This window comes from Mus caroli, unplaced genomic scaffold (assembly GCF_978045245.1).
Source record: "Mus caroli unplaced genomic scaffold, Mus_caroli_1 scaffold_8, whole genome shotgun sequence".
In the NCBI taxonomy this organism is placed as follows: Eukaryota; Metazoa; Chordata; class Mammalia; order Rodentia; family Muridae; genus Mus; species Mus caroli.
The window spans coordinates 128330239-128402327 of record NW_028227263.1 but is presented as its reverse complement, the minus strand read 5'-3'; the positions used below and the strand labels follow the sequence as shown (position 1 = coordinate 128402327).

The window sequence follows — 72089 nt, the reverse complement described above, 5'->3', positions numbered from 1 at the left end:
CGGCGGGGACAAAAGCTCGGGATACATGGCGCCGAAGACCCGGGGACTTTATACCATCACACCGGCGCAAGGAAGATCCCTCGTTCACGGGGCGGAACCAGAACTGCGGGACATTACAGCTCTGCAAGGTAAGTATAGTCTTGAAATTTCTCCAGAGTTAGATGCCCTTTTGATTGTTTGCACGGCAATTGTACTTTCCCTTTCGGTTTCGTTTTGCTTCCACCGCTGGAACTGCTGACTGGTTCCCATTCGCAGTCAGGCTCGGACAGCACCTGGACAGTGCCTGGACAGCGACTAGTTTCAGTCACGGTCAGGACTGGATAGCAGCAGTATGGGAATTTCTCACTCTGTAGTAGTGACATTAAGGTCGGTCCTGAAGCAGTGTGGCCTAAAAATCGCCACTAAGAGTATAGAGGCATTTGTCAGGGAGGTAGACCGTGTGGCACCATGGTATGCTTGCTCAGGTTCGTTAACTGTCACCTCTTGGGACAAACTGAAAGGAGATCTAGTTAGGGAACAGCAGAACGGCAAACTTAAAGCAGGGATCATGCCGTTATGGAAATTGGTGAGATCATGCTTAACAGATGAAGATTGTCAGCAAATGGTAGAAGCAGGGCAGAAGATTTTGGACGAAATTCAAGACAGTCTATCAGAGGCAGAGTGGGGAGAGAGATTGAAAGTTGGAACGAAACAAGGTGCACCGAAGAATTTAGGCCTTTCCACGGGCCTTGAGCCTGAGGAAAAGAGATATAAAGGAAAGAATGCCTTGGGAGAGATTAGAAAAAGGGATGGAAAGGGAGAGAAGAAGAGAAAGAACTGGAGAGGCACATAAGGAAAGGAGCCTCTACCCGCCATTAGATGAGTTCAAGGCACTAGCTGTCAGTAGCTCAGAATTGGATAAGGAACTTAGCTCCTCTGAGGAGACAGACTTAGAGGAAGAAAGATACCAGCCAGATGAAAGACGAGCTAATCAGTCACAGAATAACATAAAGAAAGCAAAAGTAGCTAGAGACAAATGTCAAATCACTATGCGATCTTCAGATCCGCAACCTCTGGGTCCTAGTACACCTCTTCCCTATGTGCAGAGGTATCAATTAGACTCATTCATTTCAAAAAAGGAACAGAGAAAAGTGCAGCAAGCATTCCCAGTCTTTGAAGGCGCAGAGGGTGGATGCGTTCATGCCCCAGTGGAGTATATACAGATTAAAGAACTAGCAGAGTCAGTTCGTAACTATGGAGTCAATGCCAACTTTACTGTAGCCCAAGTCGAAAGGCTTGCGACTCTGGCAATGACCCCCGGCGATTGGATAACTGTAGTAAAAGCTGCATCTCCTAACATGGGAATGTATTTAGAATGGAAAGCTTTGTGGCAAGACTCCTGCCAAGCACAGGCAAGGGCCAATGCCAATGTTGAAGGGGACCAAGGAACATGGACTTTTGAGTTGCTTACAGGTCAGGGACAACACGCTAATAACCAGACAAATTACCATTGGGGAGCTTATGCTCAGATCTCAGCTGCTGCAGTTAAGGCATGGAAGGCACTCTCTAAGAAGGGAGAGGCAAGTGGGCATTTGACCAAGATTACCCAGGGCGCACAGGAGTCATTCTCAGATTTTGTGGCTAGAATGACAGAAGCGGCAGGGAGAATTTTTGGGGACCCAGAGACAGCTATGCCTTTAATTGAACAGTTGATCTATGAACAGGCTACCCAGGAATGCAGGGCGGCTATTACACCTAGAAAGAGCAAGGGACTGCAGGACTGGTTGAAGGTTTTCCATGAGCTTGGAGAGCCACTCACTAATGCAGGTTTAGCAGCTGCCATTCTACAAGGGCAAAAACGCCCTGACATGGCTGAGTTCAAACTCTGCTATAATTGTGGCAAACCGGGACACTTAAAAGAGGACTGTAGAGCCCTTGTCAAAAGGAGAGCACCAGGACTGTGTACTAAGTGTGGAAAAGGATATCACTGGGCTAGAGATTGTCGTTCAGTCAGGGACATTCGAGGCAGGCCCCTGCAGCCAGGATTCCCTCAAGCAGTAGATAATGAGACCATTCCAAAAAGCCAGTACAGGGCCCTCAGGTCTCAGGGCCCGAAAACATATGGGACCTCGACAGGCAAAAGGTGGACCCCACAGTCCGCAGGGCAACAGAAGGATCAGCTGGGTTGGACCTCCGTACCACCACCCGATTCATGCTAATGCCCCAAATGGGGGTGCAGCCTATTCTTACTGACTATAAAGGACCTCTGCCACCCGGGAGTGTTGGCCTAATATTGGGCTGGGCCTCCCTTACCTTACAAGGTCTTATTGTTCACCCTGGAGTCGTAGATCAAGACTATGAAGGGGAACTTCAAGTTCTCTGTTCCTGTCCTCAGGGTGTCTTTTCTATTTCACAAGGGGATAGAATAGCTCAGTTAATAATTTTGCCAAGCCTACATGGCTGTTTTCCTTCCTCTGGTGTCCCTCGAGCTACCAGAGGGATTGGTTCTACTGGAAATGATTCTGCTTACTTAGTGATGCCTCTTGACTCCAGGCCATTCTTAGAATTAGTTATAGAAGGAAAACAATTTAAAGGGATTTTAGACACAGGAGCAGATAAAAGTATCCTTTCTTCTCAATGGTGGCCAAAAACTTGGCCCGTTACTCAGTCATCACATTCTTTGCAAGGTTTAGGTTATCAGTCCTGTCCCACTATTAGTTCCCGTTCTTTGAGCTGGACAGCTCCTGAAGGTCAAACAGGACGATTCACTCCCTATGTTTTACCACTCCCAGTAAATCTCTGGGGGAGAGACATCTTACAGGCACTAGGACTGACCTTGACTAATGAATACTCACCACAAGCTGTTCAAATAATGAAGAAAATGGGCTATAAAGAAGGAAGGGGATTAGGGAAAGGAGAGCAGGGTAAACTTGAACCTATCCCTCAAAAAGGTAATAATGGGAGACAAGGTTTGGGTTTTTTCTAGGGGCCGTTGAGGGCTCCATGCCCATACCATGGCTTACAGAGGAAGTTGTATGGGTTCCTCAATGGCCTCTCTCCTCTGAAAAGTTAGAAGCAGCTACAAAACTAATTTCTGAACAGCTACGCTTGGGTCATTTAGAGCCCTCTACCTCACGCTGGAATACACCTATTTTTGTAATTAAGAAAAAATCTGGCAAATGGCGCTTATTACATGATCTTAGAGCTATTAATGCACAAATGCGTCTATTTGGACCAGTTCAGCGAGGGCTACCATTGCTTTCTGCCTTACCCAAAAATTGGGAAATTATAATTATAGATATTAAAGATTGCTTTTTCTCTATACCTTTATGCCCTCCAGATAGGCAAAGATTTGCATTTACCATCCCAGCCATTAATCATTTAGAGCCGGATCAAAGATACCAATGGAAGGTCCTACCTCAGGGGATGGCGAATAGTCCCACCATGTGTCAACTGTATGTGCAATTGGCACTTAAGTCAGTTAGAGAGCATTTTCCATCATTACAGGTGATAATTTATATGGATGACATTCTGATTTGCCATAAAAATTCACAATTATTGCAAGATGCATACCCTATATTAATAAAAAACATTAGGGCAATGGGGATTGCAGGTGGCCACTGAAAAGGTGCAAGTTGCTCGAATGGGAGCCTTCCTAGGGTCACTCATTTATCCTGACAAAATTGTTCCTCAAAAATTAGAGATTCGCAAAGATCAACTACATACCTTGAATGATTTCCAAAAATTGCTAGGAGATATTAATTGGCTAAGACCATTTTTGAAAATTCCATCAGCAGAATTAAAGCCCTTATTTGACATATTAGAGGGAGATACCCACATCTCCTCCCACAGAGCACTTACCCCAGCTGCATGTCAAGCTTTACAAACGATAGAAAAGGCCTTACAAGATGCTCAATTACAATGCATTGAGGAGTCAAAGTCACTTGAATTGTGCATATTAAAAACTGCACAGTTACCAACAGCAGTCTTATGGCAAAAAGGACCCTTATTGTGGGTCCATCCTAATGCTTCCCCTGCAAAAATCATTGAGTGGTATCCTAATGCAGTTGCTCAACTTGCACTTAGGGGGATAAAAGCAGCTATTACTTATTTTGGTAAAGAACCTCATATGCTAATCGTACCTTATACTTCTGCTCAAGTTCAAACCCTGGCAGCAACAACTAACGATTGGGCAGTCTTGGTTGCCTCTTATTCAGGACAAATTGATAATCATTATCCAAAACATCCAATTTTACAATTTGCCTTAAGCCAAGCCATAGTGTTTCCAGTAATAACAGCCAAACACCCACTTCCGGATGGGGTAGTAGTGTATACAGATGGATCCAAATCTGGCATAGGTGCATATGTAGTAAATGGCCAAGTAACATCTAAACAATATAATGAGACATCACCCCAGGTTGTAGAGTGTTTGGTAGTTCTAGAAGTCCTTGAAACTTTTCCGGGACCGCTCAATATTGAATCTGACTCCTCATATGTGGTCAATGCAGTTAATATGCTTGAAGTTGCTGGCTTAATTAGACCCTCTAGCAAGCTTGCTCACATTTTTCAGAAAATTCAGTCAGCCTTGTTACATAGAAGACATCTTGTGTATATTACTCACGTTAGGGCTCATTCTGGCCTTCCTGGCCCCATGTCTCATGGAAATGACTTGGCAGACAAAGCCATTAGAATCGTGGCTGCTGCTCTGTCCTTGCAGACAGAGGCTGCAAGGGAGTTTCATAAACGCTTCCACGTGACGGTTGAAACATTACGCCGCCATTTCACTTTAACTAGGAAAGAAGCTCGTGACATTGTCACCCAATGTCAAAACTGTTGTCAATTTCTGCCTACTCCTCATGTAGGGGTAAACCACCGAGGCATCAGGCCATTACAGGTCTGGCAAATGGATGTCACTCATATTTCCTCCTTTGGAAGAAATCAATATTTACATGTTTCCATTGACACCTGCTCTGGTGTTATGTTTGCTACACCTTTAACAGGTGAGAAAGCCTCTCATGTTATACAGCACTGTTTAGAAGCATGGAGTGCTTGGGGCAAGCCCACAATTCTTAAAACTGATAATGGGCCAGCATATACCTCTACTAAATTTCAGCAATTTTGTCATCAAATGGATGTCACTCACTTGACTGGCCTTCCTTATAATCCTCAAGGACAAGGCATTGTGGAACGTGCCCACCGTACACTCAAGTCTTATCTTATAAAACAAAAAGGGGGAGTTGATGAGACTCTGCCCTCAGTGCCAAGAGTAGCTGTATCTATGGCACTCTTTACACTTAATTTTTTGAATCTTGACGAGCAAGGTTGCTCTGCAGCTGATCGACATAGTTCAGACCCTGATAGACCAAAAGAAATGGTCAAATGGAAGGATGTCTTAACTGGTCTGTGGAAAGGCCCGGATCCTATTTTGATAAGATCCAGGGGAGCTGTTTGTGTTTTTCCACAGAGTGAAGACAACCCATTTTGGCTGCCGGAATGACTCACCCGCAAGATATTCATCAAGGATGGTGCAGAAGAGGCTGACCTCCCGAGGACTGCTCCTGATCCTGACAATGCTGAACTTGTCTCAGGTTCCTAGTATGAGGGGCGAACAGGCATGGGCCATTCTCTCAACTTTCCCTAAACCAATGCCAGTTCACCATAATGCTATAGTTTTTCCAAAATTCTTTACTACTACTAAAACATTAGATTTGCCATATCTACCCTATGATCCCACCCGAGCACCATTAGGGGAAATTCACTCTTTATTAGAACAGGGTTCTTTATGTTTTCAAATTAATGGACCAGGAAAATGTATCAACTTCACAGCTTGAGCTTTGGGGAAGTTTAATGAGCACCGAGGAGGTTGGGTAAGCACAACCCAAGATACTTCCAACGAAGATATAACCTTACAAATCGGACCTTTTGGCACGAGGAAATTTGGGTTAATGGTACATTTCTACCACCTAACTTTTCAAACAAAGAACGTCCCCACCAACCAAAAATAGCCCCTCATTGTAGCTTGGAAGATGAAGGGCTGATACTGCCTTGGTTTGATTGTCAATCCTCCATCACTCGTTGGGCAGATCAGAATAAAACCTTTTCCTTTTCTCCCAACATGATAGATGACCCAGAGAAGGAATTTGTTATGAAAGAGGGACTTTTCATACAGGACTTTAGAATGCATCCCTTTCACAAGTGGGTGCTTTGTGGAGTCAATGGCAGTTGTACAGAACTCAATCCTTTTATCTTTATCCAGGGAGGAGCAGTTGGAAAGGCTTCTTTTACTGGCATCTCAATATTTGCTCAGTATTGGGGAATACATGCTGCCACCCAGGACTCTCATGGATATACTAATACCAGTGTAGAGATCACTGGGTTCAATAAAACTTTGGTAAACCAGATTAATTATCCATCTACCCCAGTCTGTGTTTACCCCCCTTTCTTGTTTATTCTTTCAAATGATTCATTTGAAGTCTGTTCCAATGATTCTTGTTGGATTTCTCAATGTTAGGACGTAACAAAGAACACCCGTGCCATGGTAGCACGGATCCCACGTTGGATCCCTGTTCCGGTGGAAACACCCTCCACCTTATCTCTGTTTCAACAAAAAATAGATTTTGGCATTACTGCTGCCGTGATCATAGCAATTTCAGCCAGTGCAGCTGCTGCTACAGCTGCAGGGTATGCTATGGCTAGTACGGTTCAATCAGGCACAAAATTAAATCAGCTTTCAGCAGATCTGGCTGATGCCATCACTGTCCAAAATTCTGCTAGTACCAAGTTAAAGGGAGGGCTGATGATATTGAATCAGCTCCTTGACTTGGCAGAAGAACAGATAGGAGTTCTATACCAGATGGCCCAGTTGGGTTGTGAAAGAAAACTGGAAGCCCTGTGTATTACAAGTATCCAATATGAAAATTTTACTTATGCAGCTACTCTGTCTAGACAGCTTTCCTTGTATCTTGCAGGAAATTGGTCTGAGGGATTCAATGAGACTCTTGAGGCCCTGAGGGTGGCAGTTTTAAAGGTCAACTCAACGCGAGTGGACCTGTCATTGACAGAGGGCCTCTCCTCCTGGATTTCATCTGCATTTTCTTATTTTAAGGAATGGGTGGGGGTGGGTTTATTTGGTGTTGCCACCTGCTGTGGACTTGTGTTCATGCTCTGGTTGGTTTGCAAGCTCAGAACCCAACAAACACGTGACAAGGTTGTGATAGCTCAAGCACTTGCTGCCATTGAGCAAGGCGCCTCCCCCGAAATCTGGCTATCTACGCTCAAAAATTAGTTGACATTGGTGGCTGGCCTCTTTTGTAGAGTTCGCCCTAGGTCATTTAGTAGTTACTGTCACATAACACTGCGGTATCCAGGGACGGGCAACTTTCCTCATGCACAGATTATCCTAAGACACGGGGCCCAGTGGCGATAGGGTTACCCTATGACAGGAAAGGCTGTACATTGGATGAACGACCTAAGACAGGAGCCACAGCGGATGGGCATAATTACACAGACCTAGTCCAGCCTCAATTTAATAAAATAAAAAGGGGGAGATGTGGAGAACCATGCAGCGAGCAATTGCTGGGGAGAGCCGTGCGCGTGCTGTGAGCAATCACCATTATAAGATGGTGCTGGCCTCCACTGTGACTAACTAGTAAACAAGCCTTGTGCGCAAGTGCGAGAGTGAACTCACTCCTAGTCACTGCCCATTCTTGGGGTGTAATAGTGGTGTGATGGGCGAGCAAAGAATCAAGAGCTGTCACGCCACATCAGGTGCTGAAACGTCATGGCTGAGCGCTATATAAGGGACTCCATTTTCTGGGGTCGGGATCTTCCTGAGAAGTAAGCAATAAAGCTTTGCCGCAGAAGATTCTGTTTGTCCTGAGTGTGTTCTTGCCGGCGGGGACAAAAGCTCGGGATAGTGCCCAGCTTCTGTCCACAGATTGGGTATAAGTATCTTCTTCTGTGTCAGTCAGCTGCTTGTTGGGACTCTCAGAAGACAGCCACTCTAGGCACCTGTCTGTAAACACACTATAACATCGGTAATAGTGTCAGGTCTTGGAGCCTCCTTTGGGACGGATCCTAAGTTGGGCCAGTCACTGAACCTCCTTTCCCTCAGTGTCTTCTCCATTTTTGTCCCACAGTTCTTTTAGACAAGAAATATTCTGGGTCAGTGATTTTGACTCTGGGATGGCAACTCTATCTCTCCACTGTCTCTCTGCTGGAAGTGGACTCTACGAGATCCCTCTCCCTACTGCTGGGTATTTCATCTAAAGTCCCTCTCTTTGAGTCCTGAGAGCCTCTCATATCCCAGGTATCTGGAATATTCTAGAGAGACCCCTCAGCTCCCCCATCCAAGATAACAAATTTCCATTCTTTCTTCTGGCCCTCAGGGCTTTTGTCCTGCCCTGCCCCAAATACCTGGTCATGTTTTCCTTTTCCTCTCTTCCCCTACCCCATATAGTTACCTCCCTTCATCTGCTCTCTGATTTCTTCTCCCTATTTAGTGGTACTGAAGAAGGACTTGGGCCCTGTGGCCTGATAAACTTTTTGACTTCAGTGGATTGTATCCTGGGTATTCTGTGATTTCTTTTTTTTTTTTTTTTTTTTTTTGCTAATATCCACTTATTACCAAGTACATACCATGCATGTCCTTTTGGGTCAGAGATACCTCACTCAGGATGATATTTAATAGTTCGATCCATTTGCCTACAAAACTCATGATGTCCTCGAACTTAATGGCTAAATAGTAACCCATTGTGTAAATGAACTACACATTCTGTATCTATCCTTCCTTTGTCTGGGTTGTTACCAGCTTCTGGCTATCACAAATAAGGACAAATAAGGACACTATAAACATAGTGGAGTATGTGTGTTTATGGCATTATGGGACATCTTTTGGGCATGTGCACAGGAACTATAGCTGGCTAATAGATCTTCAGGCAAATCTTTTTCAAATTTGCAGAGGAACCTCCAGATTGATTTCCAGAGTGGTTGTACCAGGCTGCAATTACACCAACAATGGAAAACTGTTTTTTTTGTTTTGTTTTTTTTTTTTTCCTCTGCATTCTCACCAATATATGCTGCCCCATGAGTTTTTGATCTTAGCCATTCTGATGGGTGTAAGGTGATGTCTCAGTGTCACATTGATTTGCATTTCCCTTCCAGCTAAGGATTTTGACCATTTCTTTAAGTGTTCTTTGAACATTTGAGATTCTTTGGTTGACAATTCTTTGTTTAGCTCTGTACCCCATTTTTGAATGGGCTGTTTGATTTCTTTTTAGAGGTTAACTTTTTTAGTTCTTTATATATTTTGGATATTAAACCTCTATCAGATGTGAAGTTAGTGAAGACTTTTTCCCATTCTGTAGGTTGCTAATTTGTCCTTTTGACTATACCCTTTGCCTTACAGAACCTTTTCAGTTTCATGAGGTTCCATTTATCAATTCTTGATCCCCTTGATCTTTTTTTGTTGTCTTATGGCTCTTGCTAGAACTTCCTGATCTATGTTGAATAGATAATGGGAGAGTGGGTATCCTTGTCTAGACCCTGACTTTAGTGGTATTGCTTCATGTATCTCTCCATTTAATTTGATATTGGCTATTGGATTGCTGTATATTGATTTTATTATGTTTAGGTATGGGCCTTGAATTCCTGATCCTTCCAATAATTTTAATGTGAAGATGTGTTGTATTTTTTCAAATGCTTTTTGAGCACCTAATGAGATGACTACATGATGTTTTTCTTTGAGTTTGTTTACATATTGAATCACGTTAATGGATTTTCATATATTCAAGCACTCTTCGATCTCCGCACTGCTGGGCATTTCCACTAATATCATCCCCATTGAGTGCTGAGAGCCTCTAACATCTAAAATCTCTGGGACTTTCTAGAGGATTCCCATGGCCACACATAGCTTAGCAGCATATTTACATTCATTCTTCTGCCCTTCTTGTTTATTCCCCTGTCTCTCACCAAAACAGATCTCGCTGCCCCCTTTCCCTCCCTCATCCCTTTTCCCACCCATGTCATTCCTTCTCTCTGCCTCCCATTTTTTCCTGCTTCTAAATGGTATTGAAACATCTTCAGTGGGGCTGTCCATTTTGGGAAAATTCTTACTGTCTGTGACATGTAACATGGGTATTGTGTATTGTGGCTAATATGCACTTATCAGTGAATATATACCATGCCTATCCTTTGGAACTGTGTTGCTTCACTCAAGATGATATTTTCTAGTTCCATCCATTTGACTCCAAAATGAATGGTGTTCTTGATTTTAATAGCTGGATAGTACCTAGCAACAGTGAGGACCATAAAAAGGGGCGCGCAGCCCCCAACTTACTCTCTCTCCTATTCCTATGTCCTCTCTTCTCTTACTTCCCTCTCATCTTCCCTTTCTCTTCTCCTCTCTTCTCCTCTCTCTTTCTCTCTCTTTCTCTCTAGCCTTCTCTCTCTCTCTCTCTCTTTCTCTTTCTTTTCTACCTTCTCTCTTTCTCCCTGCATTTCTATAGTAAAGGTCTTAAACCATAAAAAAAAATAGCTGAATAATATTCCATTGTGTAAATGAACCACATTTCCTGTATCCATTCTTTTGTTGAGGGACATCAGGGTTATTTCCAGCTTCTGGCTACTACAAATAAGTCAGGTATGAACAGAGTAGGACATGTGTCCTTGAGGTATGGTGGAGTATCTTTTAAGCTAAGGAGCAGTATTGCTGGGACTTCAAGTAGAAATATTTACTATTTTCTGAAGAAGCACCAGATTGAGTGTTTGTATGAGTTTTCAATCCCAACAACAATGGAGGCATAAACCTCTTTCTCCACAACCTTGACAGAATCAGCTGTCAACTGTGTTTTTTTATCTTAGACATTCTGATTTGTGTGAGGTGTAACATCAGGGTTGTTTTGATTTTCATTTCCAAGATGACTAAGGATGTTGAACTTTTCTTTAAGTTTCTTCTCAGCCATTGGAGAACCCTTACTTGAGACTTCTTTGTTTAGCTCTGTACCCCATTTTTGAACTGGGTTATTTGGTCTGATGGAGTCTAACTTCTTGAATTTCTTATATATTTTTGAATTTTCCCCTCTATTGGATGTATGGATAGTGAAGAACATTTCACAATCTGTAGGTTGCCCTTTTGTCCTATTGACAGTATTCTTTGCCTTACAGAAGCTTTTCAGTTTCATGAGGTCCCATTTATCAATTGTTTTTCTTAAAGCCTGGCCTGTTAGTATTCTGTATAGGAAAATTTTCCTGTACCAATATGTTCGAGGTTCTTTCTACCTCCTCTTCTATTAGATTCAGTATATCTGGTTTTGTGTAGAGGTCCTTGATCCACTCGAACATGAACAATGTACACGAGATAATAATGGATCAATTCTTCTATAGGCTGACTGCCAGTTAAACCAGCACCATTTGTTGATAATGCTGTCTTTTTTCCATTGGATGGTTTTGGCTTCTTTGTCTAAGATCAAGTGTCCATATATGTATGACTTTATTTCTGGGTCTTTGATTCTATTTAATGATTAATCTGTCTCTCTCTACTAATACCAAGTGGATTTGATCACTATTCTTTTGTTGTACAGCTTGAGATCAGAGATGGTGACTGCCCCAGAAGTTCTTTTACTGTTAAAAGTTGTTTCTGCTATCCTGGGTTTTTTCTTTTCCATAAGAAGTTGAGAATTTTTCTTTCCATGTCTGTGAAGAATTGTGCTGGAGCTTGCATTAAATCTGTAGATGACTTTTGGCAGGATGGCTATTTTCACTATGTTAATTCTACCAATCCATGAGCATAGGAAATCTTTCCATCTTCTAATGTCTTATTCAGTTTCTTTCTTCAGGGCCCTAAAGTTCTTGTCATACAGATTTTTCCCTTACTTGGTTAGTTGTGGGGAGCATTAAAGGGCTGCTTCTAGACACTTGGTTGGGATCCAGGACAAAAGAAGTAAGCTTAAGTCAGGAATCTGACTTTGGGCCAGGACGCAGGAACTAGGATCATATTAAGAACATTTACATTTCAATTAATGCAAAGCTCAAAGCAGGTTCAGCTGAGGCATTTGGGGCATTCCTTTTGTTTTGGTTTTCCCTAGAAAGGTGTTAATCAGATTTTGTTTATTGCCTGCTTATTCCTTGACTCAGAACTGAACTTATTATTTTGCATGCACTTAAACTGGTATAAAAGAAGACTGGAAAAAATAAATCTGCTTCACTCTCAGAACTGTCTGGGGTCATGCTACAGTGTTGTCTAATTGTCTATTTTCTTTTTATTCCTCACTCCTGCACTGCAGAACCTGTTGACTGACTGAGCTGGCTTGGTCAGTTAGGTTTACACTAAGATATTTTATAGTATTCATGGTTATTGTGAAAATATTATTTCCATAATTTCTTTCTCTGCCCGGTTATCATTTGTATGAAGGAAGTCTACTGATTTGTTTGAGTTATTATTATATCCAGCCACATTGATAAAGTTATTTATCAGCTGTAGGAGTTCTCTAGTAGCATTTTGGGTGTTTCTTATATACACTATTATATCATCCTCGAATAGTGATACCTCAATTTCTACCTTTTTCAATATGTATCCACATGATCTTTTGTTGTCTATTTGTTCTAGCTAGAACTTCTACTACTATATTGGATAGGAAGAGAGTGGGCATCCCTGTCTTGTACCCGATTTTAGGGGTATTGCTTCAAGGATCTCATTTATTTTGATATTGGTTGTTGTTTTGCTTAATATTGCTTTTATTATGTTCATGAATGTGCACAGAATTACTTATCTTTCAAAGACTTTAAAAATGAAGGGGTGCTGTATCTTGTCAGAAGTTTTTTCAACATCTAATGAGATGACCATGTGTTATTTGCCTTTGAGTTTGTTTATATCATGAATTATGTTGATGGATTTTGATATACTAAACCATTCCTACATCTCTTGGATGAAACCTACTTGATCGTGGTGAATGACAGTTTTGATATATTCTTGGATTTGGGTTGGGAGAATGCTATTATTTTTTACTACTATTCATAAGTGAAATTGGTCTGCAGTTCTCTTTGTGTGTTCTAGGTATGAGTATAATTGTGGCTACATAGAATGAATTAGGTGGTGGTTTTTATTTTCTGTTTATATTTTGTGGAATAGCTTGAGAAGTATTGGTATTAGCTTTTCTTTGAAGGAGAGGTATAATTCTAAACTAAAGCCATCTGACCTTGCTTGGTTTGGGGTTTTTTAATGACTGCTTCTATTAATTTAGGGATTATAGGACTGTTTAGATAATTTATCTAATCTTGATTTAAATTTTGTAATTGGTATCTGTCTAGAAAATCATCCCTTTCATCTAAATATTACACTTTTGTTGCATATAGGTTTTTTTATTTATTAGGTATTTTCTTCATTTACATTTACAATGTTATCCCAAAAGTCCCCCATACCCTTCCCCCCACTCCCCTACCCACTCACTCCCACTTCTTGGCCTTGGCATTCCCCTGTACTGAGGCATATAAAGTTTGCATGACCAATGGGCCTCTCTTTCCAATGATGGCCGACTAGGCCATCTTCTGATACATATACAGCTAGAGACACGAGCTCCGGGGGGGGGGGGGTACTGGTTAGTTCATATTGTTGTTCCACCTATAGGGTTGCAGACCCCTTTAGCTCCTTGGGTACTTTCTCTAGCTCCTCCACTGGGGGCCCTGTGTTCCATCCAAGAGATGACTGTGAGCATCCACTTCTGTATTTGCCAGGCACTGGCAGAGCCTCACAAGAAACAGCTATATCAGGGTCATGTCAGCAAATTGCTGGCATATGCAATAGTGTCTGCATTTGGTGGCTGATTATGGTATAGATCCCTGGGTGGGGCAGTCTCTGCATGATTCTTCCTTCAGTCTCAGCTCCAAACGTTTTCTCTATAACTCCTTACATGGGTGTTTTGTTCCCCATTCTATGGAGGGACAAAGTATCCACACTTTGGTCTTCCTTCTTCTTGAGTTTCATGTTTTTTGCAAATTGTATCTTGGATATTCTAAGTTTCTGGGCTAATATCCACTTACCAGTAAATGCATATCTTGTGAGTTCTTTTGTGAATGGGTTACCTCACTCAGGATGATAGCCTCCAGATCCCTCCATTTGCCTAGGAGTTTCATAAATTCATTATTTTTAATAGCTGAGTAGTATTCCATTGTGTAAATGTACCACATTTTCGGTTGAGGAACATCTGGGTTCTTTCCAGTTTTGCTAGTATATCATCTTTCCAAAGAGCAGAGACTGAAAGAATGACCATCCAAAAACTGCCCCACCTGGGGATCCATCCCATAAACAACCACCAAACTCAGACACTATGGCAGATGCCAAAAAATCTTGCTGACAGGACCCTGATATAGCAGTCTCCTGAAAGGATCTGCCAGTGCCTGACTAATACAGAAGTGGATGCTCACAGTCCTACATTGGATGGAGCACACGGTCCCCAATGAAGGAGTTAGAGAAAGGACCCAAGGAGCTGAAGGGTTTTGCAGCACCATAGGATGAGCGACAATATGAACTAATCAGTACCCCAGAGCTCCCTAGGACAAAACCGACAATCAAAGAAAACATATTGGTGGGACTCATGGCTCTAGCTTCGTATGTAACAGAGAATGGCCTAGTCATTCATCAGTGGGAGGAGAGGCCCTTCAACCTGTGAAGGTTCTATGCCCCAGTATAGGGGAATGCCAGGGCTAGAAAACAGGAGAAGGTGGGTTGGGGAGCAAGAGGAAGGGGGAAAGGATAAGGGATTTTTGGAGGGGAAACTAGGAAAGGCAATAACATTTTAAATGTAAATAAAGAAAATATGTAATTAAAATAAAAAATAAAAGAATACACTTAGCTGCATGAATTTTCCACGTGTGTGTGTGTGTGTGTGTGTGTGTGTGTGTGTGTGTGTGTGTGTGTGTGTATTCCCTTGGATATTTTCTTTATTTACATTTCAGATGTTTTTCCCTTTACAGCTCTCCACTTTAGAAAACCACTATGCCATCCTCCTCCCTCTGAGTCTATGAGGGTTCTCACACACACACAAATTCCTGTCTTCCTGCCCTGGAATTCTCCTAGATTGGGGCATAAAACACCCACAGGCCCAAGGGCCTCTCCTAGAAGGAGAGCCTTTCAGGAGACAGACATAACAGGCTTCTATCATCAAGTACTTCCTGGTATCTGCAGTAACGTCCAGGTTTGGTGGCTGTATATGGGATGGATCCCCAGCTAGGGCAGTCTCTGGATGGCCTTTCCTTCAGTCTCTGCTCTACACTTTGTCACCATATTCCCTCAATTGAGTATTTTGTTCAGCCTTCTAAAAAACACTGAAGCATCCACATTTTGGTCTTCCTTGTTCTTATGCTTTATATGGTCTGTGAATTGAATTTTGGGTATATCCACTTATCAGTGAGAACATACCATGTTTGTTCCTTTGTGATTGAATTACCTAACTCAGGATGATATTCTCAAGTTCCATCCATTTGCCTGCAAATTTCATGAAATCATTGTTTTTAATGGCTAGATTTTCCTCTTAACACTGCCACCATTGTGTCCCATAAGTTTTTGTATACTCTGCCTTCAATATCATTGAAATCTATAAAGTCTTTAATTTCTTTCTTTATTTCTCTCCATACTAAGTTATCATTGAGTAGAGAGTTATTCATTTTTCAGGGTATGTGCACTTTATACTGTTTTTGTTGTTCTTGAAGTCCAGCCTTAGTCCAGGGAGATCTAATAATGAATGAATTTCTATCTTCTTGAATATATTGAGGTTTGTTTTGTGTCCAATTATGTGAGCAGTTTTGGAGAAGGTTGCATGAGGTGTTGAGAAGAAGGTATATTCTTTTGTTTTGGAGTGAAATGTTCTGTTGATATCTGTTAAAAACATGTAGGTTGTAACTTCTGTTAGTTTTACTTTGTCTCTCTTCCATTTCTGTTTCAATAACCTGTCCGTTGATGAAAGTATGTGAGGGTATTTGTGAGGTTTAATGTGTGTTTTGACCTTTAGTAAAGTGTCTTTTATGAATGTTGGTGCACTTGCATTTGGGGCATAGATATTCAGAATTCAGACTTTCTCTTGGGGATCTATTTCCATTGATGAGTATGAAGTGCCCATCTCTTTTGATTACTTTTAGTTGAAAGTCTATTTTATTGAATTTAAAACAGTGACTCCAGCTTGCTTCTTTGGAGTGTTTAGTTTGAAAGCTTTTTCCGGCTCTTTACCCTCACATTGTGTCTGTCTTTGTTGCTGAACTGTGTTTCTTTTATGCTACAAAAAGATGGAGTCTGTTTGCATATCCAGTCTGTTAGCCTGTGTCTTTTTATTGGTGAATTAAGTCCATTGATATTGAGGGATATTAAACACCAATGATCACTATTTCCTCTATTTTTGTTGTTAGGCATAGTATTATGTGAGTGTGTGCTTACGTGTGTGTGTGTGTGCACGTGTGTGCTTGTGTGCTTGTGTGCATGTGCGTGTGCGTGTGTGTTTTTTTCTCTTGTCTTGGGTTTGTTGTGAGATGAATAATTTCTTGTATTTTCTTGAGGTTAGTTACTCTCCTTGTGTTGAAGTTTTTCTTCTAGTATCCTCTGTAGGCTTGGGTTATTAGAAAGATATTGTTTAAATTTGATTTTGTCATGGGATTTCTTGGTTTCTCAGATTGAGAATTTTGTTGCATATAGTAGCCTGGGCTGGTATCTGTGGCCTTTTAGGATCTTCATGACATCTGTTCAAAATTTTCTGGCTTTTGGAGTCTCTGTTGAGAAGTCTGGTCTAAGTCTGATAGGTCTCCCTTTATATATTACTTGGCTTTTTTTCCTTTACTGATTTTAATATTCTTTCTTTTTTCTGTACCTTTAGGGTTTTGATTATTATGTGGCAGGAGAATTTTCTCTTCTCTTCTAATTGATTTGATGTTCTGTAGGCTTCTTGTAAATTTATGGTCATCTCTTTCTTTAAGTTAGGGAACTTTTATTCTATGATTTAGTTGAAGATGTTTTCTGGCCCTTTGAATTAGGAATTGTCACCCTCTTCTATTCCTATTATGGTTAGGTTGGGCATTTTCATTGTGTCCCAAATTTCCTGGTTATTTTGGTTTAGGAACCTTTTACACTTTGAATTTTCTTTGACTGATATGTCAATACCTTCTATTGTATCTTCTATGTCTGAGATTCTCTCTTCCAACTCTTGTATTCTCCTGGTGATGTCTTCTGATGGTATATCTGCAGGTCCTGATTTCTTTACTTGGCTTTAAATCTCCAGAGTTGCCTTCATTTTTTTTATTTCTTTATTGTTTCTCTTTACATTTTTAGGTCTTGACCATATTGTTCAATTCCTTCTCCTGTTTGATAGTATTTTCCTATATTTCTTTGAGTGATTTATTTATTTCCACTTTAAGGCCATCACATATTTGCCTGTGTTTTTCTGTATTTCTTTAAGGGCATTATTTATATCCTTCTTACATATCTGTATCATCTTTATGAGTTGGAATTTTAGCTCAGAATCTTGGTCTTACAGTGCGTTAAGATAGCCATAGTTTGATCTGGTAGAAGAAGTGTATTCTGAGAAGGCCAGATTAATTGGCTTCTTTGGCTGATATTCTTGCACTTGCCTCTGACAATTTGGTTATCTCTGGTATTAAATTACCTGGGTGTCCCAGACTGGAGCAGGCCTCCTTAGTGGCAGGTCGAGCAATGTGACCTGGGTTACAACAGGCCTCCTGAGAGGCAGGGAGTGCTGTTTCTCATTATGGCCGGCCTCCTGTGTGCATGATTAGAGCAAGCATCATCTGTCCATCTGTCCCCATGTCTCTGTGTCACTGTATCACTGTTTCCCTCAGTTCCTGTTTAGGGAAGATCTCCAGGGAAATTAGATGGTTTGGGGATCCAATGACAGGCTCATCAATCTGCCACTGGTTCAAGTGGAAGTATGGATCTGAGGTACTATGTGGCTCAGACAGAATGGGATAGATTGCACATTTGCTGGGCTCTATGTGGGTTCCTGCTGGGGTGGGTATAGGGGCAGTGTTCTCATATGTGTTCTTAGTTGTGGTAGACTTCCTGTGAGACAGGTAGGCTACAAGGGGAGGGGAACATGTCATTATCCCATGGATTTAGGTGAGATACAAACCAGAAGGAAACTTCGACTCAGGTTGAGCAGGATAGATGGGTTGGGGAAGGGAAACTATCCTGTATGGGTCAGGAATCTCAGGTATGATACAGGAGGGAAGAGAGGCAACAGAAGAATGGGATCGTAGGCTACTCAGGGCAGCTTGGCATGACCCAGAGATATCATAGAGCAGGAAAAATTGGGGAGAGATGGGAAGCTTACCTGAATGGTTCAGGAATCTGATTGGGGGAGAGGAAAGGTGATAAGAGAATGGAAGTCTTTCTGAGATGGCAGGCTGCTTAGTGAGCTTGGTTTGTCCCAGAGGGCTTAAAGAACAGAGAATATGAGTAAAGGAGTGGAAGCTTACTTCAATGGTTCAGGAGTCTGATGGGGTTGGAGATGAGGATGATACTACTGCCTATTTCTAATTGTGGGTTCTATCTATCTATCTATCTATCTATCTATCTATCTATCTATCTATCCATTTATCTCTATCATCTCCATCTTTATCTCTATCTCTGTGATATTCCCAGTCGGGACTTTTTCCAAACCCCAACTACTAGGATCAGAGTTCTGGAAATTTCAAGGATGCACACAAGATAAAAAATTTTCCCTAAGCTTCAGGTTTTTTTTTTATTTTATTTTAGGTATTTTCCCCTACGCTTCTTAACTTTACCTTCTGTAGTTATACTATATCTATATCTGTCTCATCTGAAGACTGCAAACTTCTCTAAATAAAAAGCCTATGTCCATGGACTTACTAAAAACATTATAAACTAGATGCTTCTGATAAATTGAATTTACAATTTGCTTGAGCTTATGGCTTGAACCAGAATATCAGACTGCTCCAAAACTGCCTGAATTTTGTCAGCTTCTGGTGGTCATACAGAACCCTTGAAGCAAGGAAAACAGATGTCCCCTATCTTGCACTCTTTCCCTTCCTTCCACTTTTGATCAGCCAGGTACCTCAGGATGGCATCCTAATTCAGCAAAGCAGTTACAGAAGAGATTACACTGCTGCTTATCATCTACAAAGGGGCTCAAATATCAATCATAAAATAAATTCAGGACAAATAAATAACCATGGTGCCCACTGGCATATAAAAGTCCATGCTGGCCTCCTGGCTTTGTCAGCAAGTACCTATTACAGATTCCATGCTAGCATCCTATATTCTCATAGCCCATATCACCCCACCCATTCCCCAAACTTCTCCAGACCATGGGCTTCCTTTCCCCCAGCTTCTAATTCATATATTACTCTGCTATTGCAATCATTTGCCCTCTTGGATCTGTTGGTCTTCTTGTCCCTTTTCTCCAGTTGCCCTAATTCTTGGTCCTCCTTTATAGCTCCCCACCTTTTGGCCTTGCCTGTTTTGCTGGCTATGTTCAGTCTACTACATTGTGCTTATGCTCTTTACTATTCCAGATGTCGTGGGCTCTATTCTCTGTCATAACTGTAGGAAAAATATCAAACATAGAAAACAAAATAAAATACCACAATCTTTCTCCCATATGCATATCTATATTCATATATAAGTGTCTGTATGACATGTAACCAGTCAGGGTCTATGTAGGAAAAAAAAAGTGCTAACATCAGGGGAACAACCAAGCATGGTCAGTAGAGAGCAATACTGAGTAAATTACAATGATGTATATATCAAAGATTTGTAATGAAACACATTATTTTGTACACTCACTAGAAATTGCCAAAGAAGAAGAAAAAGTGAAATACGATCCTAAAGTACTGAGCAGAAATATAAGTTTATAAATGTCTTAAACCATAGGCTATTTGAATAACATTTCAGAATCTCTGTGAAAACATTTTTACCCAATTCTACAGAGTAAAAATACTTATATTTTATGGTAATATTATGTTTAAAATATTGTTTTTAAAATGGAATTTCATAAAGCAAATTGGGGTTATGTAGTAATCTAAAACAAATCAATAATAAAAGAAGCTTATATTTGATGACTCAAGAACTAAGAATTGAGGCTGAAGAAATGAATCTGAGGTTAAGAGATTACTGTATTACTCTTACAGAAGACCTGAGTTCAATTCCTAAGACCCAAAATCTGCAACTTACAGCTAGCTACATGTAACTACACTCTCCTGACTTTAAAGGCACTAATCACAAAAATGGGTACACACACACACACACACACACACACACACACACACAGTCACACTCATGTGTACACACACTAACACACACAAATACACACAACTTCTATCACCGTTTCCAATACAATTACTACTACCAATAAGATATGCAGCCACCAAATCCGGGAGCCTGATATGAATGTCTCTTGAGAGGCTCAGCCAGATATTTGCAGATACTTGTAGCCAACCATCAAACTGAGCAAGGGAACCCTAATGGTGAAGTTAGGGGAAGGACTGAAGGAGCTGAAGGGATTTGAAACCCCATAGGAAGAACAATATCAAACCAACCAGACCTCCCCCCCAGAGCTCCCAGGGATTAAACCACCAACCAAAGAATACACATGATGGGACCCATGGCCCCAGCTGCATATTTAGCTTGGAAATGGAGGCCCTTGGTACTGTGAAGGCTCGATGCCCCAGTGTAGGGGGATGCTAGGGCAGTGGGGCGGGAATGGTTGGTTGGGTAGGGGAGTACTATTGTGGAGGCAGGGGGAAGGGGTGGGATGAGGGGTTTTCAGAGAGGAAACCTCAAAGGGGGTAACATTTGAAATGTAAATAAACAAAATATGTAGTAGTAATAATAATAATAATAGTGATAATAATAATATATTTTTAAAAACCTTGACAATTCAATAACAAGATTTATTTGATGATCAGACTCAGTTATGTGATCTATGCAGGTGAGTCTAGAAGTGAGAAAAATGGATTGTGAAGTAGCTATCTCCTTTAGGTGGATGGAGAGGACCTCCAACCTTCAATCCAAAATATGCACTACCTACAAATATACAGAGGTAATGAAGAAGCAGAAATTGAAAGAATCACCAAACAGTGACTGAATAATCTTGAGACCCATCCCATGAGAGACAGAGAATCCATAACACTATTAATGATACTCTTCTTCTTTTTTTTTTTTTTTTTTTCAGATCACAGGCTGCTTTAATCTCAGGAACCTCACAAAATGTTATTTGACCCCAGCACATGTGGAGCAGAATTAGATTAGTTAAGACAGTTCTTTCTAGTGTGCCATTTCAGTACACCTTTAATTTTCCACTGAAATCAAAATAGGAATCCATCTAACATACACACACACACACACACACACACACACACACACACACACACATCTTGAAGTGAGCTTATTTTCTAGTTGAGAAATTACTATAAATGAGTGTGGAAAGTCAAGGAATCCTGTGTGAAAGTATAGACTGGATTAAATTCTGAGTGTATGTGTTTAGTTTGAAGGGGTCAGAATCATTCCAAGGACACTAGTTCCTCAGATACACAGACTCATGAGAAGAGAAAATGATTTCCTCTGGGTCTACTGGAAATTTGGTCAGGTATCTAAAAACACACAACCAAAGCTTCTTCTTCAGAGATGACTGCAACCTGAGATTCATCCCCAAAGAGATTCCAGGATAATGTGTGAAATATGTTTCTGATTCATCAGAATGAACATGTTCAATGTATTCAGGATTTGCTGTACCTGTGTCTGTGTGTCTGTTTTTTTTTATTTTTTTTTATTTTTTTTTATTTTTTTTTAATATTTTTATTACATATTTTCCTCAATTACATTTCCAATACTATCCCAAAAGTCCCCCATAGCGCCCCCCACTTCCCTACCCACCCATTCCCATTCTTTTGGCCCTGACATTCCCCTATATTGGGGCATATAAAGTTTGCAAGTCCAATGGGCCTCTCTTTCCATTGATGGCCGACTAGGCCATCTTTCGATACATATGCAGCTAGAGACAAGAGCTCCAGGGTTCTGGTTAGTACATCATGTTGTTCCAACAATAGGGTTGCAGATCCCTTTAGCTCCTTGGGTACTTTCTCTAGCTTCTCAATTGGGAGCCCTGTGATACATCCAATAGCTGACTGTGAACATCCACTCCTGTGTTTGCTAGGCCCCGGCATCGTCTCACAAGAGACAGCTATATTTGGGTCCTTTCAGCAAAATCTTGCTAGTGTATGCAATGGTGTCAGCGTTTAGAAGCTGATTATGGGACGGATCCCTGGATACAGCAGTCTCTAAATGGTCCATCCTTTCATCACAGCTACGAACTTTGTCTCTGTAACTCCTTCCCTGGGTGTTTTGTTCCCAATTCTAAGAAGGTGCACAGTGTCCACACTTTGGTCTTCATTCTTCTTGAGTTTCATGCATTTATCAGATTGTATCTTATATCTTGGGTATCCTAAGTTTTGGGCTAATATCCACTTATCAATGAATACATATTGTGTGAGTTCTTTTGTGATTGTGTTACTTCACTCAAGATGATGCCCTCCAGGTCCATCCATTTGGCTAGGAATTTCATAAATTCATTCTTTTTAATAGCTGAGTAGTACTCCATTGTGTAAATGTACCATAATTTCTGTATCCATTCCTCTGTTGAGGGACATCTGGGTTCTTTCCAGCTTCTGGCTATTATAAATAGGGCTGCTATGAACATAGTGGAGCATGTGTCCTTTTTACCGGTTGGGACATCTTCTGGATATATGCCCAGGAGAGGTATTGCTGGATCCTCCGGTAGTACTATGTCCAATTTTCTGAGGAACCGCTATGCTTGCAAACAGGAGCCTAAGACACCTGTTTTCTGTGGAGATTCATCAATAAGCTGAAGGAAACACATGCAGAGATGGTGAGATATTTTGATTAGGCTTTGCCCAGGGAATGGCACTATTAGAATGTGTGGCCCTGTTGGCATAGGTGTGTCACTGTGGGTGTAGCCATTAGGGCCCTCATTCTAGCTGCCTTGAAGCCAGTGTTCTACTAGCAGCCTTCAGATGAAAATGTAGAGCTCTCTCCTCCTGCTGCAACATTCCTGCCTGGGTGTTTCCATGTTACTACCTTGATGATATTGGACTGAACATCTGAAACTGAAAGCCAGCCCCAATTATACTTTGTCCTTGTAAGAGTTACCTTGGTCATGGTATCTGTGCACAGCCATAAAAAATCTAATACAGCCCACTGCAAAACATTACACAGAGCTTGGGGTGTCTTGTGGAAGAGTGGGGGGATTGAGAGAGCTGGAGGAGTCAAGGACACCACAAGAAAACCAACAGAGTAAACAAATATGAGCCCATTGTGGTTAACAAAGACTGAGTGACCAACCAAAGAGTATAAATGGGCTGTACCTAGACCCCCTATAAATATGTAACAAATGTATAGCTTCTTCTATATAGGTGTTATATAACCTAACAGAGTAGTACCTGTCTCTGACTCTGTTGCCTGCCTTTTGATTTATTTTCCCTAGGTGGGCTGCTTTGTCTGGCCTCAGTGGGAGATGATGAACTTAGTTCTGCTGTGACATGATGTGCCAGAGACAATTGGCATTAATGGAGGGCCTCCCCTTCTCTGAGGAGGAGGGGGAGGAATAGAAGAAGGGCTGAGTAAGTGTGAGACTGGTACAAAGGAGGAGAGGGTATGTGATGAGTTTGAAAAGTGAATGAAATAATGAGGAAACTACAACAATTCAATAACAATATTTATTCTATGACCACACCCAGTAATTCATATGTACAAGAACAGGAAAATCTTATATAGAACAGTGTCTATATAAGATTTAGAAGTTTTAAGAAATTATTCCCATGGGAATAGCCCTAGAGGGAAACCAGCCATTTTCTCCTGGTACACTTTATCAAAGGCTTCAGATAGGGCTACTGTAAAATAATTCTTCCAGCCCCCAGTTGTACCTGGAAAATGTGAAGCAGATACATAGGTGGATTAATAACAATCTTAACACTGTTCTCAGTCCTTCCTTCATATACTTTACTATCTACTTCACAAGAACCACACAATTAATAAAATCCAACTTTCAATGGTTCCCCGAAAAAACCCTTCTTATGTCGTGAAATAATATACACAAAGACATTTTTCTCTGTAGAAATAATGTTCCACCTTCTCCTTTCCTGATTTATAAGGCATACAAAATAACAGTAGCAACATTGCATCTCCTTTTTTATATATTATTCCTGATTCCTATTTTACCTGTATTCATCACACTATCCAGCCCAATAAAGTTTCTCAACTATCAAAACAAACTTCAATTGTTCTTTCTATATTTTATTGTTTAGTTATAATATTTTTCACAGGATATGAGCAACTTTTACAAAATATTTAAAATTAATTTTAAGTTGTGTTGGATTGGTACAAATTAATACAGGTGCCTGCAGAGTATGGAGGCATCAGATCCCCTGGAACTGGAGATTCACACAGTATGAACTGCAGGGTAATCATCTTGACACTTTCAATAGACACAGGAGCCCCAGCCACTTCTAGCTGAGAAAATCTGGAGACTTCTGTTTTCACTTAGCCATGGTATTAGGTGATGCATGAAGATGGACATGATTGTATTCCCTATTCTCTATATCTCTGTCTTCTTTGAACATATGTTAGCTTGCATCACGGCATTCCAGTAGACCTTTAGTTTTGGCCTTAGAGACTTCAAATTATCCAACTGTTCTTCATATGTTTCATGTTTATTCTTCCCGGAGTGCTGATGTCTTCTATGTAAACACATTTTTGTTTTCTTAATTATGTCACTGTAATAATTTTTCTAATATTTACTTCGTATAAATCATCACAGCTCCCATCTTTATTGTATTTTATCTCATATCTGTAACACTTCAATATACTCCATGCACAGGCTTTTTGTATATATGAATGGAATGAATATGTAGCTAAATATTTGAGAAAGATACATTTTTTTCTTCAGTTATTAAAGGCTTCATTTGTGAAAGAATATCAGACCTAGAGAACATACTTAATATGGAATTGTTGAAAGCATTCATGAATGAGTGAGCAAGATGCTTGCATTGATCTCATTTTGTTGATGAAGAATAATTAGCCCCTAATATGTTACCCAACATCAGAATGATAGATATTTGAAGCTAAAAATATTGACAAGAGAAGCAATGCTTTTCCTTATTATATTACTTTCTTTAGGTATCATGTAAGTTAATTTTTAATTCAGCAGTAGGATATGTTAACAAAGATATAAAAAGTCATACCTAAATGGTAATTATTGATATACCATATTCAAATATAATATAATTAATTGATATTACATCGAATGCCATCTGATAAGAGGGAAATCTATCAGTATTTATTGTTTCTCTCAAGTTTGTTATTATGTTCATTGTTACAGCATGTTTCATTATTGTTTACTTCAGCATGCCTGAATCCTAATAAGCCAGAACACATACTGTGATACCAGAATCTCAGCAAATTCAATATGGCTTCCGTTGGGAATGAATTAATCCATATGAGAGAACCATATATTTACAGGTTCACATATAAAGTTCTAAGTCCAATTATGTCAAAATTCTGAGCATGCATCAGATGTACATTTCTCTTCATTCAGATGTAACTTTCTTTAAAATTTAGTGTGGCAGGTGACAGGATAGCCCTAACATGTGGTGCATTAGCTCTTGTGAGAAAGGAAATTTCTCATAGTTCTAGAGGCTGCAGTTCTCACAAAAGGATCTTTTTCAGACTTTCTCCAGATTTTATTTTAGCCTGCAGAGAGTGGTCTTTTCCCTCAATCCTCAGGTCATTTTTCCTCTGTGTCTTCTAAGAATATCAATAACCATGATTAATGCCCTGACCACTGTCCAGAAAACACCTAGTGTGAAGTAATGAGGGCTAGGACCTCTGAGGTTTGTCAGAAGACATTTTCAGTCACATGACTTGAGACAATGTCTTTACAAAATTTCTATCAAGCAAACAAATTAGAGTGTTTTCTGCAGTGTCTGAATATGGAATCAAAATGAACACACTTGTATGTGCAAAATTATTGCTTAAGTCTTAAAACCAGATTAATCCAACCTAACCAAATGAGTGAGTCTCCCTGTAAAGAGTCGTTGTTCAGAATATCACTTACGAGGCAATAAAGGGTATTTTCTTATGTCCAGTTAAGGAGTGAATCTAAAGGACAGTGAAATAGGTCTAGAGAATTACTTCTGGATAAGGCCAGTATAATCCTTAACACAACCTCTCATGGCTTTAAACTTTAGGGAATTTGATATCTAATGGTGAGCAAAGAAATTAATCTTTGATCTTGTAATACATTTAAGATTAAAAAACAGCATCAATCTGATGAAGTATTTGGGAGAACAAATATTATCCTAATGTACTTTGTTCTTTCAAACCCATTTCCCAACATATTCATCTCAGCATCCTCTATACTAAAGTAGTGAATAAGGAGTAAAGGAGTTGGTGTTCCAAATCAGTGCCCTGGTTTCAGTGAGACTTATGACTTATTAACTGTGAGTTACAACACTGGTATAAGGAACATAATTCTCCAGGATAAAAGGCATATGCAAATGCAAAAGAAATATATGCCTCATATAACCACTATATTGATTAAACTAACAAAGACTTATAAAGCCAGATCAAGTGTTTTGAGATAACTACTACTTAGACAAATAGATAGGTAGATAGATAGGTAGATAGATAGATATGTAGATAGATAGATGATAGATAAGTAGATGATAGATAGATAGATAGATAGATAGATAGATAGATAGATAGATAGATAGATAGACCTCCTAAAAGATATGATGCATAAAATGCCATTATTTTTGGAAGAGACTAAATTAAATCCCATTGTGTTCTCATTCTTAAAGAATCTTTCTAGAAAACAGAAAATGACAGTTGTCATAATAGAATTGTTTTCTAAATTCTCCTGCTTTTGTTTTGGTGTATCTCCAACAGGACATTTGCTTATTAGTTTCCATAGCACTGCTCTATTAAACAAGTCACAGCATTCTTTTTAGGTTTTACTTAGAGCTTTTTATACACATACTGTTGCCTCTGCCAAATTCTAACTTATGACAAAAAATTCATGAATAGACTTCTCTTCTAAGGTAAGACCATAAATTCCAGTGCTGATGACTTTCTATCTACACAGGCTGAAGTCCAGGAGTCAGAAGTCATCTATTAACAGTAGGACTTCTCCGAAAAGCTTTAGTCATTTATTTTTAGATGACCATATTTCTGTGGTGACAAGTCCTTGGTGACAGTATATGGGATGTATTCCCAGGTAGGACAGTCTCTGGCTGGCCTTTCCTTCAGTTTCTCCTCCATACTTTATCTCCATATTTCCTCCTATGAATAATTTGTTCACCCTTATAAGAAGCACTGAAGTATTCACACTTTTGTCTTCCTTCTTCTTGTGCTTCATATGGTCTGTGAATTGAATCTTGGGTATTCCAAACTTTTGGGCTAATATCCACTTAACAATGAATATATACTGAGTGTGTTATTTTGTGACTGAGTTACCTCACTCAGAATGATATTTTCAAGTTCCATCCTTTGCCTGTGAATTTCATGAAATCATAATTTTTAATAGATGATATTAGTACATGTACCACATTTTCCATATCCATTCCTCTGTTGAGGAACATCTTGGTTGTTTCCAGCTTCTGGCTATTATAATAAGGCTGCTATGAACATAGTGGAGCATGTGTTCTTAGTACATGTTGGAGCATCTTCTGGGTATATGCCCACGACTGGTATTGTTGTGTCTTCAGAGTGTACTATATTCAATTTTCTGAGTAACCACCAGACTGATTTCCAGAGTAGTTGTACCAGTTTGCAATTCCACCATCAATGAAGGAGTGTTCTTCTTTCTCCACACCCTTCCCAGGATCTGCTGTCACCTGAGTTTTTGTTTTGGTCTTAGCCATCATGATTGGTGTGCTTTACTCACCCCAAAGACCTAATATCAGACTCATTCATTCTTCAACACTGAGGCCCATCTCAACTCATATTCTTTAATTACAAGTGGGTGAGACTCCAGTTGTGATTCATTCTAGCAAAGTTATTCCATAAATTCACAGCTACAAAACTATACACATTAACTTCTAACAGCATAAAGATTTAGTACCTGCATATTGAGGATGGTTATTACCATTTAAGAAAAGAGAATTCAGATTAAAGAGTGCAGCCATAAGCCTGCAGAAGGCCAAATGTTGGTTGGCAAACACCATCAGATTTTAATACTGGAGAATATTTCTCTTAGTCCTTATGAGGCTTATTCCTGGCCTGCTGTGATGCAGCAATCTTGTCCTGTTCACATCTTTCCCAGAAGGTAATAGAAATGATTTCTGTGTTTATCACTCCAGATACATCTTTTCTCTGATGCAATAAATAATTTTTAGAGTTCAGTTCTATGATACAGGGAGCCTTACAAAGCCTCATAGCAATATATATATTTCCCCATTTTCCATTAAGGGTGTTGTACATTACCATATGGAATCCCAACATTAGCTTCCAGAACAAATCGATATTTCAGAGTGCCTTAAGCCCACATCATTACCATGGAAAAGTTGTCTTGCAAGTTTTGTGAGAAATGATGAATGTTGAGCAATAACTGCTGATATATTTACAATAGTTTCTTAGAGTCCCATTGGCAGAATCCCTCCACATGATCTGAAATATTCTGAAATTTTTTTACCTTCCCTCAGGAACTGCAAACCATTAGTAGCTATATCTTTTCTGATGATACTAAAATTAGACATCTTATTTTCTTTCATGGCTTGGAAGGAGCTGTACTTGAGGATTAGATCCATCTCATCTGGCTCTAATTTCTTTCCAAGGAACTCACAGATCTTCTCTATGGTTCCCCTGGTATCCTAAAAGAAGAGGAAACAAAACAGAGGATAATAAGCAGAGAGCTGTGAAAAACATATGCAGAGAAAGAAAATGTAGATGGGGGATGAAAAATGGCACAATAAAATTAAAAAGCATTGAATGGAGTTGAAAAATGAATGAGGCCATGGGGAGAGGGCAGGATACATGTGAAGCATTAGTGTACTGACTTGGCTTTCAACATGACTGATTTTTGGTCCTAAAAAAATAGAAGGAAACATTTCTTTGGGATAGAGAGTACATTGGAGGAGGGGCCTAATATGACTGAGGATCTCTTCAATCTTAATTTGTAGTGAATGAAGACCTTGAAATTTCTGAACTTCCTACCTTCTCCTCAGTATTATGTTTATAGATGGGTGGCAACAGATTTCCTAGATTCACTGAGATGATTTTACTTGAGATTACTTCTCAAAATGGAGCCATGTCTATTAGAATGAAAATTATTATGGTGACCATACTGGACTTTACCTCAAAGAGGTCAGAGAAAAATCTGGCTTTGGTACCTAAGTGCTAGCATACACTACCTGGAGAGAGATGTTTAAGGAAACTCATAGAAATACTTCTAAACAGTTACACGAATGAAGGCAATGTGCATAAAGAACTTGACAGAGGTTAATGCTTACATCAAATAATAGTGCTTCCTATGGGTAACTGAGAATAATATAGTTTTACAACTTTCATCAAAATGTTCTTAATAGTTATTATTTTGGGATAATTTTGGGAGATTTTGTTTTCTTTTGAGCTATGATCTCATGCTGTAACTCAGTAGGCTAACAACATCACAGTCTTCCTACCTCAGATACACAAGTGCTGACATTACAACTGTGCACTACCACACTGATTGTAGAATTTAGTCATAAGAAGGTAGACTCTTGGAATACTACATATTTTTATTTGAATATTATCCCTTCTACTGGAGCCATAAAGGTATTATTAATTCAAAATTTTTATTACATATTTTATCACATATTTGGTTAACATTTCATGTGAACGTAAACAACCATGACAATCAATGTAAAAGTATGTGAAATGGATGGAAATGAGACTTATTAGAAACTGGACTAGCTTATGGCAGAGTCAGGTAGGTAATGAAGTTTCTTGGAAAAATGTATTTCATAATGAAAAAGTAAAATATATTACAACAAGTAAAGGAGCATGCTTCCTTTTTTTATGGGTCAAATGGACACAATATAGACTCATCAGAATGGAAGGAACTACAGTTGGTTATGCCTCCATGAGATCAAGCTGTAAAACAATTTATCAATTAGTGATCCTTGGAGGAGTGTTCAGCCCATGGTGGGTGGTGCCATCCCTGTTTTGGTAGTCCTGGTTCTATAAGAAAAGAGGCTGAACAAGCCTTGTGAGGCAAACTAGTAAGCTGCACCTCTCCTTCGACTTTGCATCTGCTCCCATCCTCTGGGTTCCAGGTATACCTGAGATCTTCTCCTAAGTGTCCCTCTGTTCCTACATATCTAATCTTCCAGACTGATCACCAGCTCTTACCCAAATAATCTATGGAAGTCCCCCAAAATTTGGGGATCCCACATATTCTCTTCCAAACTAGCTTCTAAAACTCATTACAGTATCTCAACCCCCATCTCCAATAGATCCTCCTTAAGAATCCACAGACTACTCTGGCCAGGAAAATGGGAGGCTAGCAATGGATCTTCACTTTTCCCTCCATTCCTATTAGTTCAATCCCCCAGGCAGGGTTATCCCCAGCTCTGCAGCAGCACACCTGCAGCAGCCACTCCCATCTACTGTATCTCACAGATCTTCCCATCATAACCTTCCTCCCCCTACTCAGTGATTGGTCTTAACCTACAACTCCTTCAGTTACTCCCTGAGAACCCACATGCTAACCCATTCATGGAATCTGGTAGACTAAAACAAATCATCACCTTTATATTTGTTCTTCTAAGTCCATCCCCTATTCTTATCCCCAGCTCTGTGCAGAACACCAGTTGTATCCTCCCCCTAAATGCTCCCATCTCCAGTTGATCACCGATACTGTAACTGCCAAAATTCCTTCCCCCTACTCCTTGCTTTGTCCTTGTCCCCACATTGTGAGAATCCACAGGCCACTCTCATCAGGGAAGCACGTAGGCTAACTGCAGATATTCACCTTTCCCTTCATTCCCCCAAGTCCAATACCCTAGTATTTTGACATATATCTTATCCAAAGATTTATATCAAAGCTTCTTTTGTGTTTTTTTTCCTCCTTTCTCCACTTCCCAGTGATGAAGCAAATTCTGGTGGAACATCCAGCTTTCTTCCCTCCTATGTACTTCCTCAGGTTCTCCTCCTAGTTTATCTCCTTTCCTAAGTGTCAGACCTTGATACTCAGAATGGATTTTACCTGAAACTCTCCAGTAACTACACATTTCAGGATCCCAGAACAATTTCCCACCAGGCAACACCCACCCACCACACTCTCCTAAGAACCAGATAGGTCAACAAAAACTAAAAAAGAAAACACCTGTTCAAACAGGCAGTACCAGATATCAGGACTCAGATTATAATCTTACAAATCTTGAATGGCGAGATGCCTGCATAAATCCATAATTAATAACATCCAGGAAAGTATGTCCTCACTACAGACTTGTTAACATACTACATACAGCAAGTCATGAGTATCCAAACACAGTTTAGGAACAAGAAAAATACCTTAAAACTGTCTATATGGAGATGACTGAGGTTGTTAAAGAGGAAATTAATAAATCCCATAAAAACGTATAGAGAAACACAGAGGACACAAATGAAAAAAACCATTCAAGACATGAAATTGGAAATGGAATCAGTAAAGAAAACTAAAGCTGAAGGAAATATGTAAATGAAAATTTAGAACCTTGAACAGGATCTGGAAAGGTGAGATTCACAAACCAAATACAATAGTTGGGAGGCTGACTCTTAGCCATTAAAGACAACATAGAAAAATTGGATGCAGTGGTCAAAGAAAATGTTAAATTTAAAAACTGTCACAAAATGTATAGGAAATTCTGGATATAGAAGTAGAGAAAGAGGAACTATCCATGTGAAATGCACAGAAAATGTTTTTAGCAAAATCATAGAAGAAAATATCTCTTAACATAAATAAGAAGATACCTATCATAGTACAAGAAGTATAGAGAACACCAAATACATTGGAGGACAAAAGAAATTTCCCTCATCACATCACCATCATCATGTTCACCACCACCACCACCACCATCATCATCATCGTCATCATAAACATGGACAACAAATAATGGATGGATAGGCAAGAGCTGAAAAGGTGTATCATATAGGGAAGGTAAAAGGGAAGGGAATAGAGGATGGAACACAGGAAGAGACAGCTAAAATTAAGGGATATTTGATGGATAATATGGAAACCTACTAATGTAGAATATTTCTAAAGTATATATCAAGGCCATTTAAATAATATTGCCAAACAATGGGGAGATGCTGTCCCAAAATGTCCATCTCTTGATCCTAAAGTAAACTTTAAGTACTGGCATTGAGCTATATTCAATTAAGTTCTTGGCCCAAGAGCTTACATGGAAGCCCCTAAGCAACACAGGCTGTTGACAAGGTTATATGTTACTCTCCACAAACTGTCAACAAGGCCGATTGCCACAAACAACACCTACAAAACTCATTGAACAAGGAGATTTGGGATGGTGCCAAAATACCACTGTCGCACATCACATTAAAGCATGTTTGTTACAGGAAGATACTGTGCATGTTATCAAAAGAGAAAAGCCAGCCATAAATCCTCTGATCTACAATGGTGCTATACCTGAAAGACATGCTGGAAAAATGGTGGTACCAAGCTTTTGGTAGTAACTCACCAATAACTCATTTGTCTTAAGGCTCACTCCATGAGATGGAACCAAGACCTAACACTGTTTGGGTAGCCAGAGACTAGATAGTCTATGTACTCAGGATGAAACAAAACAAAACTGGTCTAAAAATTAGTGACAAATATGCCTAAAGATGTTCTACTATGCAGAGATTAGTGGTATGTTTAGCTACCATCAGATAAAGTTTTTTTTCCTCAGCACTTGGAAACAAATAGATAGATCCACAGCTATGCAATACACAGAATGAGAGACCTTTGAACAATCAGTCCTAAACGATATATTTCCATTAAGTGTTTCGATCTAGAGGCCATTAAACTCTTCAGAATAAAGAGAGAGTGCAAGAGCCAGAGTAGAGGGAAGACATCAAGAAAACAGTGTCCTCCACATCACCACAAGAAAACTCTTAAATGTCCACAGGGCTAGATCAGCATATGCAGTGGGTAATACCAGTCTCACCAATACTCTATGTGTCTATATATCTATGTATATCATCTATATCTATATCTAATACATATATAATACATATGGCTTCCAGTTTAGTGTGTTTATGTAATTTCTGAATGTGCAAACATGCGTGTCTCTAATTTGTATGTCTTCTTTTGGGCTCCTTTTCTTCTATTGGCTTGTCTTGTCCAAATTTGTAATGATACTTCTGTTTATTTTATTATATTTTATTTGGTTATATTAAAAGGATTAAATGAATGAGTGAAAGTCTAGACACTAGGGTAAAGGATGATGTCTGAACTGTCATTTGTAAATGGAGAGAGAGACAGAGACAGAGACAGGTAAAGAGAAAATCAGTTTTCATCAATAGAGTGACATTGGGTACTTCAACCTCTCCAGGGCAGCATTCATATTAAACACATACTAGATTCAACATTTTTGGTTTTGTTTGTTTGCTTGTTTGCTTGCTTGCTTTTGTATTGTTCATGTGTGAGTTTGTGGATGTGAGTGTGTATGGGTGTGTATATGTGGGTATAAGTGTGTGTGGGGATATGTGTGTACATTTTACTTGGTTATAATCTTGTGGGATTTTTTTCTTTTGGGGTATTGTTTATTTTGTTTTCTTGATTTCGTGAGTTGTCTTTAATTGACTTTTTCATTGTTTCTTGAGAAGAACTTGAGGTTGAGTTTACAAGGATGAGGAGAAAAATTGGAAAATTTGTTAGAATGCTAGAGTATTATAAAATGTATTTAAAATTAAAATGTTTTGTAGTATAAAAATATAATAATTAACGAACAAATAAAAAATACACAAAAATAACAACTATCAGTAACCTTCCACATCACAAGAGTCTGTTTTAATAATGTAAACAGTGGCTGTAAGACTGCTTTTTCTTCTCAATTAAATTTTTCAACAGTTCTAAGAAGACACAAGGGTTTTCTGTGACATAGTGAGTATTCAATGCAATTTTCTTCCTCATTTAAAAGTACAATTAACTTCTTTATCTCTGATATAGTAAATGATGGTTACTTTTTACCTAAAACTTCCTAACCATTTAAACTTTTGAACTGCTGATCAAATGAGAATATTTGTGCTAATATAATTGGTATTATTGTTATGTGTCCATCATTATAAGGAATATTCTTTAATTAAATAAAAATATATTACATAAATCAACTTAAAATTATTTTATTGGTATTTTGAAACAATGTCTTTTGAAGGAAAGGTTTACCTCTAAATCACCATACAAACAGTGATGACCTTGAACAACTTAGTCTGTCTCCATCTCCCACTCTTAGGAATAGAGCCATGTTACATCATGTCCAGAACTATTTTTCAGATTTCATATTTTTAAATAATTATACCCTTCAGTGGGGCATTTCATATATATGAAATGTTCAATTATCAGAAATATATATGGCATTTCAGCCTTCTAGACTTAATTACTTACTTAATGTTAATTACTTATTTAAAGTCTTACTTAATGTTTGCACATGTAAGATATTATCTACTAAGAATTTTGAACTCTTCAGTGTATGTATCCTAGCCCATCTTGCTTAGCTCCAAGTACTGCAGAACACAGGACACCATCCTCCCTGACTGACTTTACTCTGGATATGCTTGGCCAGATTTGAATATTGCTTAATCCTGTGAATGTCACTCAAGCACTTGTGTTTTCAAAGGATTCTCTGATGGTTTTCATACTTATGTCCTTTTTCTCAGTGGTGAAATGGAGATGGCATACAGTTGACCACAACAGTGGAATGATAGTACTTTATACATTCCCTATTAGCCATTTTGTTATTAGTTATATTATATGTGTTATATTCTCAGAATTTTAAAAACCTGTGGTGCAAGTGTGAGTTTCCCAACTCTATCTCAGGGTGAACTAGGTTAAAGTTAAAAAAAAGAAAGAAGGGCCATGTAGCTGTGGAAAACACTTTTAATTCCAGCACTTGGGAGGCAGAGGCAGGCGAATTTCTGAGTTTGAGGCCAGCCTGGTCTACAGAGTGAGTTCCACAACAGCCAGGGCTACGCAGAGAAACAAAAAACGAATGAACGAACGAATGGGCGAACGAAAGAAAGAAAGAGAGAAAGAAAGAGAGGAAGGAAGAGAGGGAGAGGGAGATAGAAAGATGAAATGGGTTATGGACAAGAACCTAGGGATGAAAAGACAGATAAAAGTAAATAAAAATCAAAGGACATCATTGTAGTTTGACATTTACTGACTGTCCTGAGCCTAACACTGACACAGTAGGTAGAATCAGCACACTTAAAACTGTGGAGTGCTACATGAGGTGAGTTTGTAAGAGGCTGTGTCATTGTATAAGAAAGACAATTACCTTTTTTAAGTCATCATAGCATATTAAAAGGAAGTTTTTCTCTTCTCTCATGGACAACCATCCACGAATGTGTTCAAACCATGATCCATATGGAACTGTGTGCAGAGAGGAAAAAAGTGCTGATTACAAAGCATGAATAAATGTCTCCTTGATTTTTTCCCTTTTTAACAAATTACAAACAGCTTTATAAAAAAGCAAACTTGACTCCATTTACAACATTAAATGTGACTTTTGATACACACACACACACACACACAGAGAGACAGAGACAAAGGCAGAGAGACAGACAGAGACACACAGAGGAGTAAGCTGATAAAATTAAGTTCATTAGTAAACTCATCTCCTCATAGAATTATTTACCCCTGATTCCATGCAGGAACATCTTTCTGAGAGGTTGCAATGTCAGAACCAAGTGATCCCCTCAATTCTCATAACGCCTGAAGGATACCAGTTCTCATATCTAAGACGTAATTATTCTATTAATGACCTCTTTGAATAGGCTTCAGAAATGGACTCATAATGACTTTTCATTATACCTATCCCTATATTTTAGTGCATCTCTCAACCATTAACAGAAAATTTTCTCCTGGCAGAAAATAGTGATTAATAATGAGACACAAAACTGTTAAATATAGAGACAAATCCATGCAGATGCTGGCTAGGATGTGGTGAAAGAGGAACATTTCTCCATTACTGGTGAGATTGCAAGCTGGTACAAATACTCTGGAAACCAGTCTGGCCATTTCTCAGAAAATTGGACATAGTACTACCTGACGTCCCAGCTATACCACTACTGGGAATATACCCAGAATATTCTTCAATATATAGCAAGGATACATGTTCCCCTATGTTAGCATCCTTATTTATAATAGCCAGAAGCTTGAAACAACCCAGATGTCCCTCAACAAAGGAATGGATACAGAAAATGTGGTACATTTACACAATGGAGTACTAAAAACAACGACTTCATGAAATTCGCAGGCAAATGGATGAAACTAGAAAGAAAATATCTTTCTGAGTGAGGTAACCCAGTCACAAAAGAACATACATGGTATGTACTCACTGGCAAGTGAATATTAGGGAAAAAGCTCAGAATACTGAGGATGCAACTTACAGACCATATGAAGCTCAAAAAGGAAGACCAAAGTGTGGATGTTTCAGTCCTACTTAGGAACAAAATAATGATAGGAGGTAGAGGGTGGGAGGGATTTTGGAGGAAGAAAGGAGGGGGAGAGGAAAAGAAAGATGGGCATGATCATGTGTGGCAGGAGACAGGAGATATGTATATAGGATCAGGAAATTGAACAGAGGTAGCAATGGGGAATGAGGAACAGGGATAGCCAACACAAAGTTCCAGATGTCAGAAAAACAAGAGACTCCTGGGACCTAATGGGGATGACATTAGATTAAATATCCAACAAATGAGATAAAGAACCTGTAGAGACCATATGGAGAGGTCAGGCATGGCCCCTGGTTGAAAGATGGAGCCACTCACCCTTCTCAAAAATTTTAATACAGAATTGATACTGTCTAAAGCAAATAGAGTAACAAAGAGAGGAGCAGAGACTGAAGTAAAGGCCATCCAGTGAATGACTCGCCTGGGGATTCATCCCATGTTCAGCCACCAAACACACTCACTATTGCTGATGCCAAAAAGTACTTGCTGATAGGAGCCTGTTATTGCTATCTTCATAGAGGGTCTGCCAGAACCTGACCAATACATACGCAGATGCTTGCATCAACCATCAGACTGAGTAAGGGGCCCCTAATGGAGGAGTTAGGAGAAGGACTGAATGAGCTGAAGGGCTTTGCAACCCTGTAGGAAGAAAAATATCAACCAACCAGATGCTCTAAAGTTCCTAGGGAGCCCACAAGGGGTGCCCCCAACCAAAGAATACACTTGGAGAGACCCATGACTCCAACTGCATATGCAGCAGAAGATGCCTTTATCTGGCATCAATGAGAGGGGAGGCCCTTGATCCTGTGAATGTTTGATGCCCTAGTATAGAGGAATGTTAGGGCAATGAGGTGGGAGTGGGTGAGTGGGTGAAGGAGCACCCTCATACAGGCAAAGGAGAGAGGGTAAAGTGGGAAGGAGATGGAAGAGTTGTGGAGGATTAACTGGGAACAGGCATATCATTTGAAATGTAAATGAATGAAAAAGGTGATTTGGGCAAATTTAGCTAAAAAGCATGGAGGTGTTGCTGTTATAATCTAACAAAACAGACTTGAAACCAAATTTGGTGAGAAAGGATAAACATTACTTTCTGCTGATTGAAGGAATAATTCATGGAGAGTAGTGTACAATTCCAAACAGAGGTCACCCATTTATACCTAGGAAATGCTACTAAATGTAGAGTCCCAGGCTATCACCAGACATCATTAGTAATCTCAACCTCAACAATAGACTGGTCATCCTGATAGAAAATTAAAAGTATTATCTGATCTCACAGTCAAAATGGATTTAACAAATATCTATTTGCATTATATCCAAACACTCTAGATATTCATTGCTCTCATTAGCCCATTGAACTCCTCTAAAAGAGTCCATATATTAGGACATAAAGAAAGCCTTGAAAACATGGGAAAATAAAGTCCCTTATATTCTACCTGACAAAAATGAAATGACTACAAATAAACAATAAGAAAAACTCTAGAATACAAGCAAACTCGTGGAGCTTAAAAAACTCCACAATTTAATGAGTGAGTCCTTGAACAAATCAAGAAAAATAATACTCTTAAAAATCATCTTTTAATCTGTAGGATTCAATGAAAACAGTCCTAAAAGAGATATTTCAAACTCAAAGGACCTACATTAATAAACCAAAGGTACTTTTAATACATTAGTTAATGATTCAGCTTAGGTTTTGGAAAAAGAAGAAGTCAACCACCAAAATCTGTGGCTGGAAAGAAATCACTGATATTGATTATTGAAATGAAAATAGCAGACACAACAAAACAAATAGAGCAAGTCATAGAAATAGAGTTAGTTCTTTCAAAATGTAAATGATATTGACAAAATGTTACATAAACTAACCAAAATAACTGCATTTCAAAACTAATACAGTAAATCATGAAAAGTGAGACCTTATAACAAGCATCAGTAAAACACAGAAAATTATTAAACTTTACCAGGAACAGGACCTGTCCCAGGTTTTCACTAAAGTGTAAAATCTAAAAAAGAAAAAAGGATAAACTTCTACACAGATAAAAAAATATGAAAATTAAACCAAATGACATTTTCAAATTTAAACAGGTAGTTACAGAGATAAAGCTCAAAATTACAGCATTCACTGTTCTCTTTAGGGATCAGAATTCAATTATATATGGCCACATAGTAGCTCACTATGCCCTTTTCCATAAGATTAAAATGAAACAAACACACATAAAGTATAAACTAAACTAAACCAAACTAAACTCCATGAGTTTGCTTGTATTCTAGTTTTTCTTATTGTTTATTTGTTCATTTCATTTTTGTCACATAGAATATATAAGAACAAAAAGACAAAGATTGAAAAGAAAAGGAATACAAATAAGAAAGAGAGAAGTCAAAGTACCTTTATTTTCCACAATTATACTAAGAGATCTAAAACAGTTTACCAGAAAAGATGTAGATCAAATAATGATTATATCAAAGATACAAGATACAAAATTAACATACAAACATCAATAGTTTCCCTACCTAATAGTGGCAAAAGAATGAGAAACAAATAATAGAAATAAATCTGTTCCCAATTACCTCAAGAAAATACCTCACAATCAATCTCATCAAGTGTGTGTGTTTAATAGAGATTCCCTTTATAAGCTTCAAGCATTTGAATACTTGGTTTCTATTTGGCAAATGGTTTGGGAAAATTAGCAAGTGTATACTTTCTAAAGAAAATATATCACTGTGGATAATACTTAAGGTTTCAAAAGATTGGCACCATTTTGAGTATTCTCCCTTTTTTTTTCCTGTTTCCAAAACCAGGTGTGAGCTATTGGTGACTAGCCCAATGCAATGCCTGCTTTCCTGGTGCCACACTTTCTGACATAATGATTAAGACTCTTATGTCTCTGGAACTTAAACCCCCCAATGAACCATTCCTTTTATATTTTTTTCTTTTTCATTGTGTTTTATCACAGTAATAGAATATAGTAATGCATATACTAAGTATATAAATTCTATAACAAAAAGAACTCACTGAAGAAAGAAACTTGGGTAGACATTAGGAGAAGGTAAATCTTCCCCTATTCACAGACTAGGAGAATTAATGTTATGCAAACTGCCATGCTACCAAAAGGAATATACACTTTAAACAAAATACAATTTGAAAATTTAGTGACATTATCCACAGAAATAAAAAAATATTAAAATTCCTACAGAATGATATGACTCTACCAGCAAAATAGAACCACGTACAACAATGGGAGCAGGTGAGGGAACCATCTTGTGTCCCAGGTCCTCAGAGACCATTCTTCGCAGGTGTGAGTGCAGACTGAAGAAGCACACAGCTCAAGGGATAGGCAGAAGCTACACAGCTTCTGGGACAGACCCAGTTTTGGACTCCAGACATCTCGGCACCTTCCCTGCCAGAGGAGAAGTGTCTGCCTAGAGAGGGCTCTGCCTGCTGGAGCAGGTGAGGGAGCCATCTTGTGTCCCAGGTCCCTCAGAGACCAGTCTATGGAGGTTAGCACACAGACTGCAGAAGCAACACATCTTCTGGTACAGGTCCTGTTTCTGGCCTTCATCTTCAGCCAGGAGGCAGGTCTGAATGCCAGAACTCTGTGCACCTTCCCTAAAGAGGAGAGTTTGCCTGCAGAGAGTACTCGGACTACTGAGACTCAGGAGAGAGATGGACTCCCAGGACTGCTAACAGAGGCTAACAGAATCACAGGAGGAACAACCTCCAGTCAGAGGCAACTATAAAAACTAAGGCCTGAGATTAGCAGATGGCGAAAGGCAAATGTAAGGATCTTACTATCAGAAACCAAGACCACTCACCATGATCAGAAATCAGCACTCCCACCTCAGCCAGTCCTGGAAACCCCAACACACCCAAAAAGCAAGACATGGATTTAAAATCATATCTCAAGATGCTGGTAGAGGACTTTAAGAAGGGCATTAATAACTCGCTTAAAGAAATACAGGAGAACACTGCTAAACAGGTAGAAGTCCTTAAAGAGGAAACAAAAATATTCCTTAACGAATTACAGGAAAACACAACCAAACAAGCAATGGAATTGAACAAAACTATCCAAGATCTAAAAGGGGAAGTAGAAATAATAAAGAAATTACAAAGGGAGACAACTCTGGAGATAGAAACCCTCGGAAAGTAATCAGGAACCATAGATGTGAGCATCAGCAACAGAATACAAGAGATGGAAGAGAAAATCTCAGGTGCAGAAGATTCCATAGAGAACATGGGCACAAAAATCAAAGAAAATGTGAAATGCAAAAAGATCCTAACTCAGAATATCAAAGAAATCCTGGACCCAGTGAGAAGACAAAACCTCCAGATAATAGGAGTAGATGAGAATGAAAGTTTTCAACTTAAAGGGTCAGCAAATATCTTCAACAAAATTATAGAAGAAAACTTCCCAAACCCAAAGAAAGAGAAGCCCGTGAATGTACAAGAAGCCTACAGAACTCAAAATAGACTGGACCAGACAAGAAATTCCTCCTGACACATAATAACCAGAACAATAAATGCACTAAATAAAGACAGAATATTAAAAGCAATAAAGGAAAAGGGTCAAGTAACATATAAAGGCAGGCCTATTAGAATTACACCTGACTTCTCACCAGAGAATATGACAGCCAGAAGATCCTGGACAGATGTTATACAAATGCTAAGAGAACACAAATGTCAGCCCAGGCTACTACACACAACACAACAAAACTCTCAATTACCATAGATGGAGAAACCAAAGTATTCCATGATAAAAGCAAATTCACACAATATCTTTCCACGAATACAGCCCTACAAAGGATAACGAAGGGAAAACAGTGGCACAAGGACTGAAACTAAATCCTAGAAGAAGTAAGTAATAATCCTTCAACAAACCTAAAAGAAGACAGCCAAGAACAGAATCCCAACTTTAACAACAAAAATAACAGGAAGCAAAATTACTTTTCTTTGATTTCTCTTAACATCAATGGACACAGTTGCCCAATAAAAAGACATAGACTAATGGACTGACTACATAAACAGGAACCAACATTTTTGTGCTTACAGGAAACACACCTTAGGGACAAAGACAGATACTGCCTCAGAGTGAAAGGCTGGAAAACAATTTTCCAACCAAATGGCCCAGAAAAAAAAAAAAAAAGCTGGAATAATCATCCTAATATCAAGTAAAATTGACTTCCAACCCAAAGTTATCAAAAAAGAAAAGGAGGGGCACTTCATACTCATCAAAGGTAAAATGTGCCAACATGAACTCTCAATTCTGAATATCTATGCTCCATAATGCAAGGGCAGCCACATTCATTAAAGAAACTTTAGTAAACCTCAAAGTACACATTGCACCTCACACAACAATAGTGGGAGATTTCAACACCACACTCTCACCAATGTAGAGATCCTGGAAACAGAAACTAAACAGAGACACATGGACACTAACAGAAATTATGAAACAAATGGATTTAATAGATATCTATAGAAAATTTTATCCTAAAACAAAAGGATATACGTTCTTCTTAGCACTACATGGTACCTCCTCCAAAACTGACCATGTAATTGGTCACAACACAGGCCTCCACTGATACAAAACTATTGAAATTATCCCATTCAACCTATCAGATCACCACAGACTAAGGCTGATCTTCAATAACAGCATAAATAGTAGAAAGCCAACATTCACGTGGAAACTGAACAACACTCTACTCGATTATTCCTTGGTCAAGGATGAAATAAAGAAAGAAATTAAAGACTTTTTGAGTTTAATGAAAATGAAGACACAACATACCCAAACTTATGGGACACAATGAAGGCAGTTCTAAGAGGAAAACTCATAGCCCTGAGTGCCTCCAAAAAGTAACAAGAGAGAGCATACACGAGCAGCCTGACAGTATACCTAGAAGCTCTAGAACTGAAGGGAGCAAATTCACCCAAGAGTCGTAGAGAGCAGGAAATAATCAAAATCAGGGGTGAAATCAACCAAGTGGAAACAAAAATAACTATTTAAAGAATCAACCAAAGGAGGAGCTGGTTCTTTGAAAATATCAACAACATAGATAAACCAGACTAACTAGAGGGCACAGGGACACTATTCAAATTAACAAAATCAGAAATGATAAGGGAGACATAACAACATAACCTGAGGAAATCCAAAACATCATCAGATCCTACTACAAAAGGTTATACTCAACAAAACTGAAAAACCTGGATGAAATGGAAAACTTCCTACACATATACCAGGTACCAAAGTTAAATCAGGATCACATTAACGATCTAAACAGTCCCATTACCCCTAAAGAAATAGAAGCAGTCATCAATAGTCTCCCAACCAAAAAAAGGCCAGGACCAGATGGGTTTAGTGCAGTATTCTATCAGACCTTCAAAGAAGACCTAATTCCAACTGCTTTCAAACTATTCCACAAAATAGAAATAGAAGATACTCTACCCAATTCATTCTATGAAGCCACAATTACTCTGATACATAAACCACACAAAGATCAAACAAAGAAAGAGAACTACAGACCAATTTCCCTTATGAATATCGATGCAAAAATACTCAATAAAATCCTTCCAAACCAAATCCAAGACACATCAAAATGAACATCCATCATGACAAAGTAGGCTTCATCCCAGGGATGCAGGGATTATTTAATATACAGAAATCCATTAATGTAATCCACTATATGAACAAACTCAAAGACAAAAAACCCACATTATCATTTTGTTAGATGCTGAGAAAGCATTTGACAAAATCCAACACCCATTCATGATAAAAGCCTTGGAAAGATCAGGAATTCAAGGCCCTTACCTAAACAAAATCAAAGCAATATATAGCAAACCTGTAGCCAACATCAAACTAAATGGAGAGAAACTGGAAGAAATCCCACTAAAATCAGGGACTAGACAAGGCTGTCCACTTTCTCCCTACCTATACAATATAGTACTTGAAGTCCTAGCCAGAGCAAGTCGACAACAAAAGGGGGTCAAGAAAATACAAATTGGAAAGGAAGAAGTCAAAATATCACTATTTGCAGATGATGTGATAGTAGTATATACGAGTGACCCTAAAAATTCCACCAGAGAACTCCTAAACCTGATAAACAGCTTCAGTGCCGTAGCTAGATATAAAATTAACTCAAACAAATCAATGGTCTTTATAGACACAAAGGATAAACAGGCTGAGAAAGAAATTAGGGAAACAACACCCTTTAAAATAGTCACAAATAATATAAAATACCTTGGTGTGACTCTAAGGAAGTAAGATCTGTATGATAGAACTTCAAGTGTCTGAAGAAAGAAATTGAAGATCTTTGAAGATGAAAAGATCTCCTGTATTCATCGATTGACAGGACTAATATAGTAAAAAACAAAAAAAAAAGTTATCCTGCCAAAAGCAATATACAGATTCAATGCAATCCCCATCAAAATGCCAACTCAATTCTTTACTGCATTAGAAAGGGCAATTTGCAAATTCATCTGGAATAATAAAAAACCTAGGATAGCAAAAATTATTCTCAACTATAAAAGAACATCTGGTGGAATCACCATGCCTGACCTAAAGCTGTACTACAGAGCAATTGTGATAAAATCTGCATGGTACTGGTATAGCAACAGACAGGTAGACCAATGGAATAGAATTGAAGACTCACAAATGAACCCACATACCTATGATCACTTGATCTTTGACAAGGAAGCTAAAGACATCTAGTGGAAAAAAGACAGCATTTTCAACAAATGGTGCTGGCACAACTGATGGTTATCATGTAGAAGAATGTGTATTGATCCATTCTTATCTCCTTGTACTAAGGTCAAGCCTAAGTGGATCAAGGAACTCCACATAAAACCAAAGACACTGAGACTTATAGAGGAAACGTGGGAAAATCCTCGAAGATATGGGCACAGGGGAAAAAAATTCCTGAATAGAACAGCAATGGCTTGTGCTGTAAGATCAGGAATTGACAAATGGGACCTCATAAAATTGCAAAGCTTCTGCAAGCCAAAAGACACCATCAATAAGACAAAAAGGCCACCAACATATTGGGAAAGGATCTTTACCTATCCTAAATCAGATAAGGGAGTAATATCCAATATATACAAAGAGCTCAAGAAACTGGACTCCAGAAATTCAAATAACCCAATTAAAAAATAGGGTACAGAGCTAAACAAAGAATTCTCACCTGAGGAATACCAAATGGCTGAGAAGCACCTGAAAAAATGTTCAGCACCCTTAATCATCAGGGAAATGCAAATCAAAACAACCCTGAGATTCCACCTCAAACAAGTTAGAATGGCTAAGATAAAAAAACTCAGGTGACAGCAGATGCTGGTGAGGATGTGGAGAAAGAGGAACACTCCTCCATTGCTGGTGGGATTGCAAGCTTGAACAACCACTCTGGAAATCAGTCTGGCAGTTCCTCAGAAAATTGGACATAGTACTACCGGAGGACACCGCAATCTGCCACCAAAACCAGACACTTTGCATCCCCTAGCAAGATTTTGCTGAAGGGACCCTGATATAGCTGTCTCCTATGAGGATATGCCAGTGCCTGGCAAATACAGAAGTGGATGCTCTCCTGGGCATATATCCAGAAGATGTTCCAACCCGTCAGAAGGATACATGCTCCACTATGTTCATATCATCCTTATTTATAATAGCCAGAAGCTGGAAAGAACTCAGATGTCCTTCAACAGAGGAATGGATACAGAAAATTGGTACATTTATACAATGGAATACTACTCAGCTATTAAAAACAAAGAATTTATGAAATTCTTGGGCAAATGGATGCATCTGGAAGATATCTTCCTTAGTGAGGTAATGCAGTCATAGAAGAAGTCACTAGATATGTACTCACTGATAAGAGGATATTAGCCCAGAAACTTAGAATACCTAAGATACAATTTGCAAAACACAAGAAAATCAAGAAGGAAGTCCAATGTCTGGTTACTTCATTCCTCCTTTGTATAGGGGACAAAATATCCATGGAAGGAGTTACAAAGTTTGGAGGTAAAACCAAAGGATGGACCATCTAGAGACTACCCTACCCGGGGATCCATCCCATAATCTGCCACCAAACCCAGACACTTTTCATCCCCTAGCAAGATTTTGCTGAAGGGACCCTGATATAGCTGTCTCCTATGAGGATATGCCAGTGCCTGGCAAATACAGAAGTGGATGCTCACTATCATCTATAGGATGGCATACAGGGCCCCCAATGGAGGAGCTAGAGAAAGTACCCAAGGAGCTGAAGGGGTCTGCAACCCTATAGGTGGGACCACAATATGAACTAACCAGTAACCCCAGAGCTCATGTCTCTAGATGCATATATAGCAAAAGATGGCCTAGTTGGCGACCATTGCTAAAAGAGGCCCCTTGATCTTGCAAACTTTATATGCCCCAGTAGAGGGGAACACCACAACCAAGAATTGGGAGTGTATGGGTAGGGGAGCAGGGTGGGGGACGAATAGGGGAGTTTTGGGATAGCATTTGAAATGTAAATAAAGAAAATATCTAATAAAATTCAAAAAAAGAACCCTGTACAACAAAGTGTAAGACTCGGGGATCACTGAAGAAACATGAGGGATAAATGTTGAATCTGAAAAAGTAAGACAGACGATCTGTGAAGTGCCGACATGTAGACAGTTCAGAGCAACTGAAATATCTTTCAATAGGCTTGTACAAATCTATTCCATCAATAGATGAATAATGGCTTGGGGATGATACTCATGGGATACTATTATACCCTGATATACTCTGAATTCTAAAGTATTGTAGGTGATAAGAAGTTACTGTCATCAGATGTTTTCCCACTAAGGTGCTTATTAGGGTTCAATGGGTAGTTAAAGACCCATATTTCCATTGATGATCCTAATCGTGGCTAAATTAAATGAATGACAAGTAAAGAGACACGAATGTTTTAAAGGAGAACTACAGGGAATGCATATTAACGCAAATGAGAGGGAGATTAGAGAGAATTAATGGTTTTAATAATCAAGATATAAATTATACATATATAAAGTTTCCAAAGAACAAGTCAATAACAAATTTATATGAAAACACTAAAAACCCAGAAAATAAAACCAATCTTGCAAAACACTGTAGCTTATTTCAAGTTATACTATAAACACAGAATAATAAAAAACATATTGCACAGATAAAAATATAGTCATGTAGTTCAATGGAACAGAAAACAAAGACATAAATTCACACAAATGTACACCTGAATTTTGACAAAATGCTGAGAAAAGACAGATTCTTCAGTACATGGTGCTTTGGAAAATAGATATGTACTAGTAGAATGTATTTAGATCTTAGTCCTTCAATCTGCATATGCACATGCATGCACTAGCATACACACAAATACACACACACACATACTAATTCACATCAATCCCTAGTCTATCAAGAAACTAAAAAGAAAACATGAAACTGCTAGAAGAAAGAGGACATCATTCACTTTGAGACAGAATAAAAGGTAAGGTAAGACTTTTCTGAAAGAGATTTATTTCTTTTATTTCTGAAAATGAGGTCAATACCAACAAGTTGATCATAATGTTATAAGTCTTGTGTCCACCAAAGGAGTGTAAAAGTGCAGCCCACAGAATGAAAAAAAAAAAAAAAAAACTTTTGGCAGCTGTATGCTCCCAAACAATGCCCACATAGTATCCAAGATGAATTTAAAAATTAACCTTTGAGAAACAAACAAATGGAGTAAAATCTAGGCTATGGAACTCAACAATGTTAAAAGGCAAATACCTCATACACGTTTTAAAAACTTTCCAAATCATTATCCAGCAAGGAAATAGAAATAAAAACTTATCCCAGTCAAAATGGCCATTGTCAAGAAAAAAGTATGTTTGGAATATGGGGAAAAGAGAAGAAAATCTAAATTCAATGAGATGAGAAAATAGAAGATGCAGAAAATGGTTAAAAGTGTTGAAAGAGAATATAAGGGGAATGGTTTATTTTTTAGTTCAAAATCTGTCATAGAATTTTGTTTTTCCTGTGGATAATTCAGAATTATACAAGTGATGTTAAAAGTATAACATTTAATAAGAAGCTTCACAGATTCTCTTTTGAGTATTAATTCTAACTTTATAAATTCATTAAATCGTATAGAATTTGTGTCTCATTAAATTTCATATATCTTGTTTTATCTACTTGCAAGTTTTTTATAGTAAAGTTTAGTTATTTTAAATTTGAAAAATATGATAAAAGAGAAACTCTTGTGGAACCTGACATATACATTTTTTTAAATCACTATGTAATTTACTCAAAAATTGGAAAACAAACTTCCATATGGCCTAGTTATAGAATCTTAATTACATATTCAAACGACTTAGGTATATATGACGATGTCCTGAAGTTAATACTACTATATACTTAGGTATATACTATTACATAGGTATTTGAAGATCTGGGATCACTGCAGCTCTATTCACAAAAGCTAGGAATTAGAATTAACCCAGATGGCCATCAACTGAATAATAGATGATGCAATTGTGATATAGGGATACACAATGAAATTTTATTCAGTTGTAAAAATTAAATTATAAGAAATTTAAAATTACTCTTAATCATAAACCTAAGCACAGATAGATGAATAGTGAATGTTCTCTCTCATATGAGTATGCTAATCAAATTCTTAGTACTTTAACTTGAAATGCTTATAAAAAACAGGAAATTAGAAAGGGGCCATTAGAAGGGAACAAGAAAAAAGACCTCAAGGAAAGAGAATTTTCAGAACACCGATGGTGTGAAAGTTAAGGGAGATTCTATGAGAGTGAGGGGCTTTATATAGAGATAAAGTGAGGAGATGATAGATAGCATTAACCAAACCAAGAATATATAAAAATGTCATAAGTAAACTCATTAGTTTATAAGCATACATATAATACATATCATATATTAATTATAGATATTAATGCATAAAAGGAATAATGTATTTACATATAATTGCTATATATGAATATATAAATATACAATACAAGATATAATATAAATGATACTGAAAGATCCTGACAGAATGTAAAAGGTCACAGAAGCCCTGAAATTGGCAAGATAGATGTTACTGTTAGCAGAACTAGCTTCACTGATTTAGAAAAATAGAGGTGCCCAATGCTCTGTCCACTCCTTGAATCTGTGTCTGCCAATATTTTGACCATTCCTTGAATCCATGTGTGTGCCCACTGATGAAGCCCATTGCCAGGTGTTTGTAATATTGGTTGCTGAGAAAGAGTCAGAAAATCTCCCCAGCAACCACAGCCTGGCCAATCCTGAGTTGCTACACCTGCAGCAGACTCTTTCCTTGTACCCCTCCCATACCAATTTCTTGATAAAAACTGGGACTTCTTTCCTCTTGAGGTCGACTCCTCTACCCCTGCGTGGGATATGAGTCGTCCCCAGAGCTCTGGCTTTCCCGAATAAAGCCTCATCCCCTATTGTCCTGAGGCCTGAGTGAAGGGCTCCTCTGGGAGTCTTTCATTTGGGGGCTCATCCTGGGATTGGCATGACCACCCACATCTCCAAAGACCCACTTGGAGGTAAAATTTTTTGTCTCAAAATATTTCTGTGAGCTGGCGAGGTTCAGTGCTGAAATTTGCAGCCTCTACGTTTCTGGAGAAATGGAGACCTTTGCCTCAGGATGAGTGTGAATCACAAGCTGCTGCTCACTCTGGGGGACGCCCTGAGCAAGGGGAAGGACTCCAGGAGTCTGTCTGGGGCAGGGAGTGCACTTCCCTGACCTTCTGCATTTCTGAGTTGGTTTTGTCTGTCTGTGAGAACACAGGCATTTGTCAGCATGTGTTTGGTTTTTTGTGTCTGTTTTCAGGTATTTGTCAGTGTGTGTGCGTGTGTTTTGTGTCTGTTTTCCGTGATATTGGACGGACTGTAACGACCCCCATGAGTTTGACCTTAGACCACTAGATTGAAGTTAGATCAAGGGCCCATAATCTTTCAGTAGAAATTAAGAAGGGACCTTGGCAGACTTTTTGTGCCTCCGAAAGGCCGACTTTTAATGTAAAATGGTCACTGGAGGGGACTTTTGGTTTGACTCTTATCTTTGAAGTTAAAGCCATTGTTTTTCAGAGCGGACCTGGGTCCCACCTGGATCAACAGCCTTACCTCATTCAGAATTCACCACCATAAATCAAACCATGGATTCCCCATGCCTCTCAAAGCCCTCCCCGGCTGCTCCCATGCACACAGGTGGGTCAGCACAGTGCCCTCGCTTTCTGCCCTAAGAAGCAGTAAGCACAGGGGCGATGGCAGTAGCAGTGGTGACAGTGCAGACCCTGCCTGGACCAGTGCACTTTCTGGCCCAGTGGCAAGAAGGAACGCAGGGCTCCTCTTCAAGCTGCTCCCACTCCCCAGGTCCCTGCACCCCGCTCTGAGATTGCTAAAGGCACAGTCTGAGGACCTAGGACCTGCAGCTGGGACCCGGAGCCAACAAGCCCAGAGTCCCCCAGCAGATGAAGCTCCTGACACCACTTCTGCCTTTTCCTTTTCGAGCTGTGGGCAACCCACCCACAGACAGGCAGTCTCTGCAGACCCTCCAATATTGGCCTTTCTCATTGGCTGATCTGTACAATTGGAATGCTGGGTTCCCTCTGGACCGGCCAGATTAGGTAAGGAGAGGTTGACAGTTTACAGGCCAGGCTCTAGTCTAAAGGGAGCGATGAGATGTATTATATTCTATATATTATAGGTTATCGATTTGTTATATATATATGCATATATTATATTATATTATATTATATTATATTATATTATATATTGGATGGATCACAGGACCCCCAATGGAGGAGCTAGAGAAAATACACAAGGAGCTAAAGGGATCTGCAACCCTATAGGTGGAACAACATTATGAACTAACCAGTACCCCGGAGCTCTTGACTCTAGCTGCATATGTATCAAAAGATGGCCTAGTCGGCCATCACTGGAAAGAGAGGCCCATTGGACTTGCAAACTTTATATGCCCCAATACAGGGGAACACCAGGGCCAAAAAGTGGGAGTGGGGGTGTAGGGGAGTGGGGGGGAGGGCATGGGGGACTTTTGGGATAGCATTGGAAATGTAAATGAGGAAAATACCTAATTAAAAAATAAAGAAAAAAGGAAAAAAAAAGAGTATATAGTCCAAATTCTCCCAGCATCATGTGTCAAGGAGCAAGCTATGGCTCTTCCCTTTTATGTGGTATGTGACAACAGGAAGGTTCAAAATGGTGAAGAGACCCACAGACTGGTTGAATGTAGAGGAATAATATGGAGTCAAAGGAAGACCACAAAAGATACTAGAAATCTAGTTATGAAGTCAAGTTAGATAAAAATACAGAAAATTGAAGGATTTAGCCCCAGAATCGAATGAACAGAGCATGGGAATAGATGTGTATAGTCCTAGATCTTAGGAGGTAGTTGCAGGAGGCAAAGTCCTTCAAAGCCATCTCTAGCTAAATAGAGAGTTCAAGGCCAGTCTATAGTGTATAGTTCACCTTTTCTTTAGAAACATGGCTCTGAACCTCACTCAACTCAAGTATTTTAGAGGACACTCACCATTTCCTTTAAGGAACCATTCAAAATAAGTTTCCAGTGACCCTGGATTCTTCATAACATTTGTCTTACTCCAGAAAAAGTAACCAGACACAAGAATATCCCTGGGATTTCTGAAGACATAGATAATCTTAAAAGGGAAAACATATAAATGAAGGTCAATACAATCATTCTTCACTTTTTAGTTGGCACAATTGACAAGAAATGGCAATCAAGTATCCATGAGGTTTCTAAAAACATGGATATTATTATTTGGACAAAACATATACATAAGTGCAAGAAATCCATAGTCAAAATCTCCTTTTATAATTTTATTTGATTTACAGAAATGAAGTAGCAAAATGACTAAGATGATGAATACTGTTAAAAAAAAAAGACTGAATCAACAGTTATAAAGAGCAGTATCTCAGTATCTTATAGTTTGACAGAATCATCACTGTAAAAGAAAATCTCCTGTGCTAAATCTATTTGCAAAATAACAAACTGGTTCATTTAACTGTAACTGCCACTATGAACTGCTGAGAATGAAAGAAATAGGCTAACTTTGGGGAAAGTGTAACTGGTTATCCAAGAAAGGATCAGTCCTGAAAACATACATACATGTAACATTATAAAGACTGAGCATGTTGTACTTAAGTATTTATGAATATATTTATACATATTGATATAGATATATAGACATATACAGATTTAACAACAATTAACAAAAAAGGATCAATAAATTTGATAGAAAGAAAGAAAAAGTATATGGTTGCACTTGGAGGGAGTAAGAGAAAGATGGGAATGATGTATGTCATTTTAATTTCAGGAAATAAAAGAAATTTAACATAATCACTTTTAATAAAAGGAAATTTATATTTTGTGGTAATGTTCTTTGTGATATTATTTCATAACTCATTTCTTTAGGTCATAATTTCTCCAGCCTAGATCTTATCAAATTCAGATAAAAAACATGCATTTAGGTGAATAGTCACAACTTTATTGTGATGTTCTCAAGTAAGGTTATTTTTCCAATTTTTTTCTATGTAGTTTAAACATAAATTATTTTTATATTCCACGGTGGAGGGACATCAAGAAAAACATCTTACTAACAAAGAGATATGACAGATAAAAACCTGAATATCTATTATCACTTCTGACGGTCCTCTATCAGAGGAATTGAAAATCCCTGTGGATGTTATTATTAAAATACAGCTAGATACAGCAAGACACAGTATATACTTGCCAGTATATAAATGAGCCATGACTGTTGAACAATCTCCATGATTAGAGCATTGACGTCTGGTCAGGCTGTTTCCCCTATCAGCCAGTGTGCCTTTAAAGATTCACCCACATGGAATGGGGTATATGTAGAATCTTTACTTACATTTTGATGAAAATAGTACAATAATACCCACACTATACTAGAGTTTGAACTCTGCTTCACCTATGTATGTAGTTTCTGAAGGTTCTAGTGTGATATTACACTTTTTCTCTTAAAGCTTCCCAGGACCACTGTGTGGTGGTACAAATACTAGTTCTCTAACATACTCTGAGCAGGGGAAAAATCAGCAACACCTACTGCATGAGAATCTCAGCATCTCTCCCCTAATCTATACAATCAGAATGAATTTTAGCAAGAGCTGCAGGGCCAGTCAGGGTAGACTAAGTTCAAAGAGCATTTGATCAAATATTCCTTAAGTGCTGGACACTGACCTTGGTCTTGGAACTAAAGAGAGACTTGTGGAAAAGATGGATGGGAAGGTGGGAGGTCATGAGTCGTGGTCCTTCCTTATTAACTAATTTAAGGTATCCTGATTCACTCTCCAGCAAGGGTGAACGGTCCCAGATGGGCACAGATTGGATCCACATGGGATCTCCCTTTTTCTGAATCAAGCAAACAATTTCAATCAGCCAGGTCGTTCCTGAACAAGAAGGAAGAGTAAGTAACAGTTACTTCAACAGTATATGTGAAAGGCCTCAAGTGGAATACATGCCCATACAATTTACAGTGCTACTGTTTTCAAGCACATAGACCAGTAGTATTCACTATATCAACATGCTATATACTTATGCATATAAGTAAAGTGTATATTCATCATTGACATTTCCAATCAGTCTTTTGAGTCTTTTTCCTACATTTCCACTGCCCTTGTTTTCCCATGTACTTTCAATGTGAGAAACCTTATACTTACCCAATATTTTCTGTTTCTGCCACTCCGCAAACACTCCTCTCACAAACATTCAGAATGACTATTTGACTTTTGTTTTGTTTTGATTTTAGACCTTTTATACTACCTGACACTGTCCTCGCATCCCATATTCTCACATCCATGCCTTTATCTCTTGATATTTCTTCTGTTTATTCTCTTAATTTTCCATCTTTCACTCTCTACTCCCCACAGAGACAGACCAATGACAGAGTCACTGCTCTAGTGCTGATCAGCTCTGACTATGCAGGTCAGGTTAGAGATCTTCCTCTGAATTGAAATGGTCTTATGCACAGATCTCCACGTCAAAAAGTACTGGAATATATATGTCTTGTTTAGGGTTTTACTGATGTGAACAGAAAACATAATCAAGGCAATTATTATAAAGGATGACAATTAATTGGGTCTGGCTTACACTTTCAGGGATTCAGTCCATTATCATCAAGGCAGGAGCAGGGCAGCATCCAGGCAGGCATGGTGTAAAAAGAACAGAGAGGTCTATATCTTCATGGAAGGCTGCTAAAAGACTAGCTTCCAGGCAACTAGGGAAAGTGTCTTAAAGACCTTTCCCCTGCACATGCGTATATAATTGTTCCACTCAGCACACAAGTGATTTGGGATCAAAGCCCTCCTCATAGAGCTCAGTATCATTGTCCCTGAGGAGGCTTACCTGACTTAGGATAAGACAGTATGACTGTGTCTTCTCTCATAACAAAACTCTGACGAATCTTGCCAATGATTTCTTTGTCAAACCCTATGCAAGGAAAAGGCATTCCTTCAAACCAAATGTAGTCTGATGACATTGTAAAGACCTCTTTGTGGATTCTACTCTAGGCTTGGCCATGTCTCCAGCTTCTAGCAAATGATGAGAGGAAAATTTTGTAGTGCAGGCAAAAGAATTATTAACATCCCTCAGTTTGTTGTGAAACCACTTACGGATAGGAAGAAATAGATGTTGTAACCTAGAGTTGAATGTTCTATTGAGCAATTGTGAACTCATTGAGAGATCATTTGTTTTAATTTTTTAAAGATTCATTTACTTTATGCATATGAGTATACTGTAGCTGTTTTCAGACACACCAGAAGAGAGCATTGGATCCCATTACAGATAGTTATGAGCCACCATGTGTTTGCTGGGAATTAAACTCAAGAAATCTGGTAGAGTAATCAGTGTTCTTAACCTCTGAGCCATCTCTCCAGCCCATCATCAATCCAATTTTTATTTATATGTATGTGAGACTGAGTTCATGACTCACACTAGAAACTCAATTGCAAGTACTATGACATTAAAATGGGGTTCAATTTAAAATGACTTTAAATATAATCTAACTTTCAAACTGGTTTCAAATGTGTAGTACAATTACAGAGATAGGCATAGATTGGATCCAAAATGTTGACATGTGCAATTCTTTTTTTTTTTTTTTTTTGGCATGAAATTACTACTACTACTACTATTATTATTATTTATAATCCAGTCATTGCCCTCGCTTCTGGTCCCCAGTTCCATGTTTCCTCATCCCATTCCTCCTCCTTGCTGTCCCCAAGATGATACTACCCTACCATCAGACCTCCCCCTGGTGCCTCAAGTCTCTCAGGATTAGACACATCTTTTCTCACTGAACCCAGACCAGACCGTCCTCTGTTATATATGTGCCAGTGACCATGGACCACCTCTTGTATGGTGCCTGGCTGGTGGCTCAGTGCCTGGTTGGTGACTCAGTGTCTGGGACCTCCCAGGGGTCCAAGTTAGTTGAGACTGCTGGTCTTCCTATGGGGTCACCCTCCTCTTCAGCTTATTCCATTCATGCCCTAATTCAACCATAGGGGAAGAACTTCATTCCAATGGTTGGCTGTAAGTATCTGCATCTGTACCAGTCAGCTGTTGGTTGAGCCTCTCAGAGGAAAGCCATGCTAGGCTCCTGTCTTGTATTGGTTGAGCTTGGTTGTAGACTTCCCTGTGTCTTTTTATCCTTCCTTGACAGATTTGTCTGTAGTTGACACATAGGTATTTCCTTTGACCAGTGCTTAGTTTGTCATAATTGAAGCAATTCCATATGGAGGATGTTTATGATCATCATTGTCTTTGTAGTGGAATGGGAGTACTGTCAGAAGCAGACCTGTCTCATAGTCAAACAATATTTTAATAATGAGAGAATTTTAAATGCCATATTCTATGGATCTCTGAAGTTTTTGAATACGAACTATCTACAGCATATGTAAATTGTCCAACATTGTTTATTTTTAGCTATTTACTGTTTAAATAAACTTGAAAACATTTTGTTGTAATTTACTAAACTAGTATCTAAAATGACCATGAGTTCAACTGACTATTATTTTGTACTTCATTTTTTAAATGTCCCCTGATCATTGAGTAATTTTTATTGGATAATTGCTTTATTTTTTCCAAATTTTAATTAGGTATTTTCTTCATTTACATTTCAAATGCTATCCCAAAACTCCCCCATAGCCCGCCGCTGCTCCCCTACCCACAAACTCCCACTTCTTAGACTTGGGTTCCCCTGGACTGGGGCATATGGAGTTTGCAAGACCAAGGAGCCTCTCTTCTCAATAATGGCCAACTAGACTGTCTGCTGCTACATGTGCAGCTAGAGACATGAGCTCTGGGGGTTAGTTCATATTGTTGTTCCACCTATAGGTTTGCAGACCCCTTTAGCTCCGTGGGTGCTTCCTCTAGCTCCGCCATTGGGGGTCCTGTATTCCATCCAATAGCTGAATGTGAGCATCCACTTCTGTGTTTGCAGGGCACAAGCATACCCTCACACGAGACAGCTATATGAGGGTCCTTTCAGTAAAATTTTGCTGGTGTATGCAATGGTGTCTGCGTTTGCAGGCTGATTATGGGATGAATCCTTGGGTGCAGTAATCTCTAGATGGTCCATGCCTTTGTCTCAGCTCCAAATTTTGTCTCTGTCACTCCTTCCATGGGTGTTTTGTTCCCAATTCTAAGAAGGGGCAAAGTGTCCACACTGGTCTTCCTCCTTCTTCAGTTTCATGTGTTTTGCAAATTGTATATTGGGTATTCTAGTTTCTGGGATAATATCCACTTATCAGTGAGTACATATAATGTGAGTTCTTTTGTGATTGGGTTACCTCACTCAGGATGATACCCTCCAGATCCATCCATTTGCCTAGGAATTTCATAAATTCATTGTTTTTAATATCTAAGTATTACTCCATTGTGTAAATGTACCACATTTTTGTACCCATTCCTCTGTTGAGGGACATCTGGTTTCTTTCCAGCTTCTGGCTATTATAAATGAGGCTGCTATGAATATAGTGGAGCATGTGTCCTTATTACCAGTTGGAACATCTTCTGGATATATGCCCAGAAAAGGTATTGTGGAATCATCCAGTAGTACTATGTCCAATTTTCTGAGGAACTGCCAGACTGATTTCCAGAGTGGTTGTACAAGCTTGCAATCCCACCAACAATGGAGGTGTGTCCCTCTTTCTCCACATCCTCACCAGCATCTGCTGTCACCTGAAATTTGATCTTAGCCATTCTGACTGGTGTGAGCTGGAAACTCAGGGTTGTTTTGATTTGCATTTCCCTGATGATTACAGATGTTGAACATTTTTCAGGTGCGTCTCAGCCATTCAGTATTCCTCAGATGAGAATTCTTTGTTTAGTTCTTAGCCCCATTTTTTATGGGGTTATTTGATTTTTTTGGAGTCCACCTTCTTGAGTCTTTCTATATATTGGATATTAGTCTCCTATCTGATTTAGGATAGGTAAAGATCCTTTCCCAATCTGTTGGTGGCCTTTTTGTCTTATTGACAGTGTCTTTTGCCTTACAGAAGCTTTGCAATTTTATGAGTTCCCATTTGTCAATTCTTGATCTTACAGCACAAGCCATTGCTGTTCTATTCAGGATTTTTTCCCCAGTGCCCATATCTTCGAGGATTTTCCACTTTTCCCTCAATAAGTTTCAGTGTCTCTGGTTTTATGTGGAGTTCCTTGATCCACTTGGACTTGACCTTAGTACAAGGAGATAAGAATGGATCAATTCACATTCTTCTACATGATAACCACCAGTTGTGCCAGCACCATTTGTTGAAAATGCTGTCTTTTTTCCACTAGATGTCTTTAGTTCCCTTGTCAAAGATCAAGTGACCATAGGTGTGTGGGTTCATTTGTGAGTCTTCAATTCTATTCCATTGGTCTACCTGTCTGTCGTTGTACCAGTACCATGCAGATTTTATCACAATTGCTCTGTAGTACAGCTTTAGGTCAGGCATGGTGATTCCACCAGAGGTTTTTTTATCATTGAGAAGAGTTTTTGCTATCCAAATTTTTTGTTATTCCAGATGAATTTGCAAATTGCCCGTTCTAATGAAGTGAAGAATTGAGTTGGAATTTTGGTGGGGATTGCATTGAATATGTTGATTGCTTTTGGCAAGATAGCCATTTTTACTATATTGATACTGCCAATACATGAGCATGGGAGATCTTTCCATCTTCCGAGATCTTCTTTGATTTCTTCAGGGACTTGAAGTTATTATCATACAGATCTTTCACTACCTTAGCTCGAGTCACAACACGGTATTTTATATTATTTGTGACTATTTTGAAGGGTGTTGTTTCCCTAATTTCTTTCTCACCTTTGTGTAGAGAGAGACCATTGGCTTCTTTGAGTTTATTTTATATCCAGCTACTTCGCTGAAGTTGTTAATCAGGTTTAGGTGTTCTCTGGTAGAATTTTTAGGGTCACTTATATATATATTATCATATCATCTGCGAATAGTGATATTTTGACTTCTTCCTTTCCAATTTATATCCCCCTAACCTCATTTTGTTTTTGAATTGCTCTGGATAGGACTTTAAGTACAATATTGAATAGGTAGAGAGAAAGTGGGCAGCCTTGTCTAGTCCCTGATTTTAATGGGATTGCTTCCAGATTCTCACCATTTACTTTGATTTTGGCTACTGGTTTGCTGTAGATTGCTTTTATTATGTTTAGGTATGGGCCTTGAATTCCTGATATTTCCAAGACTTTTATCATGAATGGGTGTTTGATTTGTCAAGTGATTTGTCAGCATTTAATGAGATGATCAAGTTGTTTTTGTTTTTGTGTTGTTTATATAGTGGATTACATTAATGGATTTCCATATATTAAACGATCCCTGCATTCCTGGAATGAAACCTACTTGTTCAGGATGGATGATTGTTTTGATGTGTTCTTGGTTTCAGTTAGCGAGAACTTTATTGAGTATTTTTGCATTGATATTCAGAAGGGAAATTGGTCTGAAGTTCTCTATCTTTGTTGGGTCTTTATGTGGTTTAGGTATCAGAATTATTGTGGCTTCATAGAATGAATTGGGTAGAATACATTCTGATTCTATTTTATGGAATAGTTTGAGAAGAACTGGCATTAGATCTTCTTCGAAGGTCTGATAGAACTCTGCACTAAACTCATCTGGTCCTGGGCCTTCTTTGGTTGGGAGACTATTAATGACTGCTTTTATTTCTTTAGGGGATATAGGACTTTTTAGGTCATTAATCTGATCCTGATTTAACTTTGGTACCTGGTATCTGTGAAGAAATTTGTCCATTTCATCCAGGTTTTCCAGTTTTGTTGAGTATAGCCTTTTGTAGAAGGATCTGATGGTGGTTTAGATTTCTTCAGGATCTGTTGTTATGTCTTCCTTTCCATTTCTGATTTTTATAATTAGGATGCTGTCCCTGTGCCCTCTAGTGTGTCTGGCTAAGGGTTATCTATCTTGTTGATTTTCTCAAAGAACCAGCTCCTCATTTGGTTGATTCTTTGAATAGTTCTTTTTGTTTCCACTTGTTTGATTTTACTCCTGAGTTTGATTATTTCCTGCTGTCTATTGCACTAGGGTGAATTTGCTTCCTTTTGTTCTAGAGCTTTTAGGTGTGTTGTCAAGCTGCTAGTGTGTGCTGTCTCTAGTTTCTTTTTTGGAGACACTCAGAGCTATGTGTTTTCCTCTTGGGAATGCTTTCATTATGTTCCATAAGTTTGGGTGTGTTGTGACTTCATTTTCATTAAACTCTAAAAAGTCTTTAACTTCTTTCTTCATTTCTTCCTTGACCAAGGTATCATTCCACGTGAATGTTGGCTTTCTCTTATTTATGTTGTTATTGAAGATCAGCCTTCGACCATGGTCATCTGATAGGATGCATGGGATAACTGTGATATTTTTGTATCTGTTGAGGCCTGTTTTGTGACCAATTATATGGTCAATATTGGAGAAGGTACCATTAGGTGCTGAGAAGGTGTATCCTTTTATTTTAGGATAAAATGTTCTGTAGATATCTGTTAAATCCATTTGTTTCATAACTTCTGTTAGTTTCACTGTGTGCCTGTTTAGTTTCTATTTCCAGGATCTGTCCATTGATGAAAGTGGGGCGTTGAAGTCTCCCACTATGATTGTGTGAGGTGCAATGTGTGCTTTGAGGTTTACTAAAGTTTCTTTAATGAATGTGGCTGCCCTTGCATTTGGAGCATAGATATTCAGAATTGAGAGTTCCTCTTGGAAGATTTTATCTTTGATGAGTATGAAGTGCCCCTCCTTGTCTTTTTTGATAACTTTGGGTTGGAAATCAATTTTATTCTATATTAGAATGGCTACTCCAGCTTGTTTTTTCAGACCGTTTGCTTGGAAAATTGTTTTCCAACCTTTCACTCTGAAGTAGTGTCTTTTTCCCTGAGGTGGGTTTCCTATAAGCAGCAAAATGTTGGTTCCTGTTTGTGTAGCCAGTCTGTTAGTCTATGTCTTTTTATTGGGGAATTGAGTCCATTGATATTAAGAGCTATTAAGGAAAAGTAATTGATGCTTCCTATTATTTTTGATATAGAGTTGGCATTCTGTTCTTGTGGCTGTCTTCCTTTCAGTTTGGTGAAGGATTACTTTCTTGCTTTTTCTAGGGCATAGCTTCCATCCTTGTATTGGATTTTTCTGTTGTTATCCTTTGAAGGGCTGGATTCATGGAATGATATTGTGTGAATTTGGTTTTGTCATGAACTACTTTGATTTATCCATCTATAGTAACTGAGAGTTTTGCTGGGTAAAGTAGCCTGGACTGATATTTGTGTTCTCTTAGTGTCTGTATAACATCTATCCAGGATCTTCTGGATTTCATAGTCTCTGGTGAGAAGTCTGGAGTAATTCTAATATGTCTGCCTTTATATGTTACATGACCTGTTTCCCTTGCTGCTTTTAGTATTTTGTCTTTATTTAGTGCATTTGTTGTTCTGATTATTATGTGTTGGGAGGAATTTCTTTTCTGGTCCAGTCTATTTGGAGTTCTGTAGGCATCCTATATGTTCATGGGCATCTCTTTCTTTAGATATGGAAAGTTTTCTTCTATAATTTTGTTGGAGACATTTCTGGCCCTTTAAGTTGAAAATCTTCATTCTCATCTACTCCTATTATCCGTAGGTTTGGTCTTCTCATTATGTCCTGGATTTCCTGTATGTTTTGAGTTAGGGTCTTTTTGCATTTTGCATTTTCTTTGATTGTTGTGCCCATGTTCCCAATGGAATCTTCTGCACCTGAAATTCTCTCTTCTATCTCTTGTATTCTGTTGCTGATGCTCATATCTATGGTTCCTGATTTCTTTCCTAGGGTTCTTATATTAAGAGTTGCCTCACTTTGGGTTTTCTGTATTGTTTCTACTTCCATTTTTAGATCATCGGTGGTTTTGTTCAATTCCTTCACCTGTTTGGTAGTGTTTTCCTGTAACTCTCTAAGGCATTTTTGTGTTTCCTCTTTAAAGGCTTCTAGCTGTTTACCTGTGTCTTCCTGTATTTCCTTCTTAAAGTCCTCCATCATCATCATAAGAAGTGACGTTAGATCCATGTCTTACTTTTCTGGTGTGATGGTGTATCCAGGACTTGGTATGGTGGGAGAGTTTGGTTCTGAAGATGCCAAGTAACCTTGGTTTCTGTTGCTTCTGTTCTTATGCTTGCCTCCTGCCATCTGATTATCTCAAGTGTTTGCTGTCCTCAATATATCTGATTGGAGCCTGTCCTTCCTATAATCCCAGTTGATTCAGGACTCCTGAGAGTCCAGCATTCTCTGTGATCCTTTGCTTGAGGGCTCCTGTGAACCTCAGATTCTGGATATGTCAGAGTTCTTGGCAGTCTAGTTCCTTTGAGACCCTAAAATACTAGTGTTATCAAGCTCCTTTTATCCTGTGATCCTGTTGTTGATGATCCTGGGCCTGTTACAGTGCTTGGAAGTGGTGTTTCCTTTGAGGAGTGTGGAGCTGTCTGGTCAGTGGTCCTAAAATCGCATGGAGAGTCCTCTAGGGATCTTGGGGTTGTCTGCCAACTCCAGCACAAAAGGTGACCCAGTGCTGGTGCCAACCAGAAGGAATTTGTGTCCCTGGTCAGGTTGGTTTTCTGTTTCCCTAATGCTGTCTCAGGTCCCACACAATTGGATTGGAACAGAAGATGAGTTCCTCACCCCAGTGGTCCTAATATCGCATGGAGAGTCCTCTAGGGACGATGAGGGTGTCCATTGACTCCACACACAAGGTGACCCCGTGCTGGTGCTGACTGGAAGGGACTTTTGCCCCTGGTCAGGCCAGTTTTCTGCTTCGATAATTTCTGTATTTACATTTCAAATATTATACCCTTTCCTGGTTTTTCCCACCAAATCCCACTATACTATCCCCCTCCTCCTGCTTCTATCCATGTTCCCTCATCCACCCAACCCACTCCCATCTCTCCACTCTCCCATTCCCTTATAATGAGACATAGAACCTTCACAGGACCAAGGACTTCTCCTCCCATTGATGCCTAACAAGGTCATCCTCTGCTACATATGCAGCTGGAGCCATGTGTACTCCTTGGTCGGAGGCTTAGTACCTGGGAGGTATAGGGTGTCTGGTTGGTTGATGTTGTTGTTCTTCCTAAGGAGTTGCAAATCCCTTCAGCTCCTTCATTCCTTTCTCTATCTCTCCATTGGAGACCCCATGAACAGTCCAATGGTTGACTGCAAGCATCTGCATCTGTGTTTGTCAGGCTCTGACAAAGGATCTCGGGAGATAGCTGTATAAGTCTCCTGTGATCACACATTTATTGGCATCCACAATAGTGTCTGCATTTTTAGTGTCTGTTTATTGGATGGTTCCCCAAGAGGGGCAATATCTGCATTTCCTACAGTGTCTGCCCCACACTTTGTCTCCATATTTCCTCCTGTGAGTATTTTGATCCTCCTTCTAAGAAGCACTAAAGCATCCACGCTTTGGGCTTCCTTCTTGTTTGGCTTCATATGGTCTGTGATTTAGATAGTCCGAACTTTGGTGCTAATATTCACTTATCAGGGACTACATACTGTGTGTTTATTAGATTGGATGGATCAATTTGCATTCTTCTACATGGTGACCTCCAGATAAACCAGCATCATTTGTTGAAAATGCTGTCTTTTTTCCACTGAATGGTTGTAGCTTCTTTGATCAAGTGACAATTGGTGTGTGGGTTCATTTCTGTTTTCAATTCTATTCCATTGATCTACCTGCCTGTCTCTGTACTAATACCATGCAAGTTTTACCACTGTTGCTCTGTAGTACAGATTGAGGTCAAGGATGGTTATTCCCCCCAGAATTTCTTTTGTTGTTGAGAATATTTTTTACTATCCTGGGTTTTTTGTTATTTCAAATCAATTTGAGAATTGCTCTTTTTAACTCTATGACGAGTTAAGTTGGAATTTTGACTGGAATGGCATCGAATCAGTACATTGCTTTTGGCAAGATGGCCATTTTTACTGTATTAATCCTGCCAACCCATGATTATGGGAGACCTTTCCATCTTCCGAGGACTTCTATTTCTTTCTTCAGAGACTTGAATTTATTTGCATACAGATCTTTCACTTGTTTGGTTAAAGTCACACCAAGACACCATGGTATTTTATATTATTTGTGACTATTGTGGAAGGTGTTGTTTCCCTAATTTCTTTCTCAGCCTGTTTATCCTTTATGTAGAGAAAGACTCCTGATTTGTTTGACTTAATTTTATATCTAGCTACTGCACTGAAGCTGTTTATCATGTTTAGGAGTTCTCTGGTGGAATTTTTAGGGTCACTTATATATACTATCATTTCATCTGCAAATAGTGATATTTTGACTTCATCCTTTCCAAATTTTATGCCCTTGATCTCCTTTTTTCATCTAACAGATCTGGCTAGGTCTTCAAATACTATATGCAAGAGGTAGGGAGAAAGTGGGCAGCCTTGTCTAGTCCCTGATTTTAGTGCGATTGCTTAAAGTTTCTCTCCATTTACTTTAATGTTGGCTAGTGGTTTGCTGTATATTGTTTTTATTATGTTTAGGTATGGGCCTTGAATTCCTGATATTTCCATGACTTTTATCATGAAGGGGTCTTGGATTTTGTGAAATGCTTTCATAGCATCTAAAGAGATGATCAAGTTGTTTTTGTCTTTGAGTTTGTTTATATAGTGGATTACATTGATGGATTTCCACATATTAAACCATCCCTGTATTTATTGATGAAGCCTACTTGATCATAATGGATGATCATTTTGATGTGTTCTTGGATTCAGTTAGCAAGAATTTTATTGAGTATTTTTGCATTGATATTCATAAGGGAAATTGGCCTGAAGTTCTCTTTCCTTGTTGGGTCTTTGTGTGGTTTAGGTATCAAAGTAATTGTGGCTTCATGGAATGAATTGGGTAGAGTACCCTCTGTTTCTATTTTGTGGAATAGTTTGAGGAGAGTTGGAATTATACCTTCATTGAAGGTCTGATAGGACTCTGCACTAAACCCATCTGGTCCTGGGCTTTTTTTTTTCCAGTTGGGAGACTATTAATGACTCCTTCTATTTCTTTAGGGGCTATGGGACTTTTGAGATTGTTAATCTGATCCTGATTTAGCTTTGGTACCTGGTATCTGTCTAGAAAATTGTCCATCTCAATTTTTTTGCTACTATCCACATATTAGTGAGTACATACCATGCATGGCCTTTTGACTTTGAGTAAACACACTCAGGATGATATTTTCTAGTTCCATCCATTTGCCTGAAAAATTCAGGATGTCTTCATTCTTAATAGCCGAGTAGTCTTCCATTGTGTAAATGAACATTTTCTGTATTCATTCTTCTCTCGTGGGTCATCTAGTTTTTTTCCAGGTTCTGGCTATCACAAATAAGGCCACTATGAGCATAGTGGAACAGGTGTCTCTGTGGCATGGTGGGGCATTTTATGTGTATATTCCCAAGAGTTCTATAGCTGGGTCTTTAGCTAGATCTATGTCCAATATTCCTAGGAACCTCCACATTGATTTCCAGAGTGGTTGTATCAGTTTGCAATCCCACCAGCAACGGAAAAGTGATCCTCTTTCTCCACATCCTCTCCAACATGTATTGTAACCTGAGATTTTTATCTTAGTCATTCTGACTGGTGTAAGGTGGAATCTCAGGGTCGTTTTGATTTGCAGTTCTCTGATCACTAAGGAGTTTGAACATTTCTTTAGGTGTTTCTCAACCATTCAAGATTCCTCAGTTGTGAATTCTCGGTTTAGTTCTATACCCAATTTTTTGATTGGGTTGCTTGGATTTTTGGTGATTACTTTCTTGAGTTCTTTATATATATTGCATATTAACCTCTCTATTGGATGTGGTGTTAGTGAAGTTTTTTTTCCCAGTCTCTAGGTTGCTGATTCCTCTTATTGACTATGTCCTTTCCCTTACAGAAGCTTTCCAGTTTTATGAGGTCCCATTTATCAATTCTTGATCTTAGAGCTTAAGACCTTGGAGTTGTACTTAGGAAATTTCCCCCTGTGCCAATGCGTTTAAGGATCTTTCCCACTTTCTCTTCTATTAGATTCAGTGTATCTGGTTTTATGTGGAGGCTCTTGATCCACTTGGACTTGAGCTTTGTACAAGGTGACAAATGTGGGTCTATTTTCATTCTTCTGCATAAAGACAGCCAGTTAGACCAGCACCATTTATTGAAGATGTTTTCTTTTTTCCATTGTATATTTTTGGTATCTTTGTCAAAGATCAAGTGATGGTAAGTGTGTGGTTTTATTTCTGGGTCTTCAGTGCTATTCCATTGATAAACATGTTTGTCTCTGTACCGGTACCATGCAGTTTTTAATCACTATTGCTCTGTAGTAAATTTGAGGTCAGGAGTGGTGATTGCCCCTGCTATTATTTGATTGTTAAGAATTGTTTTCACTATTCTTTTTTTTTTTTTATGTCTTTCCAGATGAATTTGAGAATTGCTCTTTCCATGTCTTTGAAGAATTATGTTGGAATTTTGATGAGGATTGCATTGCATATATAGATTGCCTTTGGTAGGATGGCCATTTTTACTATGTTAAATCTGCTAATCCATGAGCATGGGAGATCTCTCCATTTTCTGATATCGTCTTCGATATCTTTCTTGAGAGACTTGAAGTTATTGTCTTTCACTTGTTTGGTTAAAGTTACCCCAAGATATTTTATATTTTTTGTGGCTATTGTGAAGGGAATTGTTTCCCTAATTTCTTTCTCAGCTTTTTTATCCTTTGTATAAAGGGAGGCTACTGATTTATTTGAGTTAATTTTATATCTGGCCACTTTGCTGAAATTGTTTATCAGCTGGAGAAGTTCTCTGGTAGAATTTTTGGGGTTGCTTATGTATACTATCATATCATCTACAAATAATGATACCTTAATTTTTTCTTTACCAATTTGTATCCCCTTGGTCTTTTTTTATTGTCTTATTGTTCTTTCTAACACTTCAAGTACTATATTGAATAGACATGTGAAGAGTGGGCATCCTTGTCTTGTCCCCTATTTCACTGGGATTCCTTTAAGTATGTCTCCATTTAATCAGATATTGGCTATTTGTTTGCAATATTTTGCTTTTATTATGTTTAGATATGGGCCTTAAATTCCCTATCTATCCAGTACTTTTAACATGAAGGAGTGTTAACATTTTGTCAAATGTTTTCTGCATCTAAGGAGATGATCATGTGATTTTTTTCTTTGAGTTTGTTTATATAGTGGATTATATTAATGGACTTTTGTATATTAAACCAATCTAGCATCCCTGGGATGAAGCCTATTGATCATGGTGAATGATCGTTATGATATATTCTTAAATTCAGTTTGCAAGATTTTTATTGAGTATTTTTGCATTCATATTCATAAGTGAGACTGGTCTGAAGTTCTCTTTCTTGGTTGGGTCCTAAAGTGGTTTAGGTGTCAGAGTAATTATGGCTTTACAGAAAGAGTTCAATAGTGTTCCTTCTGTTTCTACTTTATGGAATAATTTGAGGACAATTGGTATCAGGTCTTTGAAAGTCTGATAGAATTCTGCAGTAAATTCATCTGGCCTTTGTTTTTCTTTTTCTTTCTTTCTTTCTTTTTTTTTTTGTTGTTGTTGTTGTTGTTGTTGTTGATTGATTGGTTGGTTGGTTGGTTGGGATGTTTTTAATGACTTCTTCTATTTCCTTGTGTGATATGGGCTTGTTTAGATAGTTTACCTTCTCTTGATTTAACTTTGGTGTGTGGCATCTGTAGAAAACCATCCATTTCATCTAGATTTTCCAGTTTTGTTGAGTATAGACTTTTACAGTAGGATCTGATGATTTTTTAAAATTTCCTCCATTTCTGTTATGTCTCCCTTTTCATTTCTGGTTTTATTAATTTGGATACTGCCTCTTGACTCTTTATTTAGTTTGGCTAGGGGTTTATCTACCTTGTTGATTCTTTCAAAGAACAAGCTTTTGTTTTTGCTGATTCTTTGTATTGTTTTCTTTGTTTCTATTTGGTTGATTTTCACCCTGAGTTTGACTATTTCCTGCCTTCTACTCCTCTTGGGTGAATTTGTTTCCTTTCATTCTAGGGCTCTCAGGTGTGTTGTTAAATTTTAGTGTAAGATCTCTCCAGTTTCTTACAAGGACACTTAGTGCTATGAACTTTCTCTTAGCACTGCTTCCATTGTGTCTCATAGGTTTGGGTATGATGTGTCAACATTTTCATTAAATTCCAGGAAGTCTTTAATTTTAATTCTTTATTTCTTCCCTGACCAAGTTATCACTGAGTAAAGAGTTGTTCAATTTCCATATGTATGTGAAAATTCTGTAGTTTTTGCTGTTATTGAAGACCACACTTAGGCCATGTTGATCTGATAGTATGCATGGTATTATTAAAATCTTCTTGTATCTGTTGAGGGTTGTTTTGTGACCAATAATATTCTTGATTTTGGTTATGGTACCATGAGGTGCTGAGAAGAAGGTGGGTTATTTTCTTTTAGGGTGAAATGTTTTATATGTGTGTGTGTGTGTGTGTGTGTGTGTGTGTGTGTGTGTGTGTTTGATTCATAACCTCTCTTAATTTGACTCTGTCTCTGTTTAGTTCAGTTTCAATGACCTGTTCATTGGTGAGAGTGGGTTGTTGAAATCGCCCACTATTATTGTGTGGAGTTCAATGTGTGTTTTGAGCTTTAGAAAAGTTTCTTTTATGAATTTGGGTGCTCTTGTACTTGGGGTATATATGTTCAGAATTGAGACTTTCTCTTGGTGGATTTTCCCCTTGATGGATATGAAGTGTCCTTCTTCACCATGCTTGATAACTTTTGGTTGAAAGTTTATTTTATTAGATATTAGGATGACAACTCCTGCTTGTTTCCTTGGACCATTTGCTTGGAAGACCTTTTTTTATCCTTTTACTCTGAGATAGTGCCTGCCTCTCTTGTTGATGAGTGTTTCTTGTATGCAGCAAAATGCTAGATTTTGTTTGTGTATCCAGCCTGTTAGTTTATATCTTTTTATAGTTAAGTTGAGACCAATAATATTGAGAGATAGTAAAGAGAGATGACATGTTCCTGACATGTTTGTTTTTATAGGTGGTTTTATGTACTTGTGGCTCTCTGTTTTTGACTTTGTTGTGAAATGTTTAATATCTTATCCTTTCTTTGGTGCAGGTATCTTCCTTGTGTTGGAGTTGTCCTTCCAGGATCCTCTGTAAGGCTGGATTAGTAGATAGATACTGTTTGAATCTGATTTTTTTTTTATTCCTGGAATATTTTGTTTTCTCTGTCTATGTTGATTAAAAGTTTTTCTAGGTACAGTAGCCTGGTTGGCATTTATGTTCTCTTAGAGTCTGCGTAAACTCTGACAAGGGTCTTCTGGCTTTCATAGTCTCTGTTGAGACATCTGGCGTAATTCTAATAAGCATACCTTTGTATCTTACTTGGCCCTTTCCCTTGAAGATTTTAATATTTTTTTTCTTTGCTCTGTGTATTTTCTGTTTTGATAATTATGTGATGGGAAGATTTTTTTTGGTCCCATTTATAGTGTGTTCTACACTCTTCTTGTAACTTTATTTCCACCTCTTTTTCATTAGGTTGGGGAAGTTTTATTCTATGATTTTGTTGAAGGCAATTTCAGGTTCTTTGAGATGGGAATTTTTATTTTTCTCTACTCTGATTACTCTTAGATTTGGTCTTTTCATTGTGTCCTGAATTTCCTGGATGCTTTGGGTTAGGAATTTTTTATGTTTTGAATTTTCTTTGACAGTTGTGTCAATCTCTTCTCTACTCTATCTTCTATACCTGAAATTCTATCTTCCATCTCTTGTATTTTGTTGGTAATACTTACATCTGTGATTCCTGACCTCTTTCCTAGGTTTTCCATTTCCAGGTTTGCCTCCATTTGTATTTTTTTATTGGTTCTACTTCCACTTTCAGGTCTTAGATCACTTTATTCAATTCCTTTACCTATTTACCTCTGTTTTCCTGTATTTCTTTCAGTGAGTTATTGATATGCTCCTTAAAGGACTATGTTATCTTCATGAGATAGGATTTTAGGACAGATTCCTGATATTCAGGTGTGTTGAAGTATTCAGAGATTGTTGTACTGGGAGAATTGGGTTCTGATTATTCCCAAGTATTTTGGCTTCTGTTGCTTATAGTCTTGCACTTGCCCTTCACGATCTGGATATCCCTGCCATTTGTTCATTTGGGTGACTCTATGGAAAATGCTTCTTTTGTCTCTGGGTTGCTTCAGGTCTCCTGGTAGGTTTGTGTCCCTGGCTGTATCAGATCACCTGTGAGGCCTTCCTACTGGGGCCTCTTGACAGGGGCAGGAAAGCTGCTGATATATTTCCCTGGCTGCAGTAGATATCTTGGGAGGCCTTAAGACTGTTGATTCTTCCTTGGAGCAGACAAACTATTGAACAACTGTGCAGAGTGCATCCAATCCTCAGAGCAGCAGATCCTCATCTGCTCTGAGTGCAGAGAGTCTTCAACTTCTCAACATCTCTGAGTGCAGTGGGTCCAACTGCTCTCATTGCAGCAGGCCCTCAACTACTCTGAGTGCAGTGGGTCCTCAACTGCTCTGAGTATAGTCAGGCCTCTGGGATATATCAGGATATCCAGTCTTCAGAGGAGGAGACCAACAGGTCTTCCCCAGCAGCAAGGACCAGGCAGAAGGGGTGGGAGGGATGGAAAGGAGGGGAGTGGTATTCTGGAAAATGGGGATAGGGGAGGTGTTGGTAGGTGATGGGTCCTGAGTCCACCAGGCTCCTAGCAGCAGCTCTGGGACTCAGAGCAGGGGTGGGGTACTCTTATCAACTGCTCTTGAGTGCAGCGGGTATGCTGAGATGTATCAAGATATGGGGTCTTCAGGGAAGCAGACCAACTAGGGGTCTGCCACAGCAAGAAGGACCAAGAGAAAGGGCTTAAGTTTATTTCTTAAGTCAATTTGCTTGGAGTATCTTTTTCTAACCCTTTACCCTCAGGACACAACCATTGTTGGTGTTGAGTTTTGTTTATTTCCTGGAGCAGAATGGTGGGTCCTGTTTTACCCATCCATTTTTTAGTCTGTAACTTTTTGTTGGGGAAGTGAATCTGTTAATATTGAGAGATATTAATGACTAATGATTGATAATTCCTCTAACTTTTGGTGTTAGTGGTGTTGGTGATGTGTGTGCTTCCCTTCTTTGTATTTTGTTACTCTAAGATTACTTATTTCCTGTGTTTTCATGACTGTGACTAACTTCCTTAGGTTTCAGTTTTTCGTGTAGTGCACATTCTGCAACAGGATTCATAGATACATATTGTTTAAACTTGGCTTTGTCATAGAATTTCTTATTTTGTTTGGGAGATTTAGAAAATAATAGAATATACTTCCACCAGTGAATAAAACCTGTTCAAGCCAGATTAGACTATACTAAAGGCAGGTTTATTGGGAAACTGATCCTGGGCTAGTTCACAGGCCTGAAGTATTCAGGCCACTGAAGTGATATTCAGGAGTGGGGCAGAAGAGAAGAGAGAAAGGGCACAGAGGTAGAGAAAGAAGAGATGTTGAGAGTGAAAGATAAAAATGTTCTGATTGTACAGGGAGGATCCTATAAGAAAAGGGCTCTCTAGCCTCTGGGATGACAACTCCTGCTTGTTTCCTTGGACCATTTGCTTGGAAGACCTTTTTTTTATCCTTTTACTCTGAGATAGTGACTGCCTCTCTTGTTGATGAGTGTTTCTTGTATGCAGCAAAATGCTAGATTTTGTTTGTGTATCCAGCCTGTTAGTTTATATCTTTTTATAGTTGAGACCAATAATATTGAGAGATAGTAAAGAGAGATGACATGTTCCTGACATGTTTGTTTTTATAGGTGGTTTTATGTACTTGTGGCTCTCTGTTTTATGTACTTGTGGCTCTCTGTTTTTGACTGTTTATACCAGATAGAAACAGAGGGATGTTGGGAAAACCTTGAGCCAGATCTGTTTTGTTATGTAAAATATGCACTTCAGTCCCCTCAGTATAGTAGTCTGGGGTAGCCTCTGTTGTGTCATGCAATCTGCAGCATATTGGTCCAAGTTCTCTGGGTTTTAGTGTTTCAATTGAAAAGTCATGTCGAATCAAACTATGTCTGTTTTTGTTTCTCAATATTTTCTCTTGTAGATTTTAATATTATTTTTGGTTGTGTACATTTAATATTTTGATTATTATGTGCCAGGCACTTTTTTCGGTTTAATCTCTTGGGTCCTCTGGACTAATCTTTATATATATGGGCATTACTTTCTTTAGTTTAGGGAAACTTTCTTCTATGGTTTTGTTGAAAGTATTTTCTGGGCCCTTAAGCTAATACTCTTCTCCTTTCTTTACTCATATTATTTATAGGTTTGGTCTATTCACAGGGTCCAAGTTTTCCAGGATGGTGTGTGTGTGTGTGTGTGTGTGTGTGTGTGTGTGTGTGTGTGTGTGGTTTGCTTGTACTGTGCTCCTAGATTTATGCCTAACGAAATTGTCATCAGAGAGGCTTCATCCATCAAGTTATGGAAAGAGGTGCAGAGACCCATGGCTAAACCTAAGCTACAATTTGGAATGTCCTTTGGAAAGGAGGAAGGAATATAAGAGCAAGAAAAGTGAAAGACAACACAAGAAAATTTACAGAATCAACCAACCTGTGCCCATAAAAGTTTGTAGAGACTAAACCACCAACAAGAAAGCATGCAGAGACATGACCCTGTACACATATGTAATTTTTGTGCAGAAAATGGTCAGTGGAGATAGAAATTTACCTAAGTAGAAATTGTCTTTCCCTTTTTCTATGAACAGAAGCCTTCAGACTGTGGGATCTTCAGAGGAGCAGACATGCAAATGTTCTGCCCTGGCAGAAGGTGCAGGCCAAAAATTAAGACTTTTCAAAAAGTTCTGATCTTATTATTTGAT

At 38.7% G+C, this 72089-nt stretch overlaps 1 protein-coding gene across 1 annotated transcript; it reads right to left on the bottom strand.

Moving 5' to 3' along the window:
* Nucleotides 1-23709: 23709 nt before the first annotated feature.
* On the bottom strand, nt 23710-54272 carry LOC110299139 (sulfotransferase 2A1). The gene is made up of 6 exons (XM_021168763.3): nt 54086-54272; nt 52922-53130; nt 51230-51356; nt 35521-35615; nt 28698-28875; nt 23710-23931 (listed from the first exon to the last, which is right to left on the bottom strand). Exons 1-6 carry the CDS (start codon nt 54216-54218, stop codon nt 23819-23821), a joined length of 855 nt encoding a protein of 284 aa, XP_021024422.1. The 5' UTR covers nt 54219-54272; the 3' UTR covers nt 23710-23818.
* Nucleotides 54273-72089: the final 17817 nt, after the last annotated feature.

What these genes read in the sequence shown, in the direction of transcription:
- LOC110299139 (XM_021168763.3), bottom strand. Translation starts at nt 54,218, where the DNA reads ATGTCATCAGACTACATTTGGTTTGAAGGAATGCCTTTTCCTTGCATA. An exon ending in GCTATGATGACTTAAAAAAG is followed by an intron (nt 28,876 to 35,520) that starts GTAATTGTCTTT and finishes CTCTTCTTTTAG; the next exon opens with GATACCAGGGGAACCATAGA. An exon ending in TTTGCAGTTCCTGAGGGAAG is followed by an intron (nt 23,932 to 28,697) that starts GTAAAAAAATTT and finishes CACATTTTCCAG; the next exon opens with GTACAACTGGGGGCTGGAAG.